Raw genomic sequence first — 72,089 nt, forward strand, 5'->3', positions numbered from 1 at the left:
AAAGTAAGATTAACCTCTGACCCTTGTCAAGATGCATATGTCTAGATTACTTTTTGGTCAGGTTTAATACTAAAAAAAACTTTTTCTTTTCTTTTCTTTCTTATGCGCCAATCTGTACAAATGAACGATCAGGGAGGCGATCACGAGCCGATCCGAGGCACTGCCCTCATATGTGGCGTCCGAAGTGAACGCTAGTATTAATCTGGTCCAGGGTGTTTTTTTGTGTTGGATTGGAGGCCTTGTTTCATGTATTTACGACTGCTACTGAACATCTTTCAAATTGTGATTTTGTTTCCCTGAAATCTCTTCTAAAATGTTCATTGTTATTATTTTTACATCCCAGATATTTGTTTCATTTTCAAGATTTCAAATAAAAAGGAAAAACGTACATCTTAATTAAAACAAAAACATTTTCAAGTAATATCAGCTTATAGCTTTTTTTTCTAATTTTGTTTTCTTCTATTCTTTGTTTTTTAAACAATGTTTGCACACTTGGGCTGTCACACAAGTGGTTGATGAGCTGCAGCACTACAGTTACACAAAAACGTGCACTTCAACATTGTCAGATTATTTATTGTAAAGGAGAAAAAAAGGTTAAACTGCTGAGAAGATCCTCAATTATAGGACTCACAAAGAGGTAAACTGGTGGTTCTGTACTGGTTATAAAAGCTAGCATAGCAAGATACCATCGTCAAGTTATCCAGTTTTTGTTTGGATGAGATGGTCATTTTAGGTAAACAGGGCTATACACAACAATAAAAAACTCAAAAAGCATATGATGATAAAAAAAAGTTACAGAAAAATATACTGTATATTCTTATTCTTTACAATTGTAATATTTGATGATAAATACTGTGACATTATAAGTCAATCACAAATCAAAAGCATTGCACTAAACATCTCTTTTACAAAACAAGAAATGAAAGACACGTATGAGACCTAAACACAAACGTGACCTTGTAGGCAAAACATTTCAATGCAAAAAAGTCAAACTGCACATACTGTGGTTTCAGCCACCTGACCTGCTGTGGTCCCAGTGAGATTAAACAGCGCTCCACTGTGTTGTAAAGATAAGAAGACGGTGTGTGTGTGTGTGTGTGTCAGTGTGTTCCGGGACCACCACTCCATCATTTCCATAAATACAATCATGCCTCTTTTGTAATTGGTGTTCCGCCACAGACAAAGACTTGCAGCACTCAGTCAATACAACCACCCAACATGTTCTAGATACACAAACTCTCACCGAATCTGTCAGTCGTTACTTCCTGTTTAAATTGAGATGCAGCACGTGATGTGTACAGTGAGCCAGAGTGGTTCAGACCAAGTGGTTTGGCCTCGTAGGGAGCCGTGGGGCGTACAATGGACACACTGTGTCTCTCGAGTGCCTTTAGTGTCAACGTGACGCTGCCAACAACTGAGACTGGCAGATCCAAAATGGCGGAGTGAAGATCAACTCTGCTGGTGCCTGTCATGGTGTGAACGGAGCATTTGATCCTGATTTGGATGCAGTTTTTCTTTCCCCTCTTAGGGTTGGTATCAGAGCGGAGGGCTTTCAACAGGAGGAGAGCAGTTGAGCTGCTGCTGGGGCTAATCTCTGGGCATTTTTGTTGTTTTAAGAGGGTGAAGGGGATAAGGCGGAAAACAAAAGCACAAAAGCATGTGGGAAGGGTTCAAGCGGAGTCCAAATGTCTTGCTTTTGACTTCTTGCACTTTCAGCTCCGGTTAGCGTTGCTCAGAGTAGACGTGGAGATGCTGGGTCTGGAAAAGACCATGAACCAGTTTCTCTGAGGAGAAAACAAAGATGGAGGCTATCAGTCAAATAGAAACCAGGTCAATGTTTGACATTAAGATTGTTTGACGTGAAACTTATGTAGTTTTAGACCAGACCAAGTAAAATGACTTGGGAGCTGGTGCCGATGTTTACACTGAGGTTTATTGAAACAATATTGGAAAGTCTAACGAACAACAAAAACGTCTCAAGTTTAGATGTGAAAAAGTGTCAATATTGCAGTTGCAATTAACATTTTAGTTTTAAATATTGTACATTTCATTTCAAGGAGGGTTCGGCCCGTCAGAAGGGACACATTTGGACGATCCTGTGTTAAGGTTGAAAATCTAAGCGGATTATCTCTTATTTAACTTTAACATTATTTAATTAATGTCTAGCCTTTTTTTGAGTGCGTTATTCAACGTTAATCAACATATATTGTCGTTGTGATATTGTGTTATTTTCTATCAAGCATCAGATCTTTAATCAAGACATTAAGGTTTGTCAAAAATGCTTCAAAAATTGAGATCAAAGAAACCAACAGTGCAAAGTCTTGTGTCTCATCAGCTGCTATTGTGTTGACTCTACTAACTATAGGCTGCTATCATGCAAAACCATTTTTATATTGTTAGTGTGTCAGTTAACTCACATGAGAAAAACAACTCTTGTTCAACCCTTTATTTGAATGTCATTAATGTTCACCTGAAGGATGTTCGTCTTTCTTAAATCAACGTACGCTTGTGTTTGTCACACACTTGTTGAAGGCGACTGACCCTGAGGAGAAGAAGACAGATGTCATTTTATCTGTGTAACACACATCTCAGGAAATATGTGCCTGTGTGTGCTTTTGTGTGTTTATTTGGGCTTTACATAAGTGCATGTGGTTTTCAACAGCCTGTTTGTCAATCTGTTATACTGTGTTGACTAGATGGTGGAGATTAATGTGTACTTATGTGTGTGACCATGTGTGTGTGTGTGTGTCATCTTTAAGCATGCAGGTATTCCTTTTTTTTAATCAGATTCTCATATTATTTTCAACTGCAAAGCAAATATTCATATGTAAAGGATTTTTTAATAATACAGAGGTTTTAAAATCACTCTAAAGTGGCAAGAGTCTGAGGTAAATAATAATTTCAATATACATAAACATAATTTTCATGCGTCCTTTCAGCTCACATTGTATAGGAGTGGAAAACATCTCTACTTGAAACATGTGTAATCAAGTTTATTCACCAACAGATACCGTTCATAAACATGAAGAAGAAAAACACTGCAAACATGAGATATGAAATGGTACTTTCCGGACAATTTTGTTCATAAAATATATACTTAAAGTTCAAATAATGTGTTGATTTAGGGGTCTCTTAAAAAGTCTAATAATCTTGGACATCTATTGTACTAATCAGTATGTGTCTGTTTGTACAAAACTCTCTCTTCATTCAAATATTAACATTAGAATACATACTTAAGCCCCGCCCACGGAAAACACTGTTCTTATGGAGATACTTTACTACTTGTTTACCATAACCACACCCACTCTGCTTTGATTGGTAAAACATTGCGGTTTGTCACCGCACATAATCAACCAAAGAAGTCTCCGCCTCCTAGGGACTTGTTTTATAAACAAAGTGGCAGTGATTACAGCTGGCTGGAGGAGGAGTGAAGCCATTATTATGTAATAATGGACTCTCGTAACCTCTGGTTCGTTGAGATATCAGATGGGGGCGGCAGAATACGAGAAAACAACAACGTCCATTTTTATATCGTCTTTTGTTTATAAACAAGTCTTTGTGGATGCCAGGATGGAGCAGCATCTTAATACTGGTTAATCGTGAGAACGAGAAGAGAAACATTCAGGGACCTTCTAGTTGATGCCGTCAGCGAATGCTTCCATGGCCTTGACTGTAAGACTGGTTTAGTCACAAGCGATTCAAACACAACCCCTTTAATAAATAATAGCTCTGATTTGAAAGACTTCAAAGACGCAGGTGATGTTTTAGCAGTTTCAAGTCCTTGCCAAACTTCTGCAAGGTTCACTTTTCAAATATGCACATCTGACAATGACTTAAATACTTGGAACAGTGAAACGAGTGAAGGGTAATGGAAAAAATTCAAACCTTCTGAGAGAGAATGCTCAGTGGCAGCTGCTTTTCTCACCACATTCATGTGAATAAATGTATTACATTGGTCTTTTGCGTCACACAGAGCAAATATGTTCATTTAGAGGGAAAACATACTGAAGAATTATGATTTTTTTATATTAGCACCATCAAGACGAATGAAAAAAACTCCAAAGATATGGTAGCAAAGAAAATTCTACACATGTATCTTCTGTAAAATTATAAAGAAAATGTAAAATTGTGGCTTAAATATATGTGTAAGTTAAAGTGAGCAAAGGTAAAGAAAAAAAAACATACATTTTATTTTTACTTTAAAACACAATAGCTGGTATATGTGTGACTGATTTTACTGTGTGTATATTTGTAAATAGAAAAAAAGGAGAACGAGAAACATTATTAGAAACATTTGAAAACATTTGTATGAAGTAGATTAAAAAAATCTCATCATGAACATTGATCATTTCACATTCTACTTATTGTCCTAATATGGTTCCGGGGCCCTTAAGCTTATCCCATCTTCTTGTCTTAAACTTAAAAAATATAATCTTGGTCCTAAGAAAAAACTTCTGTAACACACACACATTCTTACTTAGCTTGAGCTCTAATGTATATTTTCTCTATGTTGTTGTGACTCTAAATAGTGAGAAGATATATAAAAGGCGCCCCACCTGTGAATAAACTGTGGACCCTGAGCTCCGCCTGGGATCCCTCCCAGAAGCTGGCGATCCTCCTTCCTTTTGACTGCCGACTGATGATGAGTCTGAGCAGCTGCTGTGCACTGAAGATTTAAACAGGTTGTACAAATGCATCAGGAAGTTTTTTTTTTTTTAATTCCACATCTTGAATGTGCATTTAAACAATTTATCCGTCAAATCAAATGGCACAGGCAGATGGAGAAGTCAGTGAGAGAAGGCATTTCCACATCTTGCACAATGAATTTGAGCAGTTTTTTCCCTCCCGGGGGATGAACCGTGCATTTAACTGCCAAATGGTTGTGACCAATGAGCCCCCTGTTGACCAACTGTATGCATTACACCGAGCGGTGCCCAGGGGTGGAGCACATGTCCTGCGAGAATATGCGGTACTGAACTGAAACAATGATTTAATGTGGGTGGTCTCGAAAATGTCATCTTTTACACTTACATTTATAAGCTGAATTACATGTTACAACTATGTTTTATAGCACAAACTACAGTAAATCTGTGTGTAAAAACTTTGAAATAATACCTTTATTATTCCCATGCAATGTGACCTCTATTGGCAGATCGTGTGAAGCAGGGTCAGGAGTAATACATAAAAAATACTGAGTAAACTTCTCTCACTTTTTAAAAGGCCTTTCACAGACCAGGGTCACAGAGTTGTTTCGCATTAAAGAACACTCTTCAAACTTACATTTGAAATGTACTTTGCTTCTAAATGATAAACTTGCTGCCCTACACAGGTACCTAAGAAGTTCTTATAATGAAACTCCGGTTGCAGATTTCCAGTATTCTTTGTTTATGGCCGTGTTAAGGGTGTGATGAAATGACTTTTGTGCCAGGTTTTGATCAGAAGCAGAAGTGAAATCTATTTTCGTTTCAGTGCTCAACTCAGTATTCTATTTAGGTGCAGCTCTTCACTATTTCTTAGTTGAAAGCAAATATCAAAGATTCATATTGTAGCCAGAGGGTGAGAAATTGAACAAAACCTTGAGTTGAGAAGGTTGGGGGAGGGGGCGGAGAGAAGCATACATGCAAGACTCATTTTGTTTCCTGTTTATAATCTCATGGTCACATCTGGTTCAACTCTGAAAGAAGAATTTAACAATAAACCAAACTGGATGTTACCAGAGTTAAGACGGAGCAGTATTGAGCCATTGTAAAAGTTGAATAGCAAGGACTGCATTCATTAGCACATGTATATACTTTTATTTCGCTCTTTCAATGCAGTGTTTTTTTTAACTTATTTTTTCATCTTTCTGACAGTTGAGTGTCGATTTTAAAAACAACTGGAGGGTGTGACATTTTTAGAAAAGTTTTGAGAAGTAGTCTTTTCAAATGAAAGAAAGTTACTGTCTTTTAAAAAACGTTTTTTGGCATTCCAATTTTGTAAAGAACTCTCATCACAAAATAGTTTTAACTAAGAAACTACTGTTACATGTCTCTTCTTTTTTATATAAATACAATTTCAAATATTTAGTTGTAAAAAAAAATGTTTTAGTTTAACCAGTGTGAGCAAAAACCTTTTTCATCCATTAAAACGCCACATGTTTGGACCATTCCGAAAAAAAAATTGAGGGATTTTGGGAATGCAGTTGAAGCACTTGTCCTTGATACTTTGTTTTAACTGAGCTCTAGATAACACGTCTCTGGCAATGTTTAAAACTGAATGTTCAAAACTTACTAGTATTGAATACCTTGCTCAAGTACAGTTGAAAGTAAAGGGAACTGGTTGCCACATTGTGAGTGACAGGAAATATTTTGGGGGACAACTTTCATGCCCGTAATAACGACCATTAATGGGCGGATCAACGGGGTGGCCTTTACACCCAATTAGATTTACAAACAGATTAAAATCAGTTCCCATCAATGAGATTCATGGTAGTAACTGGAAACTAGCGCTGTGCAATTCTTTAAATTTTTTAACTTGATCATGAATTTGTCTTCCGTGATTAAACAGCACTCATACGTTCATTGGTCGGCTAAACACTAGGGGGCGATCACATGGTTCATACTTGATTGAGATAACAAACAAGTTGCAGAAGGAAAATGCTTTTTCTTGGTAGCGTACTAATTCACATTATAATTATTTATGTTTGTTCATTATATGGTTTGCATTATAATATAAATATGTTTACTATAAGATCAGCCCTTATGTTTGTTTTTTTACAAATCCAGAAGACAAGTATGTTAATCATCATATATAAGGGAAATATAACACTAACAATAAAAATGTAGTTTCAAATAAAAGTAAGCTGATTGGGTATAAACAATATATTGAAAAATTCTATCTCAGTTAAACTACAGTGGATGATTGTGATCCTACTGTACCTCTGTCATTGCTGCTGCCGACAGAGTCCATCTCCTGGTTTCCTGTTGCATCCAACAGCAACCTGCTGGAGATCCCCATGCACAGCGACTCCTTCAGACACAACTCTAAACCAGGAAGAGAAAAGCAGCAAAAACTTACACATTTTTCAACAAAGAGAAACATCTCTAATTCAATGGAACGTGAATTTTTTTCACCTCCTTTTGTTTATGTTGGGAGGTTTGTCTGGTTCTTTGTTAAAGTGGACAGAAAAGACAGTCTCAGTGTTCTGTTTTATTGTCTGAGAACACCTGATCTTGTGTGTTAATGCAATTCGATCCAGCGACAGGAAGTCAACCTGAGACGAAGGGTTTAAATGATGGAATTTGATAGCCAAAAGTTGTTCCTGTGATGATTCTGTATAATTTACTGCTTTGATTCCTGCAGTTGAATATGAAACCTTTTTTGACAACATAATTTGCAACTGTATTTGTAAAGATCGTTTGAGGCTATGATAGATAACAACAGGCAGAAATTGAAGATTTTCTCCTTTCATTTTTGATTTTAGGTTCTAAATTTTTTTTTTCAAAGATAAACTTTGCTTAACATACTTATGAATTCCTCAATTCATATTCCTTATTTTAAAATAAGGCTTTGAGGGGGAGGATGGGGTCTAATCATCCATCATGGGGATCCTGTGTCAGTGTTCATTGGTGAAAAGAAGTGCTAAAAGTCGCCAAGCACAGACTCAGAGATGAAGACAATTGAGGTTTTGTGTGGAATTTGTGTTGTCATATCCACATTCAGCACACACACACATACACATACATGGTACACACACAGCTTACAAACCCCTGGCACACACACACAACACAAGCACACATGCACACACTTTGGTGCACACAAAAATGTACACACTTATACACACTCATACGCAAGCCACACACTCAAACACACACACTAAAATGCACACACAAACTTACACATGCACACTTTATACGCATATATTCACACACATAGTCACACTCACACATTTACAAATTCCTTTGAAGACACATTTTCACTCAAACACACACAAGCACTCACACACCGACACACACACACAATCACACACTCTTACTCACATGCATACACACACAAACATACGCACACTCACTCTGAGCTCCAGCACATGCTAGATGCAACAATTAATTCCTCTCTTTACAATATTTTATTATATACCATTTGTTTTTCTATTATCTCAGTGTATAATAACTTTTTAAAGATTTTATGAATTGAATTGTTTGATTTAAATATTATCTTATATTTGTGTTATTTTAATTCAAGACTACAACACAATACTTGATAGAAGGCCAAATACCCTCAAACAGTCTGGGAGTTATAGTGACAATGGATCTCTGGGCATCCGTTCATCATACCTGTGTTGTTAATGGCATGTGTCCACAGAAGGTGAGCGATGTCATGAGTCCACGATTCTCTCTCCTCCTTGTCCCGGGCTTGTAGCGTAACACAGTCTTTGATCCGAGGAGTCTGTCGCACCCACATCTCAAACTTCAGTCCCTCCTCGCCCACACTCTGAGTTAGACCCATTTCACCCGTCTACAATGAAACAAAATATTAAGTCAAGTCAAGTCGATTCAAGTAAAAAATAAATAAAAGAGTATCAACTTGTATAATATTTTATAAAGCTTTTATAAAGGTCAGAAGTTTGTAATATCTAGTATCAAGTCCAGAAGATGGATTCAGATACACTTCATACTCAATGAACTGCGTATCCTGAATTAATTTGATTCAAAACAATATTGTCTCAGTTTGCTAAAGAAAACATTTGGCGTGATCCATAAAATACACGATTGGGGACACTGTGGGATATTGAGAGAGATCAAAGACTTGAATCCATTTTAGAAAACCATTTTCATATGGCTGTTTGAAGGTTATATAAGTAACAAATGTTGTGACAAGTGCAGTCATTAAAAGAAGTGACAATTGAATTCATGTTTTTCATTGTGTGTTTTTTTTAGTTTAATATAATAATGTAAAAATTGCCAACTTTGCTTTCAAAAAAGGCAGATTTTCTCGTAAACATTTAACATTTCAGTCACAGCAGCCCTCAGCTGTCCTCTGCTCAAATAAGCCGTGGAAATTAAGCAGACTCCATTTGGCTGAGTTTGTTTTCAATTTAATCAATAGAGAAAGAGGATTTTCCTCTGAGCTATTCAAACACAGAGCAGGAGATAATAAAAAATGAATAGTGTGTGTAAACACGAGTGTGTGTGCGCTGCATGTGAGTGAACGTTCTCACCTTCATCAAGTGCTTGTAACTGTAGGCGGAGCGTCCAACGGGTCCAGTGCTCTTCAGCTTGGTGAAGATGACAACATGCTGGTAAAGGAAAACATTCCTCATCCCTGCTCGCTTCCTGCGAGCTCCCCCGCACACCGTCAGCTCACCCTGGCGCACCAGTTCACCGCGCTCCGCCACAGGGATCTGATAAAAATACATCACACACCTTCAAACACACGAGTTAGATCTCACTTATCCTCTCTTCAGGCTCAGCCCGAGGCCTCGCACAGAAGACATGAAGTTGCTGCTCTCATCTGAAGTTACAGTGGATGACATTACTGCAGATTAACCAAATAAATAACCATCGACTTCCTCGGAAATAAGATGACTCGTTGTTAATTAAATATAATTGTAATATTTCTGACCCTGCTTATTTGTCTCTTGTATTTATATTTTTTTTCAGAAAGACAAGTTTATTAACCCGACGTTAACAGGATATAAAGAATGTATCTAAAAAAAACAGTATTAACTAAAAAAAAGACAGAGTGGAAGGAGAGAAGAGAGTATATAATATTGATTCATCATGGTATACATTTCATGGAAGTTCGACCTTGTTTAAACTTCACAGGGTTTTTCCTCCTTTTGTGCCCCCTTATTATTATGTTACAAATGTATATGGTTTTAATTCCATTAAAATTTGACGTTCTTTGATTTAAATTACACCCCCCCACTGGTCCCAGTATATTGTTGTCTTGTTCGCACATGAAGGATCTATGCAGCGCAGTCGATACTACAGTATGTACTACAGTATGTACAGGTGGAAAAAGAAGCTGTGCTAAAAGGTAAAACTATAAAATTGATGATCCTACTTCCACTAATGAGTTTTGAAGTTATGGGTAAACAACAAGACTATGTATACAAGAGGCCTAAAAATATTTTCTCTGGACTCTGTATTGTGTTAAGCTCAGTCGTCCAGCAGAGACTCGGAAAAGGAGAAAGGTTCTTGGTCAATTTTATCATATCCAACTGGGAGAAAACCCCAGTACAAAATGATATGGTTACATCTTCCAGTTTGCCTGGGAATGCCAGGAGAGGATTTGGAAAAACATTAAATATATATAAATTTTTCAGATGTGACTTAAGGCCCGAGGGCTAAAGCTGGCCCACCTAGTCATTTTACGTGGCCCACCAGATGGTTGTCTAAGAATTAAAGCAGACTAATGTTCATGGTTATATCTTGACCTATAAAGACTTAAAGTAAAGGAATTTGATACTGTTAAAGAGAGTTCGTAAAATAAAAAACTTGTACTACATTTGACCAAAAGTGCCAAAAGATTTGGCCCTTGTGTGATTGAGTGTGACACCCCAGTTTAAGAAGAAGGCTAGCACATTTCTAACGATTCAAACATGACTAGTCCTGTCAAAGATCAAAGGCCTCTTTCTACAGTTGACAACAAGTCGGTATTATCGCTTGACCGTCATCTATTGTCATCTCTTTGTCATTATAATTGCTGCTTTTGCTAAAAGCTTAATTTCTTAACAGGTTTTAGACTTTTCTCTGCCCAGAGAGAGAGCTGATAAATTGTCCACAATAACCAGTTAATATTAAACAAAACAATGAAAGTCTGTGAGAATTATGGCTGAAAACATTCTGTCAGCCTTCACTCACATCAGCTTTAAAGAGACAATTTACTAGCAACCAGTGACGAAGGACATTATTTTTAAAACACTACAGATTTGCAGGTCGATATAAGTGATGCTTCACATGCAGTTTCCAACTCAACGTGATACTGTGTTTCACTCACTTGAGATGAGAACTTGAAACACAGCAAGTGCTAAAATATCCAACCTGGCGTGTTCTTTACAAAAGAGACTCAGGTGGTCATAAACCTGTCTTGTTGCTTCATATATGCATGTACTCACACTTACACTCACACACAGCCACTTGTGCTTACGGTCAATTCACCTGGAGAGCTGTTGCAGTCTAATTCAAAGTAGCTCAATGGGAGTATTTGTGCTGCGGTAATCTCTCCCATGGCTCAACAGAGGGAGGCTAGCAGAGCTGAGTGTGTGCCTGTGTGTGTGAGAGGCAGACCTGAGTACTTCTCTGCCGCTAAAGAAGGAACCTTTAACAAAGAGATTTGTAATGATGTGTAAAAAATAAGTGTAACATAAGGAGCTCTGTGTGTAGGTATGCTTATTTCAGATAGATGTTAATTTGAAATTAAACATTTACTATTATATTGGCACATAGATTTACAGACTTTGTGTTTGGATGTAAAATCTCAAGATGTTGTTGCTGCAACTGTTTTAGTTTAAATGTGGTTTAATTTATAGTGTATCACATTGACAAACAAGGAAATCACCTTTCTAATACATAAAATACAATTTAAGAACGACAACATTTTATTGAAGGGAACCTAACAGTTTTGTCTGAAATTATTTTTGTGTTTAAAAAAAAGAAAAAAATTGTATTTACACAACTTGATCAATAAAGTAATACTTAAAGTTATCACGACTGCCTCACAGTAAGGAGCTTATGTGGTGTTTGAACGTTCTCCCTGTGTTTGGTCGAGTTTACTTCAACCACTCTGGTTTCATCCCATAGTCCCCAAAGATATTGAGAACCTAATTCTCAAGAACTCAATTGTCTAAAGGAGTGAGTATGTGTGAATATTTGTGTGCCGTGTGACAGGCAAGATTTAAAACAAGAAAATCTGGGTATGACTGGAATTTGTAATGGGAGAGTATTTGGAAGAAATCTAATGAATATAATGAAAAGCACTAATCTAATGTGTCTCTTAAATGTTGGTACATAGACATCCTCTAAATGTATATTGTTTTATATTTCTCCTTGTTATTATGACTTGACCAGGTGTACTCAAATAATCGTTGTCTAAATGGGACTTGAAATCTCACCGGGCATCCAGTGATGAGGTCACTGGCCCTGAGGTCCTCGCCATGCTTCTGGGCATGTCTCAGGGTGGAGAGGGCAGAGTCTGTTGCTGGGTTTAACCCACCCAGCTCCTCCAGAGCCTCGCAGTACTGCTCCAGCCTCTGAGTGGGAGCCTTCAGACAGTGTGGGAAGGACAGTGGGGACAGAAGGGAGGCTGCCGGAAGTTTGGACTGTAGAAGAAGAAGAGGCGAGGGAGAAGAAAGACACTGTTTTTTGACAGTCATAACCACAGAGGACAATCTATAATGATAGTCATGAGTTTTTTGCAACAGCGTCTCCTACTGGCTAAAACAATAATCATCCAACAGACGCAGACACAAAGTACTTTAACTTAAAATAAATATAATTTATTTGTCTCTCTCAAAAATAAAATGTTAAACCGATATACATTTTCTTAAAATCAAATATGTTAACTTATTAAACCATTTCCAATCTTTCTTTCTTCTCACACGACATAAAATACTTTAAAGTCTAATTCATCATATCTGTCACATACGTACAGAACAATGTGTTATATTGTATGTTTGTATGCGTAGTAATACATATACATCAAACAAGTTAGAATATTTATAGTGATAACAATACATCTTAATATGATAAGACAATTATTTTATTTGTGGGGGAAATGTGTTTTGTCTGAGGCAAGTTTAAAGCAGAAAAGAATCAAACATTAAGTATACATATTTTAAAATAACCGAATTACTCTTTAGAAATATACAGTGTTAGTGAGAAAAAAGAAAATATTTCTGATTCAATTGTATTAATATAACTTATTATTATTATCACAAGGGTTAAAAAAAACATTTGCAAACTTCAAAAGTACGATACCATTACACCATACAGTACGTGACATGAAAGCATCAAATCAAATAAAATATTGAAAGATAATTAGCTTTTTTCCTCACCATAAGAATAATCTCATTGTACATAAAATACTAAACATCACTATCTCATTGTAACATCCTTAAAAAGCCGAGCACAACTGTTCTCTATGAAGTCAGAGATTAGCAACATTCCATCATGAAAAAGCGAGGAAAAAAACATACATAAAATAATTGATCGTTTATTCTTTTCAAAACTCTTACGGCTGTTTAAACCGATAAGTGGAAGAATGTCATATGATCCTAGCTTCATTACAACAATAAGCATCACCACTGACATCATCTTCATTATCATCATCTTGTCTGCGTCAGCAGCTCAATAACCATAAACCCACATGAAGCAATAATCCTGCATGTGTTCCAGCAGACATGGGCTCACGCTGCCTCACTGTGGCCCTCCGACAGAAGTGCCATGTTATGACACGCCAGACAACAACAGAGATTTGAAGCCATTTATTTGCGTCGAGTCCTTGTGCTAATCTCATGACGCCGCAGATGTTTTGCTTGTAAAGGACTCTTGGAGTAATCCGCCTTTAATTGGCTGTTCTAGTGTACATTGAACATGAAATTAGCTTTACAGTCCATTCACTTTTAATTGCTGCCACTGATGAGTGACGCAGCTTTAATTGGTTTATCAAGTGTAACTTAGGTTTTTTGCAAAGCTGCAGTTTCCATTTTTTCAACACCACAATCGTGTCATTTATACAAGTAGCACACTTGGGTGGTACTGTAGATTTAAAGTCGTCTCTTACCTTAAAAAAGTCAGCAGCTTGTGTCACTAAAGGAGAGTCCAGTTCTGGTCTAGCCCGGATGTAGTGAGCATATTGAAGGAATTGATCCCGCTGTAGACGCAAGCAAATACAGTCTGATTGTTAATTGTAAAATATTCTAAGAATATTTAAATCTATTGGTAAATATATGATACAAAAAGTACAGTTTATCTATTGTTTTTTATTTCATTTACGTTAAATGATAACATGTCAATTTAAAAATGACCAAACAATTCAAAAGTTATTTATCCTTTTTTTTGTAGTGCTTCTTAAAAAAATGTGCGGATACTTACATATTTACTAAAACAGTCTTGTTGGAGCAAACTTTGCACGAGAGCGCCCTCCATGGCAGGTAGTAGGTACTCCGAGTGGAAGGTACAAAGGCTACTCCAGTTTGGAAACAGCGCCTCACTCTTGCCCCTGATGGAGCTGGGAGTGTCCGACAGCTCCAGCAATGGCAGGTAGGTCTCCTCCACTCCCTTCATGACTGTCACATACTGTCGCTCGGAGCTCAGCATCCCACACCACAGCAGGTACAGTTTACTACTCGACGGAAAGGAGATTTTTACACATAACAATCAATGAATTAAGACAACCGAGTCATTTTGTGTGGCCAGCTGAAATTAAAGTACGAAGCAGTGGCGGCTTTTATTTTTTTAAAATCTTTTTATATTTATTTTAATTTATATGATAACTATATCTAATAATTTTTAGTTTTAAAATAATCATCAACATTGATCATTTTGTATGTTTGTAGAAGTCTTCACATTGATAGACTATAGTTGTATTGATTGTAATCTAGGTTTGTGTCGTCATTCGTCATATCTATCCAGGGGTCGCTTGCTTTTTATTATATATTGTTCAAGTTTAATAGGACTATTTTCGACTGATCCTATTAATGGTGAAGGCAGGAAATTTCCTGGAAAAGAGCCTCACCTAGTTCACCAGCCGCCACTGCTGCGAAGATGCCATTGTTTCAGATAAGATGAGGATAAATGTTGTTTAGAATGCAATTTTGACATCCAAGACCTAAATAACATCAAAACTTCATTTACTTTTTCTTATTTTTCTTTAAAACACTAGCAATTATTCATATTCAGGTGCACCTATTAACACTAACATTTGTTCTCGCAGCAGCTTGATTTGTTTTCATTATTGCTCAGCTATTTAGGTGTAATGTTTAACGTTAATGTTTACATACACAATTTAAATATTGTTAATATGTGTGAGCACAATAGTTTAGCTTGTGAAATTGTAAGTAAGAATTACATGGGGCAAGACCTGTTAATAATAAAGGTGACACACATTTTATAATTATAGGACTTAGTAATAGTAGGACTAAGTAATTCAAATGCTTCTTGTTTTTGTTAGCTTAAGTTTTTATCAAAATTGATGATCTTTTAATTATTAATAATTCCTTTATATTGAGTGTTCCTCTTATCTCGTTCTAAGCTCGTTTTAATGATACCCTATTCTAACACTAGAGGTCATATGTGGATTCGGAATTATGACATCCATGATAAAAAATAACATCAAAACTTCCTTTAATTTTTTTTTTTTTTTTTTCTTCTTCTCAAATTTGGGAAAACAATGACAATATTTAAGTTAAGTTGTGCTGCATGAAGTTATTATTAGCCTCACCTCTGAGCTGTGCTACCGCCTCGGTCTGTCTCCCGATCCGTCCTTCCCAGAAGCACGTGTTGCCTCGGAGACCCTGTGTGGTCGACGACCTCCTTGCTGCTGACCTCCACCCCTCTGATGAGTACGCCACCTGCTGCTCTGCCGCCTCCAGTGCTCCATCCTGGCATGGCAGCGGCCATGCTCGTCGTGATCACTGGGTCGGCCATTGCTCTTCGCCCCAGCCAGGACATGGGGGAGCTGCGGTTGGAACCACTGACCGGGGAGTCCAAGGGTTTCGGAGTTGTGGCTCCCCTGCGAGGAGCTAAAAGAGCCTGTAGGTCAAAGCTTGGGTGTCTCTTACGAGGTGGCTTTGGAGGAAGGGGCGCATCTGTGGGCTGCGTGGCAGAGAAATGACAAAATTGGCAACATTGTGATAGATGCTTGTGACACTAAGACTTCCTATGATGTTTATATGAAGGTATATCAGCGCCATCAGAATAATAAGCGGTTGAATTTAACATTTCGACTTTTGAAACTTGAAAAATTCCTATTATAAGGTTGATTTTTTTTATTATAGAATAATTAAATCAATTAATTTCTATACTGAAAGGTTGAATATGTTTTGTTTTTTTAATAATTAAATTTAAAAAAAGTTTTAAAAATGAGCCAAACTTTAAACAGATTCATATTCTAATTTAGATAAATAATATAATATTCTAAATGTATTATTGTTTTATTAAATAATAATGCTAGTATACTAGTGTTATTGTTATTATGTTGTGCAAATTAATTTTAGGAAATTATATTTGAACTATTGGAATTATATTTCACGCTGTTTGTATACAAAACAGATTAATTCATTTAAAAAAAAATTGTTTTATCTTAATTACATTTTTTTTTTTTAAATTAAACCCTACAATATAGAAATTATTGAATTAAATTATTCACTAAAAAATTAATTCAAACTTTTATAGGATTCAATCATAACATTTTTTTTTAAATGCTTAACCCTTGTGTTGTGTCAGGGACAAGGTGATCTACATTTGTTTTCGGGCCTTTGGGTCACTTTGACCCTGAGATAACACAAGGGTTAAAAAACACATTTCAAGTTTCCATTTCCCATTTAAAATGTTAATTTTTACCATTCACTAGTCTGATGGCACTGATACACTTCCATGTGTTTACAATAAATAATTCACTTACACTCTTCTTGGCAGGATTGAGAAGATTCTGAAGAAACTTTCCTCCACCGCCTCCAGTATTCCCACTGCCCTCTTTTTTCTGTCCTTTCTCATCCCCGATCTTAAGCGTGGAGCAAGTTTGTGGCCGGAACAACGAGGCTAAGGATCCCCACGACTGCAGACCACCTTCTCCTCCGGCAGCTCCTACGCCCCAGTCCCCCTCTCCCTCAGGGCCCATCACATCCCACAGACTGCTGGCAGTGGGTGTCTTGGGCTTTCCCTGGTTCTGGTTCTGTGTTCGGTCCAATTGAAGGAACCGAGGCTTCACTTGTGCAACCGTTCGCTGATATCGTTCAACTGTTTGTGTCCAGAGATCCAAAAGAGCCCCGCCTCCCAACTCCATAGCCAAAGATCGAGCATCTTGGAAACGGGATGGAGGGATTGGTGGAAGAGAGGCGAGAGGGCAGGTGGAAGATGGAGTGGTATGAGAGGAGGAGGAGACGGCATCACACCATTGACTGGCCTACACACAAAGAGAGAAAATTAAACCAGGCGATCAACTAAATTATATCTAAGCTCATGAGACAAGTTTTTCTTTAACCTCCGTCAGCGTGGAAAGCAGCCTCTGTGTATTGTCAAGGTTAGTCCAGCAGTCAGACAAACAGTGGGACATGTCCCTTAACCTCTCTCTGACCGGGGGAAGCTGAATCTGGACATCGCTCAGGCCTGACCAGTCGAGCTCACACCAACTCTCCAAATCACTGAGCAGTGTCAGGGTGTCTGTGTGCAGCTCCTGAAGAATGAACAGAAACGATCTTTAATAATGAAGTTTTATTCATTGACCTCCAGGATGATTCTCACATTATCGCTCATTATTGTGTCAGACACTTTATGTTACATTTGATTCAAGAGACAGACTCGGATTTTTGAAGTAAACACTTCTGAAAACAAAGTAGTATTATCTTGATCTTTAAAGTATGTACTTTTTTTGAGTATTGTTTTGATTGTTTAAGTGCTTTGTGACCCTGGTCTCGAAAAGCGCTATATAAATAAATGTTACTTACTTACTTATATTACTAAGTAAGTAAATCAATACACAGTCCTTACAAGAGGTTTTTAGATAACTGAAATTAAACATGAATATGGGAATTATTCAGAAAAAATAAAAATAATCCAAATAAATATCGACAAAAAACACTAGCAATCATTCATATTCATGTGCACCTATGAACATTAACATTCTTTCTAGCAGCACCACAAATTATTTATTAATAGATTTATTATTGCTCAGCTATTTAGGTGTATTGTTTGACGTTATTGCTAACACACACAATTAAAAATTGTTCATATGTTTGAGCACAATAGATAGACAATAGAATTACATGGGGTGAGACATGTTTGTAATAAAGTTGACACACCTTTTATAATTATAGGATTAAGTAATAAAAGTAATTCAAATGCTTAGATAATTCATCGATACATCATTATAGCAATTTCTGCCACTACCAGCAGTTTTGTTAGCTTAAGTTTTATCAACATTAACATCAATCTTTTAATAATTATTATTTCCTGGGGGGGGTTTAGAATGCGATACCTTATCCCAACACTAGAGGTCATATGTGGATTCATTAAGAATCAAAATCAGAATCAGAAATTTGTATTACCATTCATAGGAATAGTTTGTGGTGTCAGTACAGAACAAAATAATGTCTTAAGATAAAATATTAAATAAGAAATAGAAAAACAGAACAATAGCAGATGTGTTTTGCAAACATTTACAACTACAGAGTGAATTTCTCACGTTAGCTATTTCCCGAAAGGTCTTGAACTTCTGTTGTTTGAGTGAAAGTCTGCTGAGAGAGAGTGGAGGATCCTTGTAGTCCTCAAGCTGTGACTGGACCTGCTGGATTTCTCGGTCACACTGGGGAACAGAGACAGACTGGGTCATGGAAGGTCAGAGGTTAAAGTAAGTAAGTAAGTAATTTATATTTATAGAGCGCTTTTCCAGACCAGGGTCACAAAGCGCTTAAACAATCAAAACAATAATCAATAAAATAAATACTTAAAAGGTCAAGATAACACGGAGAACAACACAGGAGTTACAGGAAATCAAAATGGTAAAATAACATAAGGGAGTTTCCACCCACTTCACACTAGACAATAAAAAAGCCAAGCCTAACCTTGTGACTCTAAGAATAGCAATACAGGTTGTCGTTTTAAGGAGACAAGTCACAGCGTCATAAACATAGCAATGTGAAAAATCTGAGAGACAATAACATTGAGGGACGAGTGACGACTATACAAACTTATTAGTCATGTTTTTAATGCGTTGCCCAAATGAGTCATTCATCTGAAAGGTCAACAGGAAAGGAAACAATAAAATGAATGCTTCAACACAATTACACAACTAAAACAAACAAAAATAAACACAGTCAATTTCTTAATTTATGTGAACTAAATAATAAATTGAAAGCTTGACAATGTTTATTTTGACTCACCTTATTGAGCTTTTCCACCTTCCCGGCAAGCCTTCCCAGAGCTTCTAGGTTGCGACCTCTGTTGTTGGACACTTGGACCAGTCGATGCAGGGAGTCGTCCACGCTGTCGTAGAGTTTAGACGTGGCACCAAGAGCGGCACTGTTGATTTAGAAAATAAAATGTTTTTAATTTTTTTACCATTTAAAAAAAATGATGAATCACATTTCCTATTTCTTTTGAAATAATAAAAAAAAATGATCTACAGATGTCTTGTTCAGACAAAGGTGAGCCTTTCAAATAGGAAAGTGTTTTATAAACGGCTGCAGCCATTTTCCTAATTTATTATTGTTTCTGGAGAATAACTTGTGTTCATCCTGTAACTTTCATGTGTTCTGCTAAAGTGTTTATTGTTTGTTGGCTTCATTTAAAAAATGCATGACAACCACAGTGATTTACGAAAACAATTACCGACAGTCTTGTGACTTCTGTGCTAGTCCAGTTGAGGAACTGCTCAGTCCAGCAAGCCAGGATCCTCCCCTCTGTTGCAGTTCAGTGAGGCGCTGGTCAGCCAGGACACTGGTCATGAGCTGCCTGTGTTTATCAATGCTTATTGGAACACCCTGGATTAAAAGTAAATTTTAATAAATTTTAAAAAAGAGTTTCTGCTAACAAAGCTCCATCACAGACCCCTCACCTGAATGTCGTCCGGAAGAGGCTCATTGTCCATTGACTGCAGTGCTTCTGTTAGCAGCAAGAGGGCGCTCTTACATCGCTCCGTCAGACTTTCCAAACTCTTGAAACCAGAGTAGATGAACTATTGTTGAAACGGCGAGAATGCATGGAGAATAGAATATAGCAGAGTTTCTCACCAGCCGAAAAGCCAGCCAGTCTGAGTGAGAGTGAACAAAGTCTCCGTCCATATCTGTGGGGAGCTGCTGTTTGTCTACGTACTGCTGGAGGACATTTGTCCCCTGGACCATGTGGACCTGAGAAAAACCCACAAAACTTTAACAAATACGTGTATAACTATCAAGTTTGCTAAAGAGTAACACTCTGCAGTGTGTATGTGTGGGTCCCAATCAGCTTATGTATTTTTTTTATTTGTTTTTATATAACTAAATACCTAGATTTATACTACCCTTTATCCAATTCTCATTGTTGTATAATAATAATAATAATAACCACATCAACAATGATCATTTAAGTTAAGTAATAACAATAATTGTAATAATGCTAATAATAGGAAGTCTTATTAACATTGTTGTTGTGTTAGTAGTATTGTTATAAGTATTACTTTTAAGTGGGATTTAGGCGCTTGTTTTTTATTTATAGTTAAATTATATATATATTTATATATATATCGCATGATTCCAGAAGAAAATGCATTATTCAAACTTCACTTCACAGTGCACAAGATCACCTCGACTTCTTCAAGGTTATGGGACAACGGCTGTTTTTGATCCTCAAGCAACACCAGAACAGATCCAAGACCACCAGGTACCAACCGCTAATAAATAAATAAATCAAATGTGTTTTAATTCCACTTAAATTCTGCAAACAAGCAAACACAATTTCTCTCACCTGGAACAACTTAAGTGCAGAGAATAAGGGAGTGGAGGATTGAGAGCATCTGTTGTCTATTATCAGCGTGAGACCTTTTTCTCGAGCTGAGGACCTGATAAGGAAGGAAAGATTGGATTAGTCAGGTTAGAAAAAGTGTAAATTGTCGCTTGAAATAATTAATTTTGTGTAAAAAGTTAAAAAAGCAGAAACCTACATTACTTAAACTGTGAAAAGAATTTGCCACATCGTATTACATAAGATTCAGATGGAGTGTGAGAGATCCAGTTTGCTGCTAGTAACTGCATTGCAGGTTTTCTCTGTCTCATACTCTACTGAATTTAGGAAAATTTGTGGCAACTCGCTAGATGTAGTTATGTATTTATGTGCTATTATATTGACAACAATTCAGCACAGGAGCTTCTGTTGATTTGGGACTTTGTACCGGATATCTCACCGAGTGATGTGGTGGAAGCAGGCCAGCACTCGTGCTATTTCTTCTTCACAGACTTCTTCTTCTGTTGGATCCACTTTTGTAACAACCAGGGCGCGACCTAGCCTGTCTACGGTACCTGTGATCAGTATAACATGCAAAAAACAATATAAATTTGACAAGAGAATTGGTAAATTATTAGTATCATAAGGTGTTATTAAACTAATCACCACATTTTTATTTATAATCATTACAACTCATGTGTGATAACGAAACAATCTATATGTTGAATTGCAAAGGAAGAAAAAACAATTGTTGTGTTTCATTATCTACACCAGATTTAATAAACAGGTGTGAACATGGAAAGAAGTTCATGGTATCTTGACTGTAATACAACCATTCATTATCTTATCATATAGCAACAACCAACAACTTTAACTATACCTGTTAGTTTTAGCTTCCCTGACTGAAGAAGGTCAGAGTCCAGTTTACCTAGCAGAGGAGGGTGGTTGTGTATCTTGTCTGGACATATCTCTACCACCTCCTTGTCTAGGTGGTTGACTGTAGATGTGATTGATGGACCATTGCAGCTGGGCAAAGTTTGGATGTTTGACTGTTTGACTGTCAGACAAATACAAAAAAACTCTTAATTATAGCATGAAGAAGGGATTTTGATTATGAATCAAAGCCACACAATTGAACAGCATTTTTCAAACCTTCAATTCTATTCTCCAATACTGGTACCTGTGCATTCTCCATCAGGTTCTGACATTTGTTCAGTTTGTTCCAAAAGGTTCTCCTCAGTGATGGGTAGCGGTGCTGAGTCAGAGCTGGTAGAAACTGTGAATGAAGTTTTCCCTTGTAGTTTTAAGCCCCTTGGGTAGGAACGGCCACCAGATCTTGCTCTGCCTCTGGCCCCTCTTCCCCTTTTCTTTCGTCTAAAGAAACACATAACTATCAGATAGAAAAGTATACAGTTGTGTGTATTGTATACAGGAGATACATGTTTACCTTGTGGATCTATATGCTGCAGTTTTGGAATCCTTTACTTTGGAACGGTCAGTTTTCCCATTAATCCCTGGATCTTTCAAATCCTCATTATAGGAACTTTTCTTTTGTGTGCTTGCAGTGGCGCTTGCAGTGGCACTGCATGCAGAAGTAAACGGTGAATCTGGTGTATCTGACGTCGGGGTGGTAGCACAACTGTCCTCACTGAGTGGTTTGTCAGTATCTTCAAAAACAGAGTCTGATTGAGAACTGTAGTCTGATCCGATTACAATCTTGTTTTCCATCAAGTCAATACATTCATTTGTGACTAAACAGTCACTACTTTCAGAGTCTCGTATCTCATGGTCTTCCCTGCTGTGATTTGTTAGGGTATTACACTCGTGCTCCCGGCCCTCACCAGGTCTTCTCTCTTTGATTGGGCAGTCAAAGAAAATGGGATTCTGTTCAAGATCCTCTGCATCTCTGCTTGTTTTATGGTCATCAGAGTTGAGGACCGAACAGGAAAAATATTTTCTTTCTTTGGCTTGTTGAGATGTTTCTTGAGATGGTTTGGGTGAACCATCTTCTTTAGGAGTCACAGTGTTTCTTTTGGCACTCCGAAAGCTTCCAAAGCCTTCCATTCTCCCGTTACCCCAAGCTTTTCCTTTCCGGATTTTGATGGCTTTACCTCTTCGACACAGAGGCAAGGTCTTAGTCGGACATATCCCATGCATCTCCAGGTACCTTTGCCTTGAGTCCACCCCTCCATCAGGACCTACTCTGGGCTCTAAAAGCTGCACATAATCACTTTCAAACGGAGAGTCTCTGCTTGTTCGCCCAAGCCCGTCTTCACTGCGTCTTCTTTGTGAGCTTAGGCCATTCAGTGATGCACTTTCCTCAACCCCATCATCCCAGGACCATGAGTCAAGTTCTCCAGAAGACGAGCCACACCAGCCACCGATACTACCTTCCTCACTGGGAAGACAATTGTAGTCCTCATGAGTGGATATAGTGCTTGCTTCTTCTGAGGGGTCGTGGACGAATTTGGGATAAACGACTTCCTTCCATGGAAGACGCGCTACACCATCGCACGTGCTCACCAAGCAAGTGTCCAGACCTCCTCCAACTTGTTGAGAGAATTTCATGTAAAATGAGAAAGATCAATAAATGCCTCTTAGCAATATTCCCTCCCCTCCACCCCTTCTGAATCTTGCTCATAAACTTTTCAGTGCAGGTTATGCGGACATCTGGTCATCATTTGGCACTTTTCAAACACACGTAAGAACCATTAAAGCAGCAAAAGATCTAAAAATTGTCAAGCCAGGCTATAAAAAAGGAATCCAAAGTTAAGCAGTCGGGTCAACAGTATTCTCCTGGGTTATCCTTACCTTCCCTTTTGTGGCCCCGTTCCTTATTGATGCTGTGCAGCCACTCCGTTGTGAAAACCAAAGGGTGCTGAGACTCTGGTACCAAGATTTCCTGAACTGTACGACCGCCAGGAGCCAAGCATTTCAGGGCCAGTCGTGGGCACCGTGTGGAAAAGGGAACCACTTGAAGATAGAAGTCATTGCAGCGTAGAAGCCTCCAGTCAAGTGTTGACAATTGTACAACGACTTTTTCTCCAAGACACAGAGGCCAGCCAGAGTGTAGGAAGAGACAGCCAATGTACTGCGACTGAAATTAATTCAAGAAAGAAGAGAAATAGTTTGATCTCTGGTCACTCTCATCTAAACAAAAGTGTTGAAAATGCTAATCATCTATATGACACAAGAGTTATTGAAAAACAGTTGATAGCAAAGCAGATCCCCATTACCAGACAACAAATCATTATGGACCTCTATAAAAAGAGCCTTAATACATTCACACGTTCTGAATTCAAAATCATAAAACTATGCATGTTTACATTGTTGGTGTTGATTTCCTATAATAAGAAATAAACAAGTTTTATAATATTATTCATCAGATTAGTTCCATCTGATTTATTTATGACGCAGACGTAGGTATTAATTTTATTAATGGACTTGAGCAATGGTCCCACCTTTTGGCCGGAGGACGGTACCGGCCTGCACATCTGAAATGTATTTTATGTTGATTAAATACAATGGATTGTCTTCAAAGTCATATTTTTCTTTGACTTTTAACATTTCAAGACAGTGATTCAGGCAAGTTTACTCCAAAACAAAATGAAGTCGGTCAAAAAGAGTGATACTCTATATGGGACCACTTTTGCAAAGAAACAAGTCCAGTGCTGGTGTTGTTTCAGTGCTATATTGAGATGTATTTTCATAGACTGAAATGTGGTTTTCCAGGTCGTACCATTTTTGCTCTGTTTATCTGTAGGCCAGTCCATGAAAACATTCAACTGTTTCACGTTGCAAAAAAGTTTGGGTACCATTGTATTTTATAGACTTAAATTTGGTTTTCCAGGTCGTGCCATATAATACTGCAATACCAATTTTAACAAAAATATAAAAATATAAAAATAAAAAGTATTGAATCACGTTGATTTTGAGATCAAATAACTTTCCGTGTCAAGTTTTCACTCATATATTTCAGCCAATGTTTCCTCACAACCCACTCAATCTGGTTTCGTCCCCAAACCACCTCCACAATGTGCCCCACTGTTTTCTCCTTTCACCCCCACTCGCCCCCCAACAGGACCACTTCTCAATCAGCCCTCTATAGTCTTACATTTGCCCATTTTTTCCTTCTCTCTTTCAAATGAATCTATGTTTATCCTGGTTCCTTACCACCGTCTACTCCTCTGCCACTTTTCTCCCAGCAGTTACACATATGGAAGGAATTAATGCTGTGACTCATCAGCACACCCTCAGCTCAGCAGCTCCCCTTTTCTATAGTGACAACCAAAACAGAACTCTTCTGCAAGTTAATGCTCCTTAAATGTTGTTGTCTGGTTTTAATTTGACAAATCCATATAGAATCCCCAGTCCGTTCAATTATCAAAATGAACTTTTTGTTGTACTGTTTTTGTACTGTTACTACGCTAAGAGATTAAATTACTATTTAGAACATTTAAAACCAAATAAAGCTGTCACTGGGCTTTTATTTTTATCTACCTGACAGTGACATCACAGACGGCTTCAAACTGAGTCATGAGATAATATTGAAGAAAATATGCAGCACGATAAAAGTCTTATTGTTCATGTTACTGACAGATTATGCCTGTGCCCTATTGTGACATCACATACTAGGTGACTAAAGGTCATGTCAAAAACGTTTCTTCAACCGTGATATCCAGATTAAGATAATGCTATTCAAGGCATTGGAATAATAAATAAAACCCACAATATTAAGTCAAACAGAACCTAGAACCTAGGCAAACTTTTAGCGTCCTTTTCCTCTAAAATCTCTTAAGTTTGAGAGAGGAATGGACTTGTCAAATGATTTGTCTCAATGAACTTAAAACATACCATGGGAATGTTGGTTATAGGACTCGACCCAACATATCTTAATACAAAAGAGGCATTTACAGGCACAAGCAATGATTCGTCTCCCAACATTCTTTAACTCTCACTCTGTGATGTGAATGTTGCAAAACATGTAAAGAGAAAATAAACTTTGAAGCAAATTCTTTAAGGTATTTAAACATTTCAATTAACAGTTTTACTCCTATATTGGTGTTAACATAAAGTGTCAATGATACTATATATATATAGTCCTTTTATGAGTCTGATAGTGATGGTCCAGTTACTTTTGTGAAACCTGTTTGTACCTTTTAAAAATTATAAATAGGGTCAATCAGCCCAAAATTTATTTTCTATGAGAACCAATGAATCAGTATGTCGTTTTAGCAACTATGGTTGCCTTGTGTGATGCATAAGGAAAACTCACACAGGCGTGCTGCTGGAGTTTATGAAGGAGGTGTTTGGCAGGAACAAAGTAGTCCAGGAGGTAGCGGAGGCTGTCATGTTGATAAGTGGACTCCAAGACAGAAAAGACCTGCATAGAGAAGATCACATTTGTCAGAACTTAAAACCTAGTAAAACTTGAATATTTTGTTCCATGTGAAAATCATTTTCCATTCAGTTTCATTAATTTAAGGTGGATTACGCCCTGGAAAGGTGGCTACTATATACTTTATTGAATATTGTTTTGATTGTTTAAGCGCTTTGTGACCCTGGTCTAGAAAAGCGCTGTACAAATAAGAATTACTTACTTACTTACTTACTACTACATAGCATAACACAACTGAGCAACAAATAAAAGCACAAAATATGGAATCTTTTCTCGTCTGACCATTAAAAAAATGAAATGTTTTAATTTTCATGTTTATGATAGATTTATCCTCTTGATATTACAGATTATGATTTGTAATTCCAATGTTCCTGACAAAACTGTCACATTTTCATCCATTTACCCTTTAATCCATCCAAACATCACTCCATCTATTTCATAACTGACATTTGAGTGTAACATTCAGACCAAACAGAAATATTAAAATATTCTTATCTTTTCACAAACCCACATGAATATGTCAGTTATGAGCGAATACATGATCTGGGTTGGATTTTTTTCTGCCAGAATATGTTCTTCACCTGAGAAAGGAGAGGTGGGGCAGTGCTCTCAAAGGGAGGATAGAGTGACGACAGCGCCCCCTGAACACAGTCCTCCATCGCCTCAGAACCCTGCCCAGGACAAGAAGAGTGAGGAAAGGGTTAATACATGAATGTTCTCTGAATCAACTCTAATGTCTGTGTTTGTATTTAACAGCCGGCAAGTCTCGCCTTTGCACATTCATGCATACGCACACTTGCACACAGTTTCCTGTTCGGTCTGGGGAGTGTCTAGCATTTCCTCCGAGGCCCCATGAATGCATAACAAAAGAGTTAAACCAACATGTTATATTTTCTTAGACACCTGTGTGTGTGCACGCACATCCGTTCCTTTTAATACAAACTCACACGTCATTTCATCATGTGACAGAGCAGAGTACGCAATACACTCAGTGTTTTTCTTTCTTCATGGACCGTCGTCATGGCAACATGAGACTGTTTCTAGCTTTTTTCCAAAATATTTCTTTTCCCCTAACACCTTAACCTTCCTGTTCAACTCTCCTCTGCCTCGCAATTCTTGCTTGAACAGTTTTCAACCTTATTTTTCCAGGTTTTTGCTCCCTCGTAATCTCTGACTGTCATCTGACAACAATTAAGTCGACTTCTCCTCAACAGTTCCCATATTGTGTGGAACAACTGCAGCGACCAGATGAGGGAAACCCAGATTGGAAGAACAGAGTGTTCGGAAAAAGAGAGCTGCTCAGAGCATCCAGGAGGGAACGAGCTGGGTTTATGTAAAAAGACAGAGCCAACAGTATTTGAAAATAAGTTTCAGGCGCTCGATCTGTGTACAGAGGGGGGTTGGGGTTAACCACATTGAAGGGTGGAGTGGCTAAAAATCTGTAACTGCAAGTCACTGGATTTGCAATACAACTTATGTTTAAACCTTTGCTGCCAAGTTTCAAATGGGAACCAAAACGTTCTTCTAAACTCAAACTTGAAAAAGCTCAAGGACTTTTTTGCAATTTACCATGTGGCTGTGACTGAAGCTAAAGTGTCCTGTGATGCTTGTTTTCACATAAATGATCAAATTAGTCAATTCAATCTGATGACTTATTAGGCTTTCTTTTTTTTTTACTAAACTTTGAATTAACAATGCTGTCTGTGTATGTAATAAGACTGATCCTGATAATGTGTTTTTTAGCGGGGTCACTATCCTAGCTACTTCGGGTGAGAGTCAGGGGACACCACCTTTCAAAATAAAGACCATTCAGAGAGTCGAAATTCTGCATGTCTGCGTGTAAAAAAAACAGGAGACATGGAGTTTGCCTCAGGCTGGAAATTAACCCTCAAAAATTACACTTATTATAAGGCAGTAGCACTTACCACAAAGTTGGTGTGCCCCCTCAATCAAATCAAAAGAAAGTAAAATATTTTGTAAGAACGTAATGTTTCTGCAAATGAATAGCTATTTTCCAAACATTTTTGATTGATTCATCTAAAATGTAGAATGACACACTACATGGAAATACAAGAAAATCCATAGTGAGACTCATTGCCTCAAATTTTTCCAGGACTTGGCTATGCACCTCTTGGCTTCCTAAAGACATTGTTTTAACTTAACATTTTCAAAAAATGTGTAGATAGATGTTTAATAGAAAAAGAGATGTCTAATAGAAAACTTAAAGTTAAAGTTATCATCAGTGTCAAGTGAATGCCTGGGAGTGGGAAAAAACAATATAGGTGTAGTGATGGTGGTAAAAGAGGATCAAACAGCCTGTCGGCCTCCTGATAAAACACAGCAGGAGGTCTTGAAGGCTTGCACTGCAAGTCAGCAGGAACTTCCTTCACCATCTCTGCAGATGTGTGAAGCTAGAAGTCAAATATTTAAGTAAAAGAAAGACACATTTTTCCATCCATGTTTGCAGCGGGGGAAATTATTTATTTAAGCCATGATTTTTTTTTTTTTTACTTTTATGGATTCTTGTCAAGTCTGTCAAAAATATATTTTTCTGTACTTCACAGTCAATGATTTTATTCTGGTAGTCTGTCTTTGTTCCTCTTGCTTAGTTGTGTAGTTGTGTTATGCAATGAAATTAGTGTCCAACAAAGAAACAAGTTAAGTTCCATGGTGATCTTGTATACCAACGATTTCAAACACAATTATTTTTTTTAATATAGTTAGTTTAAAAATACAAATTTGATGTAGGTTAATGATAGTTAAACAGGCTTCAATGTTTACAGTGCATTTACATACATGTAATGAAAAGTTTTGTAGGCCACAATTATATTGGAGGCAGTTTACTCTCTTACGAAACATAATAAAGGTCAGTAGAACCTGCTGAGTCAGCTCATTAGAGGACACTTTTTGTCTGACATTCAACGTGGGTGATCATTAAATTGGTCAAATTATATGTGTCAAAACATCATTTCATATTTTCCAGAACATAAATTAAGTGCATTTTGAAAGTTTCAATGTAGCAAAAATAGATCTTGTTTTTCTTTTTTTCAGCATCTTTTACGAGGTGCTATGAATGAGTCACACAACCCCGAAATACAGTCCTTGCTGTAAGAGTGAGAACTGTTATAAATAGTTTTGACATTTACCAGTGTTTAGTTATATGAATAAAAACACTATAGAGAACCTTTAACTTTTAAAACTATGTATGTCAAATTAATATTTTGGTTAAATTGCATTGATAATACATAAATGAAAAGGGGAGATTATTGCCAAAACAATGAGATGTTAAATATGGACTCCAACCAAACTCTTCTCCATGAAGAATGCAAACTTTGGTTCATTATATTCATGCACAATAACTGTCTGAACTGTCTGAACAGCAAATACTTTAAAAGTACAACACAATTCACATAAAGATAGACAAGAACTTTTTATTTTATTATCATCTTTAAGAACTGAAAGGTCACTTCAATTAAATAAACATGAATAAAATCAATCTACTAATTGTATTGCATTAGATTTCCATAATAACACAGAGTTTGATTGGCTTTGCATTGAAGCATTGACAACTCATCTATCTCAGCATCCCACAATGTTTAGTTTGCAACCTTGATGGTTGCACATAATCTTGCTCCCTAGTGTTGTGTTTTGGTTTCATGCAATTTCCAGAAAAAGAGACTATAATATAGGGCAAGGATTAAAATACATGAACATATAAAAATAAACACAGTTTTTAATTGTATTCACCTATAAATGATAAAAGTTAAACAGAACATTGGGACACTATACGACTATATAAAAAGCATACAATCAAAATAATAAAGACTTGAATCAACAAAGTCACTACCTAGCTGAAAAAGAAAACCTGTGACAGATGTTGTAACTTAAAGATGATAATGTTTAAAGTAAACTAATGTTTGATTTGAGTGTGTCCTAAATTGATCTTGGTCCTCTATTGTACTCATGTGTTTGTTTGTACAAAACTCTATTTTCATTTAAATAATTACATTAGAAAATGTGCTTAAGCCCACTAAAACATTTAGCTTTTCTGGTGATGAAATCTTGTTTACCATCATTTCACATCGTGCATCATCAATCCTTAAAAGTTTCATCTCGGAAGGGACACATCGTATTAAAAAAGCTGGATTGATTTCAGCTGGCTGGAGGAGTGAAGACCATTCTAATGTAATAATACTCTCGTAACCTTTTAGACAGTGGAGAGGAAGACTTGACACTTGAAGCATGTGAGTTAAAGACAGGAAAATGTTCACATTGGTTGCCCTTTAAAATAAGACAAGTGACTGAGATTATTGATGCCAACAATTATATAAGGACGATACTGGTAAATTTGTTGAAGGACAGGAATTGAAATTGAGCCTCCAATAATAAAAAGACAATAACATAACATTGACCCTGAGTTAAAAAACACAAGGATTAAGTATGTTCGGAACAAAAACAAGTTCAACAAAACCTCCCAATTGTAACCCTGCAAATGGGAACATGAAAAGCAAAAGCTGTAAAATATTGTAGAAACTATGTGTTTTTTTTGGTCTAGTTTAGTGATTAAGTTCAAACATCCAAAAATTATAGACAAAAACGAGATATGTAACTTGTATTAGCTAACAGTAACATCTCACTCACTGTCACTGACAGCCACATTTAAAATGGTGTTGGTCAGCTATGACAACAAGTATGAGTGTGTATCCTCTTCTTTGTGTTGAATCACTTCTTCTGTGTCACACTTCCTGCTTTTCTCTATGAGATGCTGATGCAGCAACAAATACAAAAGGATATAAATATCTGAAATCTAAAGTCTGCATGAGCGAAATTTAAAATCAGAAGAAACATTTTTTTTAAAGGAGAAGGGGGTTACTGGTGGGAGAGATTGATGGGAACAAGAGCAGCAGCATGATAGAAACCAGATGTAGAGAGGAAGAGAGATACATGGGTCTGGAGGCGGGGGAGTAGGTGGGGGGGGGGGGGTGACATCAGATGACATGATGTGCCTGAAAAAAGGAATGCAAGAGGAAGAAAGAATATGGGAATCACAGAGTAAAAAGGAGGAAGGGGCAGATAGTGGACATCCTTCTTAAATCTCCATATGATCAACAGTAGGTCAGCGACTCCGGTTAACAACTTGCTAAGTTCCAGAGACGTCTGGTCTCCTGCGTGTCTGTTGTTGTCCTATTCACCAATCCACAATTACACATTACATCATCTGTCTGACTTGTGTTACTTTTGGGTCGTGCTGGAGAAGTCTAAACTTGACGTGTCTTTTGTCTGTGACTCTTCTATTTGAATCACTGCTGAATCTGCAAAAAAACCCAAAATCTCAGTGTCATCCAGCAAATGTCAAATCAAACTCGAGCATTGTCTCTGCCACTTAGTGTAAGAACCGGTAACCTTTTGTCTGCTCATGTTATTATTACTTTTGGTCCATGACTAATATTTATGGAGTAGCGTCTCTTTTGTTCCAGGAGTAAACTTGTATTACTTACTAGCAGGAAGTAACATTCAAGAAAGGTGTGTCCGAATAAAGTCTACAATTAATTTCTTGTAAAAACAACAACAACAACACAGGCACGCACGCACACATGTGACCCCGTTAAGTGAATCAGCAGCAGACAATGAATGAATAAATTAATGAATGTATGGGTTCATTACCTTATGTTTGTCAACCCCAGATAATAGATAGATAGATAGATAGATAGATAGATAGATAGATAGATAGATAGATAGATAGATAGATAGATAGATAGATAGATAGATAGATAGATAGATAGATAGATAGATAGATAGATAGATAGATAGATAGATAGATAGATGATAGATAGATAGATAGATAGATAGATAGATAGATAGATAGATAGATAGATAGATAGATAGATAGATAGATAGATAGATAGATAGATAGATAGATAGATAGATAGATAGATAGATAGATAGATAGATAGATAGATAGATAGATAGATAGATAAGATTTATTGATCCCTCTGGAGATCTCATTCTGGAAATTGTTTAACAACAATAATAGATAACAACTAATTACAGGGGCCTGGACATGACACGGCATAAATAAATCACTAAGTCGTGGCCACGGATATATATTTTTCTTTTACCCTTTTATGTCCAGGGCTGCGTAACTAATAAATGTTTGAAGAAAATAAAATGTTATTTTGCTAATAACTACAAAATCACCTTTAAAAATAAAAATAAAAAAGAGGAGTAAAATCTTGATTGTTTCTTGTATTTTTTAGGTTTACTTTTCATAATGTATATTTAGTTAATTTTTTTTCGTGTTCTCAAATATGATGTACGTTACATTATAAATATAAATGTTTTTAATTATCTCTGAAGAATATATCGTAACTAAATTCTGATCGTTTAGCTGTTTGCTAATGTATATCCTTTACAAGCTGGGCTGTTTTAGGGTTTTGCCACACGTTAAATTCTGCAGATATAATTTAAAAATTCTCTCAAATGTGTCAAAATGTATTAAATCCCCAAGAATGGGTCACTTTTATGAAAAGTCCAGTGCAGGTAAATTGTCACATTTAGGTTTAATTGTTCTGCAGCTGTGATTCAGGAAACTTTCTGGATTGTGCTACATGAAGTCCAGTGTGCTAGAAAGTCTACAGGGTTGTCAACTACCATCTCATGGGTTCGGTCATCAGCATTCTCCCATGATCGTAAGCGTTGCAAAAGCGCTATTTAGCAGACAAAGTATATGGAGTGCTGCCACATGTTACTGGCAGTGGTTCTTTGTTCTGGGTGTGTGACAATAGGATCGTGCATGTCACAAATATCCAGTGAATTTCAACACGGATGTCAACGTTGTTATTGACTAGCCCTTTTGTTTTTTTCTTTCTCGACCTGATGCTGACTTGTTTTGGCTACTCGATAGTCACGTGGCATAAACTTTTGTTTTTTCTTTGTTTTTAATTTATTTTGCTATGAGCCCCCCCTCCGGTCCTCTTTCTCTCAGACCTGATGTGGAAAATGCAGCATCACAGAAAACCGCTGCTGAGGCTCCAAGTTTCCTGAAGTAACGAGTAACCCAAGCCTTCTCTTCACTTATTCCAGCTTCAGTCCTCCACTTTTTTGTGTGCCAACTTCCTTCTTAATTGCTCCACCCTGATCACAACAGACCTTCTTGTCTAGTTTGATTTCAGCTCTCGCCATGTAAACAAAGTTGCTAAGCTACAAAACACTGACTTTGTTTTTTTCCTCTTTTTCCAAACCAAAAATGTCCACACGAGATGTTGACACGTTTATGTTACCACATTGGGACAGTTTCTTATAAATGTTCGAGCAACTTTGTTTGCACATGAACTCAATCAACAGAACTGCCAATAAAATCTGAGAACTCTCACATTCTGATATTTAAGACACCTAATTGTGTCTATATCAGGTTTTAGTCAGCAAACGATACAAACAGGTTCTTACAGTTATTGGAAAATGTTGAGAAGCCACACAAACCTGCTCAAATTTTAGGGACTTACCATGACTTCAGTCAGGAATTCCAACTTAGTCCACAGCTCCTTTCCTGGATTTGCTTCCTTTCTGCATTCTCCGCACTTCTTCCACTTATTTTTGCATTCCTTTAATGGTGCATGTCGTTGTAATGATTTTTCTAAGCCTCGACAGTTAGAGCAAGTAAAAGTTGTCCACCTTCTGTCCACTCAACATTCTCACGGCTGCCTGGGAATGTCCGAGCTGCATATTTTCACCCCTTAACGTCTGTTCGGCAGTCCCACTCAGTCCCCCCTCCTTCATCCTCCCTCCCCTCACCCAACAAGCGCCTCACAGTCCCACTGTGCATTCACACTTTCCATTTTTGACCCCGACAGAAAAACACGAGGGTATGTTTCTGTGAAGAATGAAGCTCCAATTTGACACAAACATTTACATTTTACCATTGGTGTGGTAAAAAAAATAAGTGGAAGTGAAATTCGTTTTCAAGATGGTTTATTAATTTAATTTTGAATTGAAAGGGTTATTTAGATTTAAATTTGAACATTTCATACTGATAGATCTCGAAGAAGAAAATCGAGGAGATTACAAGATCGAAGAAGATTATATATATTAACAATATTAAACATCAGAAGCAACAAGAGGCGGGTCTTAGCGTGTATCTTTTATTCAAGCACCAACAACAGCATCGTACTGCGGTCAAGGTATCAGCTGATCAGGTTTCTCCTGTCATGAACCGAACTTGAATGTGGAGATTTCACGCTAAACTTATCGGCAAATTCCCCAAACTCCATCTAGAAGGGGCAAATAAACGTTCAAATGAAGAGAATTGAATCAGTTTAGTCTTCCCTGTATTTCTTCATTATCACGGTCATATTCTGGAGTGTTTAAAATCCAGTTTGTTGACCATTTTTAAACAATTATTTAGCAGTTCATTTTTTCCATACCTATTTATTGTGTAAAACTAATTTAGATTTAGATTGTCACCCAATTAATAGGTTTTAGATCATTAAAAATGGCAGGTTTAAAAATTGAAATAATACCATTCTATATATAATGATAGATTTAATAATATTTGACTTTTCATGCTTTTGAAGAGCAATCTGTGTTAAGTTATCAAAATTAAAATCTTTTAAAAAATTGTGTGTAGTGAAGAATGCTGATGAGATATGAAATAACCAGTAGCCAATTGAATAAGCTGCCTCACTAACCATGAACCTCACCGCACATCACTATTTTGTCATCTATTTCTGGGCTCTGGCACACCAGATATCAGCATTGGTTCCAATTGTGTGCCAGCCATTAGCAAAGATTAGAGATACAAAAAGGAGAAATGATGAAAGAATAAAATAAAACCTTCATGAGTGCGAAAAGTGGGAGCTAAAAGGAGACATATCCTACTGAGGGTGAAAGTGGGAATACTTGACCCAGTACTCAATGTAATATTAAAACTATAACTCTGTGTTAGTAATGTTCACTTTATATGTCTGCTAGTTCATAATACAGTTCAACTATTTGAAAATGAACCGTTATTGTATTTGTCGTCTTGGAATATAGTATAGAATAGAATAGAAATGAACATATAAGGAGAAATGATGAAAGAATAAAATAAAACCTTCATGAGTGCAAAAAGTGGGAGCTAAAAGGAGACATATCCTACTGAGGTTGAAAGTGGGAATACTTGCCCCAGTACTCAATGTAATAATAAAACTATAACTCTGTGTTAGAAATGTTCACTTTATATGTCCGCTAGTTCATAGTACAGTTCAACTATTTGAAAATGAACCGTTATTGTATTTGTCATCTTGGAATATAGTATGGAATAGAATAGAAATGAACATATCAAATTTGACTCTTACATTCAAGTAGGTGTAACAAAAATTAAACAACTGAAGAATTTATGATTTAATTTAAGAACCCTAAAGAATGAGAGTTTACATCAGGGCAGCATTTCTGTCTATTTTGTCCATCTATCTGCGTTCTAATAACAGCGTGGATTTGCTACTAAAAAGAAGCGAAACATATGGGTCTATTTACAGGATTATTTGCTTACAGAGACAATCAGGGGCTGGTTAGAATCATCTAAAGATGAAGTTCAACAAGAATAAAACTGCAAATGGCCATTAAGTAGTGATGACGACGTGAAGATGGGATCGAATTTCGGGCGCATATCCATATTACATTGAATAAAAGTGTTTAATATAACTGGCTTAACTACCTGGTTCCACTTTTTTATATATATATCCTATAATTCATGCACATTCTTCCCATGAAATCCCTAACAGATTGTAAAATGATCATGTGGTCATTCAAAAAGGATAATCCATGTGTGGAATAAAAAACATGTTTATAAGCCTGTGAATACTTCGATATTCATGTAACTCATGTAACTGTAAACACTTTGGTGTGTTAGTTTTTAATTAATGCTAAACGTAAATATGTCTCCGAGGTGCACTTCTCTACATGACCAGTGAGAGCTGCCACCAGAGCAGCAGACACGTGTGTGCGACGGTTCTTGTGAACGCATATTCCCACTTTAGTCCTGCTCACAGACATACAGCGCCTGCAGAAGGTGACAGGTGAGTTGTCAATCTGTTTCACAACACAAGAAACTAACCCAGCGAACAAACAACAACAAAAAACACGGCAAGTTTGGTTAAAAAAGCTGTTCTGTGGACAAGGTCCACACACCATTGCCTCTATTAGGCTGCCCCGAGAAAACATGACTGAGAAAAATGGTGCTGTAAGTAAGTAACTCCCTCTGAGCCGGACACTGAATACATTCTACACCAGGGGTCTGTAACCTTCATTACTCTTCACACTCTTCCTTCGAAAATATTGTCTGGAGCCACAGACACTAATGCTAAAAACAAATAATTAACTTTCTGCAGACAATGAGACCTGACTTATAAACACATTTTATCCTGAACACATCAGTGTTAAGGACTGAATGAGCCAGTACAATGAAGCTTAAGTTGAGTATTGCAGCCCAAGATCCGTAGGTTGCCGAACCGTGTCTCCCAGACAGATGATCAGATTTGTCGACTGCCAGGTCAGTAGGCTTTGGATTAGCGATGACAGCTCAGGATCAGTGCCCAGCAGGCTTGACAGGAGTTCTGGCACTTTGGCATTCTAGGATAGGAAAGGTTCTTGTGAACAGAGCACACTTGAGGTTGGTAAAGATAGGTAAAGGTGGAGAAACTGACTTTCCCACTGTAGAAAAAGATATAAATGATGCTGTTCTAAAATTAGCGTGTGCTTTCATCTGAAGCAGAATGCTGTCACTCATAGGTCTTGTTGTTGACGTACAAAGACCGTAAGATAGTGAGTCACTGGTATGACTTTGATGCAATATGACACCCAAACTGCATTCCTTTGGTTGTTATTCTAACAGTTAAACAACCACCTGAGCTTCAATCAAACCACTTTTATTTGATCATAGTAAATAACATAATAAAACTATAATAAAAGATCGTTGTCTAAGCTGGATACTGGTTAATTGAAGACTGTGCTGACCCCTCATCAAAGTGATCGGTGCGTAGGATTTAGATAGACCCATACCTACCTGTATGTGTGATTAGTGTTTATTCTGCTCATGTGAGTCAGAAGCAAACCGAACCTGTTGTCGCCGCCGGCACTTTGTCCGCCCTGCTTGGGCTGACACTGAACCACTATTACGGAACCTGGCTTTGCTTAACTGGCTCGTCATGTGGCTCACAATGTTACCTTAATCCTGTCATCAGCATTTGGCAGAAATACTTCAATAGGCCACTGCTGAACGTTGCTGGAATATACCCCACACTTCACCACCAGAGTTTTACCATTGCGTTCTTCCTGCACTGGCGTAACATCCACCGTGGGTCTCTCGGAACTTTCTAGCACATTCACCAGAACAAAACATTCTCCACTTTTCTTCGCCCTCCCAGAAACTCCTAATTCCAAAAACCATCGGCACATATTAGCCATCCGAGCTAGGAGGTCACTAAAGAGGTCACTAAGGAGGTCACCTCCTTCTCATCAGAGACTATGGATCCCGGACTCTCTCTCCAATCCAGATTACCTGGTCACTTTCTACAACAGTGGTCCCAGCAATACTGTCTCTTCTCTTGGCCACCTAAAACACATTCTTTTTTGATACTACTGCCCCCTGGTTTACCTGAGCTGTAGTGCACTTAGAACATGTACGATGCTCAAATCGCACATTACAAGAATTCAATCCAGAAAACCAACTGGGGTTTAGAGTGTTATCACAACATATCTGGCTATCCTCACTACATGTTGGTCTAATTTAACAACATGTCTTTCTCTCCTCACAACATGTCTGTCTCTCCTGACCACATGTTCGTCTCATTTCCTAACATGTAAGTAGGTAAGTAAGTCATTTATATTTACAGAGCGCTTTTCTAGACCAGTCTGTCTCTCCTGACTACATGTTTGTCTCATTTCTCAACATTTATGTCTCTCCTGACTACATGTCTGTCTCTTGTCACTACATGGCTGTCTCTCCTTAAAACACGTATGTCTCTCCTCACTACATGTCTGTCTCTCCTCACAACATGTCTTTCTCTCCTCACCACATGTTTGTCTCATTCACCACATGTCTGTCTCTCTTCACAACATGCCTGTCTCTCCTCACTACATCTGTATGTCTCTCCTTACAACATCTCTGTCTCTCCTGACTACATTTTTGTTTCATTTCACAACATGTCTGTCTCTCCTCACTACATGTGTGTCTTATTTTACAACATGGCTTTCTCTCCTCACCACATGTTTGTCTCATTCACAACATGTCTGTCTCTCCTCACAACTTGTCTGTCTCTCCTGACTACGTGTTTGTCTCATTCACAACATGTCTGTCTCTCCTCACAACATGTCTGTCTCTCCTCACAACTTGTCTGTCTCTCCTGACTACGTGTTTGTCTCATTTCGCAACATGTCTGTCTCTCCTCACTACATGTTAGTCTGATTTAACAACATGTCTTTCTCTCCTCTTAACATGTATGTCTCTCCTGACTACATGTTCGTCTCATTTCATAACATGTCTGTCTCTCCTCACAAAATGTCCTACTTTTCTGATAACATGTTTGTTTTACCTCACAACATTACTATCTCTCTTCACTACATGTCTGTCTCTCCTCACAAAATCTCTGTCTGATTTCACAACATGTCTGTCTCTCCTGACTAAATGTTTGTCTGATTTCACAACATGTATGTCTCTCCTCATCATATGTTTGTCTCATTTAACAACATGTCTGTCTCTCCTCACAATATACTGTATTTGTCTCTCCCCACAACCTGTCCGTCTTTCCTTACAACATGTCTGTCTTTCCTTAACAGATGTCTGTCTCTCGTCACAACCTGTCTGTATTTCCTCAAAACATGTCCATCCTCTCAATGTGTCTGACACACCTTAGAAATTTGTCAAACATCTAGGTTTTTTCTACCAAGCTCTTAACTGTCCCTACTATTTTTTGTTTAAAATGTTATTTAAAATGTTGCTCTATTTAAATAGAAATAATTTAAGCTGTCAAAAATAAAACTACAGTTCATTCCACTCCTGACCAATCTATGTATCCATCATCAGGGTTTCAAATCTATGTAGTTCCAATGGGGTACCTTTTCAGTGAACTTTAGATTCAAGTTATATTTTTTAACATGCTGTCTCATGGTGTGAAAAAAAATATTTTAAAGTTTAAAAGTGCTAGCTCTTTTGAGGCTGAAGCAATTAGAAGCAAACCCAGGATATACAAATCCATGTGTGATTCAGGGGACCGGTGCAGCGAGGTAAAACCGGCTCTAGCTTGCTTTCATGATCACAGTTAGCGCAACAGGTTTTGCTCCGAAATTGTAAATCGAGTCCTATATCTTATTTTTTAAATTTCCTGCACCTGCCAACAGCAAGATACCAACACTATGATAGATACAAACCGAAAGGACTAATTAACAAAAGTATTGATCAAAACAGGCACATCTTGGTAAGTTATAGTTCATGATGATTTCACTGACATGAAATGTACCTCCTGACTTGCAGAGAGTTTAAACTTAATTCCATCATTCTATTTCATGGAGTCGATTTTGGACAATACTCAGTCTGACCTCTCATCAGGGACCTGTTTGCCATGGGAAACCCTACTAGGAGCCTAGTTACTAGGAACCAGGCTCCCGGAAAAATATCTACCTGAATCATTGGGATACACAAACTCCCCCCTTGGAGGAGTCCTCATAGCATGAATTATTATATTATTATTAACTACTCATGATTATATCAGAATATTGAAAAAAGAAAGAGTCCCTGCTTCATGAAAAATTAAAAACAAACTGATGAATGCAATTATATTCTAAAATATCTACCAGATCTTTTCATGTTGCTGCCCTTGTTTTTTTTTGTTGTGACATTTGTGACGGACGCAGACATGTGTGCACGGTTTCGGCTGATCGATTGGTGGATTCTTCCCTTTAGGTTTTCCTCATAGTTTGTTTGATTGGGTGTAGTTTTCCCTTGATAAATCTGTTTTTCCACATCTATTGATATCATCCAGTATCCTTTTAACAAACTAACTAAAGGTTTTCAAACACAGTAGCCACAAAGTGGTTCAGAAAATGTATTAGAAGACAAAGTCAGTATGTTGGGATTCTTAAGTTTAGATCTAAATTCAAGTTCCAAATTGTATCCTTGAGTTTTTGATGGTTTTCCGTTGAACAGATCTTAACTGATTTATGACACATTCAAGAGGATGTTTGGTAAAGCATATGGGGTTTCAACATTGCTCCACCAATGACATCTCAGCCTACAGGGACTCGTTGTATTAACAAAGCGGGGGTGCCTACAGCTGGCGGAAGGAGAAGCGAAGCTATTATTACATCATAACGGACTCTGCTCTTGTAACCTCTTGTTCGCCGATATTTTAGAAGGGGGGTAACTTTTTAAAGTAAAAATTTCAAGAAATCACAATGATGAGGGACTTACTGCATATTGGAGAGGAAGACTTAAACATTTGAAACAAGTCACTCATTAAGGAGAGTTGGGTTTTCACATTAGTTGACCTTTAAATAAAGTTTTGGAAGATATTAAATTCATGAATATTTAAGGGTAACATTTTAAAAAGGCTTCAAATTGTCAACACATGATGAGTAAAATAACATATAATAGTTTAAAACCCCCACATATTTGGCAATGTACTGTAATCTTGCGATGCTTCATCACGATAGCTGAACTATCAAAATAATGAAGTGGTGTCAGCCTAGACTCTTATAGCAGATGCATTACACTGCTCTACGAATCTAAAAATAGGTTGAGTATTGTTTTGTGCAAACGTTTATATTGAGACAAGGAAAAAAATTAAATTATTGAAAACAGCGATAAGCACTTTTGTGCACACCGTTGTGTGTTTTGTACAGTAAAAGTAAGTTTAGACACTAATGCCAACGGCTGTTCCATTGAGTAAACTTAAAATTGACTGTTAATGCTGCTGAAGATGTAAAAAAATGAATGTAACCATAGATCAATAAAAATGTAGGTTGTCAATATTGGGTACAAGAAATCCGAGATTGTAAATTAGCAGCTCAGTGTGGTGGATTTCTAGTTTATATTTGTGCACTTTAGGACATAGACAAACTTTTAATTGAAGTATTTTTAGTTTTTGGTACATGTAGACGTTTATTTTCTATTGTTGGAAAGGTCCCACCTTTCTTAAAAGTAAAATAAGAGTTGTCCAGACTGAGAGATTAAATATATTACCAGTTTATTTGTACAAAGACATGTGTTGTACTCGCCCAGCAAAACAATAGGAGAAAACTGAAAATCCAATGCTACATTTATGAGTATTATTAAGAATAATTTAACATAATCATTTCCAAAGAACAAATGTTTTCTCTTCATTCTACACTTGTGTATGAAAGAGATTTAAGCAACAAGTGTGGCTATGATGAGCATATACATTTGAATTGTATTTTTTATTTTATTAGCATGAAACATCTTCATGTTTTCTGGTCCTTATAGCATGGACAGGCTCAACAAACCCACTGTGATGAGGAGAGCTGCAGAGAGAGAGAGAAAATGATATTCAATTGCAAAAATGCACTTTTTAATCTGCTGGATATTTTGCAGTGGTGTCCTTACCTTGTGTGAGTGACTGGTGCCGAGTTGTGGCGTGGCTTGTTGTATGTTGGGCAGTGTTTGAAGCCGGAATGGTTGTCTTTTTCTGGCCAATTGTTTGTGGAGCAGGGGTAGTTGTCAGGATGTTGATGGCAGTTGAGTTCAAAGCTTGCAAATCTGTTACGGGTGTTATAACCCTAGGAGTAGGATCGCCCAGTTCATCGTTTTCTGATTTAAGAAATGAAATAAAAATCAAATCCACTGATAACTGGATAAAATGTACATTTCAGTTGAATTGTCAACCTTACCTTCATTAAAGGTTCCCGTTAATAAATGAACTGAGACATTGCCGATTTGTCTTAATCTTCCGGACGGTACAATAAGACAAAATGTACACTGGATTGTCAAACCATTAATATTCCCTTTCACGGAGCTGGCGCTCAACTAAAAAAATAAATAAATGATTGTTATGACACAGGACTGTTCAGCAGTGGATTCAAATGATTGTATTAAAAGACAAATTTTAAGATTAAGAGGGCTGACCTTAGTTGGCTGAAGCTTGCCGTTGTCAGAACGTGCAGTTAAGAATTTTAATTTTCCATTCTTATTGGCACAAACATATGTGGGGTCGTTACCACCCTGTAAAGAGAGGGAATTTCGAACACATATAAAAAGTGACATCATGAATGACAAAATGCTCTCTCTCCAGCAGCACTTACAATTAATAGGTCAAGTGAAAAACTACAAGCTATGTAGCCTGAACTTTGACCCGATATAGAAACACAAGATTTTCCATTATTTCCTGGCCTTGCTGAAATAAATTGGCAATTTGTAACTTTTGAAGGGTTACATGAAGCAGGTTGAGATGCACAGAAACTGGATATTCCACAGCTTGCTGAATTCACAGGATCCTAGAAAAAGAAAACATTTTTTTTACAAGTCAGTATCATTCCGACATAAAGAATACTGTTCCGCTCACCTTCAGAACACCCACTGTGGTTTGTGCTGTCGTTGAAAATGTGAGCGATGTTGTTTTTGCCAAAGCTGTTGTTGTCCTTGGTTTTGTTGTCAAAACTCCTATTGCTGGTGTGCTAACTCCTGCTGTTATAACTGCTAGTGTGGTTCCTCCTGCTGCTGTAACTGCCAGTGTGCTTCCTTTAGCTGCAGTGACTGCTAGTGTGCTTCCTCCAGCTGCTGTAATTGCTGGTGTGCTTCCTTTAGCTGAAGTGACTGCTGGTGTGCTTTCTTTAGCTGCAGTGACTGCTGGTGTGCTTCCTTTAGCTGCAGTGACTGCTGGTGTGCTTCCTCCAGCTGCGGTAACTGCCAGAGTGCTTCCTTTAGCTGCAGTGACTGCTGGTGTGCTTCCTTTAGCTGCAGTTACTGCTGGTGTGCTTCCTCCAGCTGCTGTAATTGCTGGTGTGCTTCCTCCAGCTGCAGTGACTACTGGTGTGCTTCCTCCAGCTGCAGTGACTGCTGGTGTGCTTCCTCCAGCTGCTGTAACTGCTGGTGTGCTTCCTTTAGCTGCAGTGACTGCTGGTGTGCTTCCTCCAGCTGCAGTAATTGCTGGTGTGCTTCCATCAGTTGCAGTGACCGCTGGTGTGCTTCCTTTAGCTGCAGTGACTGCTGGTGTGCTTCCTCCAGCTGCAATGATTGCTGGTGTGCTTCCTTTAGCTGCAGTGACTGCTGGTGTGCTTCCTCCAGCTGCAGTAATTGCTGGTGTGCTTCCATCAGTTGCAGTGACCGCTGGTGTGCTTCCTTTAGCTGCAGTGACTGCTGGTGTGCTTCCTCCAGCTGCTGTAACTGCTGGTGTGCTTCCTTTAGAAGCAGTTACTGCTGGTGTGCTTCCTCCAGCTGTTGTAATTGCTGGTGTGCTTCCTTTAGCTGCAGTGACTACTGGTGTTGGGCTAACTTTTGGTGTTGTTGATGGTGTTCGGGTAACAAATGGTGTAGTCAATGGTGTTGGGCCAGCAGTTGGTGTTGTTGATGGTGTTTGTCTAACAGTTGGTGTTGGGCTAACGGTTCGTGTTGTTGATGGTGTTGGGCTAGTGGTTGGTGTAGTCGATGGTGTTGGGCTAACGGTTGGTGTTGTCGATGGTGTTGGGCTAACTTTTGGTGTAGTCGAGGGTGTTGGGCTAACAATTTGTGTTGTTGATGGTGTTGAACTAAGAGTTGGTGTTCTTGATGGTGTTGGGCTAACAGTTGGTGTAGTCGATGGTGTTGTGCCATCGGTTCTTGTAGTCGATGGTGTTGGGCTAAAGGTCAGTGTTGTTGATGGCTTTGGGCTAACGGTTGGTGTAGTCGAGGGTGTTGGGCTAACAGTTGGTGTTGTCGATGGTGTTGGGCTAACAGTTGGTGTTGGCGATGGTGTTGGGCTAACTGTTGGTGTAGTCGATGGTGTTGGGCTAACGGATGGTGTTGTTAATGGTGTTGGGCTAACTGTTGGTGTAGTCGATGGTGTTGGGCTAACGGTTGGTGTTGTTGATGGTGTTGGGCTAACTGTTGGTGTTGTTGATGGTGTTGGGCTAACTGTTGGTGTAGTCGATGGTGTTGGGCTAACGGATGGTGTTGTTGATGGTGTTGGGCTAACTGTTGGTGTAGTCGATGGTGTTGGGCTAACGGTTGGTGTTGTTGATGGTGTTGGGCTAACTGTTGGTGTAGTCGAGGGTGTTGGGCTAACGGTTGGTGTTGTCGATGGTGTTGGGCTAACAGTTGGTGTAGTCGATGGTGTTGGGCTAACTGTTAGTGTTGTCGATGGTGTTGGGCTAACTGTTGGTGTAGTCGAGGGTGTTGGGCTAACAGTTGGTGTTGTTGATGGTGTTGGGCTAACAGTTGGTGTAGTCGATGGTGTTGGGCTAACTGTTGGTGTTGTCGATGGTGTTGGGCTAACTGTTGGTGTAGTCGAGGGTGTTGGGCTAACAGTTGGTGTTTTTGATGGTGTTGGGCTAACAGTTGGTGTTGTTGATGGTGTTGGGCTAACAGTTGGTGTAGTCGATGGTGTTGGGCTAACTGTTGGTGTTGTCGATGGTGTTGGGCTAACTGTTGGTGTAGTCGAGGGTGTTGGGCTAACAGTTGGTGTTGTTGATGGTGTTGGGCTAACAGTTGGTGTAGTTGATGGTGTTGGGCTAACTGTTGGTGTAGTCGAGGGTGTTGGGCTAACAGTTGGTGTTGTTGATGGTGTTGGGCTAACAGTTGGTGTAGTCGATGGTGTTGGGCTAACAGTTGGTGTTATCGATGGTGTTGGGCTAACGGTTGGTGTAGTCGATGGTGTTGGACTAACGGTTGGTGTTGTTGATGGTGTTGGGCTAACTGTTGGTGTAGTCGAGGGTGTTGGGCTAACGGTTGGTGTTGTTGATGGTGTTGGGCTAACAGTTGGTGTAGTTGATGGTGTTGGGCTAACTGTTGGTGTAGTCAAGGGTGTTGGGCTAACAGTTGGTGTTATCGATGGTGTTGGGCTAACGGTTGGTGTAGTCGATGGTGTTGGACTAACGGTTGGTGTTGTTGATGGTGTTGGGCTAACTGTTGGTGTAGTCGAGGGTGTTGGGCTAACGGTTGGTGTTGTCGATGGTGTTGGGCTAACAGTTGGTGTTGTCGATGGTGTTGGGCTAACTGTTGGTGTAGTCAAGGGTGTTGGGCTAACAGTTGGTGTTGTTGATGGTGTTTGGCTAACAGTTGGTGTAGTCGATGGTGTTGGGCTAACTGTTGGTGTTGTTGATGGTGTTGGGCTAACGGTTGGTGTAGTCGATGGTGTTGGACTAACGGTTGGTGTTGTTGATGGTGTTGGGCTAACTGTTGGTGTAGTCGAGGGTGTTGGGCTAACGGTTGGTGTTGTCGATGGTGTTGGGCTAACAGTTGGTGTTGTCGATGGTGTTGGGCTAACTGTTGGTGTAGTCGAGGGTGTTGGGCTAACAGTTGGTGTTGTTGATGGTGTTGGGCTAACCGTTGGTGTAGTTGATGGTGTTGGGCTAACTGTTGGTGTAGTCGATGGTGTTGGGCTAACGGTTGGTGTAGTCGATGGTGTTGGACTAACGGTTGGTGTTGTTGATGGTGTTGGGCTAACTGTTGGTGTAGTCGAGGGTGTTGGGCTAACGGTTGGTGTTGTCGATGGTGTTGGGCTAACTGTTGGTGTAGTCGAGGGTGTTGGGCTAACTGTTGGTGTAGTTGATGGTGTTGGGCTAACTGTTGGTGTAGTCGAGGGTGTTGGGCTAACGGTTGGTGTTGTTGATGGTGTTGGGCTAAGGGTTGGTGTAGTCGATGGTGTTGGGCTAACGGTTGGTGTTGTCGATGGTGTTGGGCTAACTGTTGGTGTAGTCGAGGGTGTTGGGCTAACTGTTGGTGTAGTCGAGGGTGTTGGGCTAACGGTTCGTGTTGTTGATGGTGTTGGGCTAACGGTTGGTGTTGTCGATGGTGTTGGGCTAACGGTTGGTGTTGGGCTAACAGTTGGTGTAGTCGAGGGTGTTGGGCTAACTGTTGGTGTAGTCGAGGGTGTTGGGCTAACGGTTGGTGTTGTTGATGGTGTTGGGCTAACGGTTGGTGTTGTCGATGGTGTTGGGCTAACGGTTGGTGTTGTCGATGGTGTTGGGCTAACAGTTGGTGTTGTCGATGGTGTTGGGCTAACTGTTGGTGTAGTTGAGGGTGTTGGGCTAACAGTTGGTGTTGTTGATGGTGTTGGGCTAACAGTTGGTGTAGTCGATGGTGTTGGGCTAACTGTTGGTGTTGGGCTAACTGTTGGTGTAGTCGATGGTGTTGGGCTAACGGTTGGTGTTGTCGATGGTGTTGGGCTAACAGTTGGTGTTGTCGATGGTGTTGGGCTAACAGTTGGTGTTGTTGATGGTGTTGGGCTAACTGTTGGTGTAGTCGAGGGTGTTGGGCTAACAGTTGGTGTTGTTGATGGTGTTGGGCTAACAGTTGGTGTAGTCGATGGTGTTGGGCTAACTGTTGGTGTTGTTGATGGTGTTGGGCTAACTGTTGGTGTAGTCGAGGGTGTTGGGCTAACAGTTGGTGTTGTTGATGGTGTTGGGCTAACGGTTGGTGTTGTTGATGGTGTTGGGCTAACGGTTGGTGTTGTCGATGGTGTTGGGCTAACGGTTGGTGTTGTCGATGGTGTTGGGCTAACGGTTGGTGTTGTCGATGGTGTTGGGCTAACTGTTGGTGTAGTCGAGGGTGTTGGGCTAACAGTTGGTGTTGTTGATGGTGTTGGGCTAACAGTTGGTGTAGTTGATGGTGTTGGGCTAACTGTTGGTGTAGTCGAGGGTGTTGGGCTAACGGTTGGTGTTGTTGATGGTGTTGGGCTAACGGTTGGTGTAGTCGATGGTGTTGGGCTAACGGTTGGTGTTGTCGATGGTGTTGGGCTAACTGTTGGTGTAGTCGAGGGTGTTGGGCTAACTGTTGGTGAAGTCGAGGGTGTTGGGCTAACGGTTGGTGTTGTTGATGGTGTTGGGCTAACGGTTGGTGTTGTCGATGGTGTTGGGCTAACGGTTGGTGTAGTCGATGGTGTTGGGCTAACAGTTGGTGTTGTTGATGGTGTTGGGCTAACAGTTGGTGTAGTTGATGGTGTTGGGCTAACTGTTGGTGTAGTCGAGGGTGTTGGGCTAACGGTTGGTGTTGTTGATGGTGTTGGGCTAACGGTTGGTGTGGTCAGTGATGTCGGGCTTACATTTGTCGTAGTTGAACTTGTTGGGTTAACAGTAGGCGTGGTTGTTTCAGCTGTTGTGCTGGTGGTTGTCGTTGCAAAGGAAGTTGAGAGCAGTTGGAAACACAGTGTAGTGCAGACCAGAACATAAAAAGTGCCTATAAAAGAGGAAATCAATAAAAGGTATTGAAACAAATACATAAAAAGGTATTTTCACGTTGTGCTGTTCTGTAACTGTAACTGTAACTTGATTTCATACATGACAGTGGATAAATGAAGATGTCAGGAGATTAAGGTTTTAAATTAGTTGCCTTTTAAGATTCTCATCTCATCATAAAAATTGTCAACAGATTTCTTGAAAAACAGAAAATCATTTCAATTCATATCATGTTTACCAAAAAAATAATTCTTAGCACCTTTCATAAACCTATTCAGTATTTACTGTCCATGTATATGCAAAACTCGTAAAGTACTTCCCGACTCGGTTCATTTGCAGAATTCCAGAACATTCTGGTCTAAACTGATCTTTTCACTTTCCCAAATCTTTTTCAGAACATTGGTCACAAAGCCTACTTTTTGTCCTTTAAATAAGTAACAAATATATCAATAAATAAATTGAATATAGAGCTGACTTCTAAAAAAAAAAAAAGATTTCAAGGGATTTTTTTATTTGGAATGTGAATTTAGCTTTGGGGTTCTTAAACACTGTTTTTTGAATGACACACAACATCTAAAACATCTTTGACTTGGTAAAAATGCTAATTGAAAAATTATTGTTCTTTATGAATCAATCCCAATTCAATACTTGAATTAAAAAAAAAAGAATATCAAAAACAATTTAATTCTTTCCCCATTTATTATAAATCTCATGAAATATAAGAAAAAATGATAATAAAGAAGAAACCTTAATTCACAAGGACGATTTATAAAATAAACCAATGATTTGCTTAGGATTGTCATAATAATTATGAATTGAATCATGACATGATTGATATTTTTAGTGGAATGCATCATATTATTCATCAATAAATTGTCTTCTTATATTATGATCTTTAATGATCCAAAGTCTGTAAAAAAAAAGAAAACACGATTTCTGTTCTCGAACGAACAAAAAAAACAAAACATTTAGTTTCTTACCTTTAGGTTTCCTCATCTTTGATGGAATCAAATACAATTGCAAGGAGGAAAATTTGATTCTCCAGTAGACCAGCTCCTGCTGCGGGTTCAAATCTCAAACTCAAGGTGAGCTACGAGACAGCTTTGTTCTGTATTTATATAAGGGATGACACATTTAAAGCATTTTGACATCCTTGTTAGGTGACTGAAGTGTCTTGGAGGATGGCAAGGGTGTGTTCGTTAAAATCGTGAAAGGATTAACTGACAGGTACAATGATCAACTAGAAATTCTACATTCTAGATAGAATGCCAACTCTCACAGGTGGAATCAATCAGTGTAACATGCTATGAGGTTTATATGATCGTTTTTGGCTTGACAAATTGCTTAACATTATTTCCTCCTCAAAACGATGCATCTGTGGAATTACGAAGAACGAGATGTGAGTCAGGTTAACTGTTTATTAACAGGTCGTTGGATCACAAGACATGTCTAATACAGCAGGAACATTTATAATCATCAGTGGGAGACCATACCCCCATGTAACCGCTACATAACATGCCCTGCCCTGAAACACCCAAAAGGAAACTAAAGGGTCCAGGTGAAAAAAAACATTTTTTTCACTTTCTTTTTTTTTTTCATTACATTTTTCAACTTTATTAAAACTCCTAAGATGGTTGCTGGTTCGATTCCAGGCCAAGGCAACCTTTCTGTGTGGAGTTTGTATGTTCTCCCCGTGTTGCGAGGGTTTACCTCCTAGGCTTAAACAACCTGCCGAAACTGCTATATCTCCCCTAGTCCGTACATACTGGGTGGGCACCAGAGGAAACGCGGTCCAAGACAGGCATTGCTCTAGGACACACACCTGGTTCTTTGGAAGGAACCCAAGTCGGTTCAACATATGCAGTGAATGCACGGCCCTCCAGGAAGAAACGAAAATGCTGCGTAGCAAACACACTGTATTTACACTCGTTGTCCCTTAGTCCCCCGACTGGAAAAATGCTGCTCAACCACAGCTCCCACCGCCACATCAGATGTGTAAGTAAGTAATTAGTATTTATAGAGCGCTTTTCAAGACCAGGGTCACAAAGCACTTAAATAAAATAAATACTTAAAAGGTCAAGACAACACAGACAAACACAAGAGTCTCAGAAATTCAAGGAAAAGCCTGCACGAATAAAAGTGTCTTAAGCTGTTTCTTGAAGGAGTCAGTAGACTTCATCAAGCAGCAGCCTGGAAGGATTTCTTTCCTCTGGTCCTGAACCGTGTGCGAGTTACCATCAGTAGATTCTGATCCACAGACCTCGGAGCTTGAGCTGGGGTGTAAGTAAGGATCGGAGAAATGAGAGTTCTTCTACTCAGTGAGAGCGATTGGCACACGAGACGCGGGATGAGCTAGAAGTGCTGCATTTGGGCCATCTTAGCACCATAAAATGCCTGCAAGCGTTGAAGTGTCCAGTTTACCTCATCACTGGCTTTCTTTAACCTTGGGGCTCCATAAAATGGCTGTAGGAGGCTGGCTACATGGGGCAGGAACCAGTTTTGAAACTTCACAATGCCCTAAAACTTGATAAAAAAAACGATTTACTATGTCCCAAGAAGTCGATCACAGGCAGCCCAAACTGACACTTTGCTGTGTTAACTATCACTCCATGCTCATCGATACGCTAGAAAACCATCCTAAGATGCAACAGACGCTCTTCTATTGAGTGGTTTGCCACCAAAATGTAGAAGAATACAAATGTCAGGACATGACACCGAATCCATTAATCTCTAAAGGTCTACGCCGTACCCACGTCACATAACAGAAATATATCGTATATACCCCCCCCACACACACAACATACAGTACATCATAAATACTGATTACTGGGTAGAGACAAGCTCAACTCGGGTTAGAGTCAAGTCAACAATAGAATAAACATTTTTGTCTGCCTGGCGGTCAGAGCTAGGGTTTCGGGTGAACGAGTCAAAAAGCGCCCGTCCAACACGTCCTCACACCCGAGGCGTCATACCGTCCGACGCCTTGCAATGCCCCCGGGCGTCACTAGGTTGACGGAATAGGGGGGACAAAAACTTCGGTTTTAGCCTACCCGGGTCACCCATTCATATACAGAGAACTCCCCAACGTCGGATTCAAACGACCCGGGTAACATTTGTTATCACTGTTATCATTTGGCTTTCGTAATTCTAACTAAACTATGAAGCGCACTTGAATGATGTTAAATGTCGACAGTGCGATTCTACCCCCGATTGTGCTTACCGACCTAGAACCACTTTGAGGTGGTACACGGTGACCATAAATCGGTAAAAAATGCTTCATTTGTATTTTTTGAAGCTTGGATTGTTCACGCATCGCGGAAGTCAAGAGGCTCTCGTGGATTAATACATGCTTAAAAGGTCCTGTAAAAGTGACTATATTGTATATTTTTAGGTGTTTCAACTCCACCATGTTGACATTCTTTTATGAATCAGTAAAATAAAGTCTGGATGTGCTATTTCGCTTGATCCTCTTTATAATTGGGTGCGCTTTTGTATGAAAATATAACCTTTCATTGAGATTGCGTTTATGGACGTATGTTTTCTTTTTATTTAGCTGAGATTATGAGCGATCTATGTGACGTTTGTCAACAGTAATCGCGATCCTGCAGAGGTGACGTCACACACGCTAAAAAACGAGTGTAGAAAAACACACATTGACAAAGTTCCTAGTTCCAGTTCCTAAAAAATGTTCCTTGTTTATTTAACTTGAAAAATGCGCATTTAATCTGTATTTGACCTCAATTTTTTACACAGCTCAGACTAGAATCTGATCGCGCACAGAATGTAGACCCGTCACACCACAGGAATAAAATGAGATATTGTGCTTGTTTGTTTAAAAGCGCCATGGAATACAATTGGAGATGTGTGCTTGTATAAAGCCCGAGTTCAGTTTTGTAGTTTCAGCGTCAGCTAAAAAGTTTTCAAACTGCTGCACTCCAGACGCAACTTCCTCCAAACCTCCGGGTGTTGATGTCACTTGTTGTTACTCGTCCCAGAACAAGCGTTTTTGTTGTTCACGTTTCTGCAGTAACTTGACGGAACAAGGTGCGTGTCACTCGTCTATTGAGGTAAGAAATAATTATTGCTTTAAGTCGACTCAGAAATAATGTTTCATTGCGTGTAATGTAACTTTCTGTGGTGCGTTAATACGAGAGGTAGTTCGCTAAAACTAAGCTTTTTAAATTATAATGTAACTCACACACATATTTTGTTTGTTATTTTGAAAGGACGAAAATATATGTATATTCCAATAAAAAGTTTGCTATATTGGTAGGTCATGGTAGGAGATTTATTTTATTAATATTCAAGATATTGATTTCATTTATCACTTCCGCATATTAATACAGATAACATATTTATCGTATTTAAGTATATAAGTATAAGTTTATTTGAACCCTTTTGGATGAGGGATTTGATCTTTTGTAGTTTTCTTTAAATGAAAGAATATATATAAAATAATAATGAAAAGTAATTTAAAGAGGTAAACCAGATGGAAACACCATCAAACAATGGATGAAGGAAACATGGAGAGCTTATCTCTGAATGATCAAGTATACTTGCTTGTATTTATTGATTTTTTATATTTAAAAGGGAGCACTAGTAAGTTTTCGTTTTGTTTTAGCATGGAAGTGACCTGCAAGAACTGCCCAGAATTCTGGACCTGCTTGACATGAAACCTTTCTCTCTGTGGTTCCTGACAAATGATTTCAAATGTGAAGTAAGTGAGTAATATTTGTAAGCATAGTGAACACAAACTTGTAAACCTACAGCACATCCCATCATGGAAATATATAAAAGGCAATTCTATGTTCTTTTCTAGGTGAGATGGAGTGCTGCATATCAGGTGCTGGACTAACCATCGGAGGAGGAAGGGGTCAACATGTCAAAAGCAGGTGAGGTGGTTACATCACACACACTTTGGTCATTAAAATAGTCATGTTTGGTAATAATGATCAATACATTTTTGTGGCAGGACGCACTGTCATGCTGACGCTTATGGTCAAGGTTTTCTGGCTTCTGTTGTTGGAAAAACTTACTGAAGAGTCTTTTTCATTAGATTTTACACTTCAAATGATCGGAATCAAACGACTTCATTAATACAATGTTTTCCAGGTTCTGTTGACTTTCGGACAAAGAGGATTCGACGTTGTTATGGCAGTAAGGAGACGGCAGCAAGAGAAAGATTCTTGAGAAATAGATGAACCACCTCTGGAAGTCTCTGTCAAGTCGTTGTGATCCCCTGAAAGAGTTGTCTCGCATGGCAGCGAGTTTATTTAGCAATAAAGAGTTCGCCATGAACAATATTCAGGCAAACCAGACATGATGTGTTAATGAATGAATGAATGAATGAATGCTTTATTTAGAACATGTTTCATAAGAAAGTAAACTTAAGACAAACAAACAAAACCAATGACATTAGTCAAACAATAATTATAGTCAAAACAATAATATTAACCCAACATGTCCAAAGTAAGAAGGATGAAGCATAAGCTCGTCTATACCTAAACCTTCACTACTCAATTACTAACCATCAACACCCAAAGTACATCAACAAAATACAAACATAAACAAACAAACATTCAGCAAAACACAGTGGAGATATTTAAGATAAATAGAGATAAACCACTGCTTTCTTGAAATCACCACACTTGCAATATCTTTCATAATTTTGTCATTCCATGTGATATGTGTAAGCAGTAAAAATTGATTAAATTCATCAGTAATCATCATGGTTTAAAATAGCAACTTAAGAGCTATTTGTTAATTACACACAACCTATGAAATAGAAAACAGCACGTCTAAAAGCTTTGTGAGAACCACAGTACATGTTTGAACATGTATTGAAAATATACATATTTATGTTATTGATAGGTGACTCAAGACTGCTGTTATACTATCAGAAAACTACACACACCAACATGATGTATTTGTTTGTAGTGGCCTGTGCTACATCAAAGGGTTAATTCTCTAACTTCAAGAGGCATGAAGGCCCTTGTAAAGCTGATATTTATATGACACATTCAGATGGTCTCCTACTATCCTGTGAGAAGTTTGGTGTCAATGAGTCCAAAAATGAGTGACAGGTTGTCATTCTTCTGTCAAGATGGTCTCTGAGTGTAACAGAATGACCAGACCTGATCTTCCAGGAATGGATTTGGCGAGTTTTTTTCTACTTGGACCTCAGAGCTGATATTTGGATATGTTATTCTAGACTCCATTCTGAGTTGAACTGTGGTAGTTTGATGTTAATATGAACTTCCTGTGCCCCATGGTATCATGGGAAACTTGGAGAAATCTGGACCTTGAAGCTCTATAAATCGACCATTGTTAATTCAAATGATCTGAAACTTTTAGAGATTATTCATGTTCCATTTGTACACATATGTTTTCAGGGGCGTTTTTCTAGGTGCTTCCTGAAGCTACTTCCGGTTTGGGAGGGGCAATCATTATGGTTCCACCAGCATATGATTTTAGAGGTGTCAGAGGTCACACAGACCAAGTTTCATATATCTGAGGGTCACAGAGGTGAAATTAGAGCAAAAGAGCAACTGTTGTGAAAATGTGCTTTTTGGCTCCTGATTCTGCTCTGAGGCCCCTCGAGGTCTGAAAATGAGTGTGTGTGTTCACAATGAACTAAATATCAAACATGAACATTTTGGTTTAAGTAGCTTTAGGAATCTCTGACCTATTGACTTATCTTGGTTATTGTGGCCTGTTGGACATGAAAGGGTTAATTCTATAACTTCACTGTCACGTGGGCCCATGTGAAGCTAGAAAGATCAAATTTAATTTACAGAGTCTGACGGTCCCCTAGTATCTTTGTAGGAAATCTGGTGTCCATCGGTGCAAAAATGAGTGAGAGGTTGTCATTCTTCTGTCAAGATGGTCTCTGAGTGTAACAGAATAAGCAGACCTGATGTTCCAGGAATGGATTTGGGAACTTTTTTTCTACTTGGACCTCAGAGCTGATATTTGGATATGTTATACTAGACTCCATTCTGAGTTGAACTGTGGTGGTTTGATGTTGCTATGAACTTCCTGTGCCCCATGGTATCATGGGAAACTTGGAGAAATCTGGACTTTGAAGCTCTATAAATCGACCATTGTTAATTCAAATGATCTGAAACTTTTAGAGGTTCTTCATGTTCCATTTGTACACATATGTTTTCAAGGGCGTTTTTCTAGGTGCTTCCTGAAGCTACTTTCGGTTTGGGAGGGGCAATCATTATGGTTCCACCAGCATATGATTTAAGAGGTGTCAGAGGTCACACAGAACAGGTTTCATATATCTGAGGGTCACAGAGGTCAAATAAGAGCAGAAGAGCAACAGTCATGAAAAACACGTTTTTGGCCCCGGTTCATTCCCAACGGCCCCTGGGGGTCTAAAAATGAGCATGATAGTTCACACTAGCCTCAATATCAAGCCTCTGTTAATTATTGATTAGCTGTAAGCAGTACATGTTATTGATTACTAACGTATGATTATGTATCTACTAATGCAATACATGTTATTGATTACTAAAGTATGATTATAGATGTAATTATTCCAATAGTAGTAAACTTTTAAGGCATAAATTCCTTTGACACTGGATAATCTATTAACTCCAATATGAATATTGTACATGAGCTGCTTTTTATCACCCTGTCATAATAAAATATTTGAACTGTTATCATGAAAACTTCATTTAAAATGTTTAAGCACTCATTGGTATCAATTATAGGCATCGCTGAAGTTACAACTGCATTGATCATGTTTGGATGAATACTATGGGAGCATTATTCAAAATGATATCAAATTGTGCTTTATTACAGGTTTCATATCAGAATCAGAATCAGAATCAGAAAAACCTTTATTAGTCCCGCGAGGGGAAATTCGGTTTAACAGCAGCAAGAGAAATAAAAACACCCAGAAATAAAAACGAGAAATAGAATAAAAGATAAATCTGCGCTATATAATATATACACAATCATATTTACATAAATAACAAGAGGTGCAGTTAAATAGTTATCTTGGTGTGTTCTTGTTGTGGAGTCTGATGGCAGCAGGGAGGAAAGACCTGCGGTACCTCTCCCTCACACACCGGGGATGGAGCATCCTATCACTGATGGAGCTCCTCAATGCCCTCAGTGTGTGCTGGAGAGGGTGAGACAAGTTCCTCCTCATGGAGCCCAGCTTGCTCCGCATCCTCCCTCCAGTCACTTCCTCCACAGGATCCAGGGGGCGCCCTAGGACGTAACCGGCCTTCTTAATAAGGCTGTCCAGTTTAGCCCTATCCTTTGCTGTCATGCTGCTCCCCCAGCAGACCACACCGTTGAAGATGGCAGAGGCCACTACTGAGTCATAGAATGACTTCAGGAGTGGCCCCCGGACACCAAACGACCTCAACCTCCGGAGCAGGTAGATTCTACTCCGCCCCTTTTTATAAAGAGCAGCAGTGTTATCCACCCAGTCCAGGCGGTTGTTGAGGTGAACACCCAGGAACTTGTAAGTCGTGACAATCTCAATGTCCTGTCCCTGGATGTTCAGTGGTGAGGGGGAGATGGAGGGACACCGCCGGAAATCCACAATCAACTCCTTAGTTTTGCTGGAGTTGATCTGAAGGTGGTTTTCCAGGCACCAGTCAACAAAGTCCTGGACAAGTCCCCGGTACGGCCCGTCATCCCTGTCCCTAATGAGGCCGACGATGGCGGAGTCGTCCGAGAACTTCTGCAGGTGACTGGTGGGAGACAGGTGTTGGAAGTCTGCAGTGTACAGTGAAAAGAGGAACGGTGCTAACACTGTTCCCTGGGGGACCCCTACACTGCACAGTACAGTCCTCGAAACACCATCCCGGGTCCTCACGAACTGTGGACGGTTGGTGAGGTAGTCCACAATCCAGTCCGTGAGGTGAGTGTCCGCTCCAGACAGCTCCAGCTTGTCCCTCAGGATGTTTGACCTGATGGTATTGAAAGCACTGCTTAGATCCAGGAAAAGGATCCTCACAGTGCTTCCAGGCGACTCCAGGTGAGAAAGTGCTCGGTGGAGAAGGAAGATGATGGCGTCCTCCACGCCGATGTCAGGTTGGTAGGCAAACTGCAACGGATCCATGGAGGAGCGCACCAGAGGACTCAGGTAACTAAGGACCAGCCGCTCCAGAGCCTTCATAAGGTGGGATGTGAAGGCCACAGGTCTGTAGCAGCTGGGATCCTTAGGGTGCTGAGTCTTCGGCACCGGTACCACACAGGACGTCTTACACAGTAGTGGAACTCTTCCCAGGGTCAAGCTCATGTTGAACAGAAGTCCAACAATTTCACTTTACTGGTCAGAGCACGTCCTGAGTACTTTGCCACCGATGCCGTCTGGTCCAGGGGCCTTTGTTGTCTTGGTTCTCCTAAGCTGATTTCTCACCTGGAGAGGTGTGAGGGACAGGCTGGGGTGGGGGGGCATTGTCCCCTGTGGAGTCAGCGGGGGGGCTGAGACAATACAAGCTTGGGGGAGAGGAGAAGGTAAGTGTAGAGGTGTGAATGGTTGAGCAGGGGGGGGAGCCGACACCTCAAACCTTGAAAAATAACTGTTTAAGTTGTCGGCCCAATTTTTATCCCCCGCTGCTACAGAGAGCCTGGTCTGATGTCCGGATATGGATTTCAAACCTCTCCAGACATCTCTGGTGTTGTTGTTGGCCAGACTCGCTTCCATCCTCCTCCTGTACCTCCCCTTTCCCTCCCTGATCTTCCTTCTCAGCTCCTTCTGGACTGCCATCAGATCCTCTTTGTTTCCTGACCTAAAGACTCTCTTCTTCTCCTTTAGGAGAGCCTTTATATCAGGATTAATCCTGGGTTTGTTGTTGGAGAAGCATCGTACAGTTCTGGTTGGTACAATGCTCTCCACACAGAAGTTTATGTAGTCCGTGACACATGAAGTTAGTCCGTCAATATCCTCCTTGTGGGACTCACTGAAGATGCTCCAGTCCGTGGTCTCAAAGCAGACCTGCAGAGCTTCCTCAGCTTCTTCAGACCACTTCTTGACTGAGCGAGTCACTGCTGGTTGCCTGCTCACAAGTGGCTTGTAAACAGGTAGGAGATGGACCAGACAGTGGTCAGCTCGTCCCAAAGGAGGAAGGGGGGATGATAAATAAGCGTCTTTAGTGTTCGCATAGAAAAGGTCCAGTGTGTTATTGTCTCTGGTGGCACAAGTGACGTACTGCGTGAATTTGGGCAGACAGGAGGAAAGAGATGCGTGATTAAAATCACCGGAGATAATAAAGAGGGCCTGAGGGCTCTGAGTCTGTAACCCGTTCACTACTCCAGTGATGACGTCACATGCTGCCTCCGCGCTCGCCGACGGTGGAATGTACACAAGCACCGCGACAACATGTGAAAACTCCCGTGGCAAGTAGAAAGGTCTCAGACTCAGCGTCAAAAGTCTAATGTCAGGACAGCAGTGTTGATCCTTTAAAGTGACGTGCCTGGGAAGGCACCACTTCTCGTTGACGAACACTGCCAGTCCTCCGCCCTTTCTCTTTCCGCTCATCTCCGTCCGGTCCGCGCGTAATAAGCAGAATCCATCCAGCGCAGCAATCGCGTCCGTGTGGTTCTGGTTCAGCCACGTCACAGATCGTCACAAATGTTATGAGTAACCATCAGAGTGAATCTGCACGACGTTGATGGTCTTATCCTCAGCGTAGACTTGCGTGTAGTAGGTTCTGGTCCGAGTCATGGTTCGAGTGATGTCATGCTGACTTGCTCCTGCTCCTAAAATGCTCTAAAGATCCTTCAAAGCCTCACCAGTCAAGCCCATGGTGCATCTTAAAAGAATAAGACAATAAGAATGAGCAGCTGTACTTCTGTTCTTCACTTGCTAAATAAACTCTTACCTTACTGTGACGCTGCCATGCGAGACAACTCTTTCATGGAATCACAACAACTTGACAGAGACTTCCAGAGGTGGTTCATATATTTCTCAAGAATCTTTCACTTCCTGCCGTCTCCTTACTGCCATAACAACGTCGAATCCTCTTTGTTCGAAAGTCAACAGAACCTGGAAAACATTTTATTAATGAAGTCGGTTGATTCTGATCATTTGAAGTGTAAAATCTAATGAAAAAGACTCTTCAGTAAGTTTTTCCAACAACAGAAGCCAGAAAACCTTGACCATAAGCGTCAGCATGTCAGTGCGTCCTGCCACAGAAATGTATTGATCATTATTACCAAACATGACTATTTTAATGACCAAAGTGTGTATGATGTAACCATCTCACCTGCTTTTGACATGTTGACCCCTTCCACCTCCGATGGTTAGTCCAGCACCTGATATGCAGCACTCCATCTCACCTAGAAAAGAACATAGAATTGCATTTTAGATTATCTCCATGATGGGATGTGCTGTAGGTTTACAAGTTTGTGTTCACTACGTTACAAATATTACTTACTCACTTACTTCACATTTGAAATCATTTGGCAGGAACCACAGAGAGAAAGGTTTCATGTCAAGCAGGTCTGGAGTTCTGGGCAGTTCTTCCAGGTCGCTGTAACTGCTGGTGTGCTTCCTCCTGCTGCTGTGACTACTGCTGTAACTGCTGGTGTACTTCCTCCGGCTGCTGTAACTGCTTGTGTGCTTCCTAATGCGGCTGGAACTGCCGGTGTGCTTCCTCTGGCGGCTGTAACTGTTGGTGTACTCTCTCCTATAAATGTAACTGCTGCTGTATTTGCCGGTGTGCCTCCTGTTGCAGTTGCTACTGGAGTGCCTCCTCCTGCTGCTGTACTGATAGTGTGCTTCCTCCTGCTGCTGTGACTGCTGGTGTTCTTTCTCCTGCTGCTGTCAATGCTGGTGTGCTTCTTCTTGTTGCGGTAATTGTTTGTGTGATTCCTCCTGCTGCAGTGACAGCTGGTGTGCTGCCTTCTGCTGCTGTAACTGCTGGTGTGCTTACTCCAGCTATTGTGACTGCTGCCATAACTGCTGGTGTACTCCCTCCTGCTGCTGTCACTGCTGTTGTGCTTCTTCATGTTGCGATAATTGTTTGTTTGATTCCTCCTGCTGCCGTAACTGCTGGTGTGCTTCCTCCAGCTATGGTGACTGCTGCCGTAACTGCTGGTGTACTCCCTGCTGCTGCTGTAACTGCTAGTGTGCTTCCTCCTGCTGCTGTGACTACTGCCGTAACTGCTGGTGTACTCCCTCCTGCTGCTGTAACTGCTTGTGTGCTGCCTATTGCGGCTGCAACTGCTGGTGTGCTTCCTCTGCCGGCTGTAACTGCATGTCTGTCTTTCCTCACAACATATCTTTCTCTCCTCACCACGTTTGTTTCATTCACAACATGTATGTCTCTCCTTACAACATGTCTGTCTCTCCTGACTAGATGTTTGTCTCATCCACAACATGTCTGTCTCTCCTCACTACATGTTAGTCTAATTTAACAGCATGTCTTACTCTCGTCCCAACATGTCTGTCTCTCCTGACTACATGTTTGTCTCATTTCGTAACATGTAAGTAGGTAAGTAAGTAATTTATATTTACAGAGCGCTTTTCTAGACCAGTCCGTCTCTCCTGACTACATGTCTGTCTCTCCTCACAACATGTATGTCTCTCCTTATTACATGTCTGTCTCTCCTCACAACGTGTCTTTCTATCCTCATCACGTTTGTCTCATTCACAACATGTCCGTCTCTCCTGACTACATGTTTGTCTCATTTCACAACATTTATGTCTCTCCTGACTACATGTCTGTCTCTCCATACAACATGTATGTCTCTCCTTACTACATGTCTGTCTCTCCTTACAACGTGTTTTTCTATCCTCACCACGTTTGTCTCATTCACAACATGTCTGTCTCTCCTCACTACAGGTGTATGCCTATCACTACATGTGTATGTCTCTCCTTACAACATGTCTGTCTCTCCTCACAACATGTCTTTCTCTCCTCACCATGTTTGTCTCATTCACAAGATGTCTGTCTCTCCTCACAACATGTCTTTCTCTCCTCACCACATGTTTGTCTCATTCACAACATGTCTGTCTCTCCTCACAACCTGTCTGTCTCTCCTGACTACGTGTTTGTCCCATTTAACAACATGTCTGTCTCTCCTCACTACATGTGTATGCCTATCACTATATGTGTATGTCTCTCCTTACAACATGTCTGTCTCTCCTGAGTACATGTTTGTCTCATTTCACAACATGTCTGTCTCTCCTCACTACATGTGTGTCTTATTAATTTATAACATGTCTTTCTCTCCTCACCACATGTGTGTCTCTCCTCACAACAGGTCTGTCTCACCTAACTACATGTCTGTCTCATTTCACAACATGTTTCTGAACCCACTCATCAAAAAGGCCACATATTAGACTTAGTTTTTCCCTTGGCCTGGACATTTCTTATGTGTCTAATGTATCTGAGTGATCATTCTCTTGTCTTGTTTAACCTGGACTTCATCCCTGAACCTAAGCCTTTGAAAGTTAGATCTCAGAGACGTGTCATCTCAGCTGATACTGCAGACAGTTTTTCTGCTATGTTTGACCCTCTTTCTTTTGATGACTGCCCAGACGTGGACAGTTTGGTTCACTGTTTCACTACTCATTGTGTTGAAATACTGGATCAAGTGGCACCTGTTAAATCGAACTTGAAAATTCAGAAAAAACGGCGCCCTTGGACAAATGAAGATCTCCTGAGTAAGAAGAGACTTTGTCGAAAGACTGAGCGTCTCTGGAAGTCCACTAAACTTGAGGTGCACAGACTTCACCTCAGGGATCTGATGTCTTCTTAAAATGAGATGGTAGAAACTGCTAGATCTGATTACATCAGAAAACTGGTAGCAGCAAATGAGAAAAACCCCAAAGTTTTGTTTGACACGATTAATTCACTCGTGTCTCCTGCTCCTCAAATCACGCCTGTCTAATGTGAAGCTGACAGCAATGCATTGTTGAGGTTTTTCATTGAGAAAATTAAATTGATCAAAGAGAAAATCTCTCCCCCTTTGTTTGAAACCCCTACTGTCTCTGAGCCCCTATCCTCCTCTTGGTCCTCCTTCACTGCTGTATCTTTGGGTGATATTTCAGCACTAGTGAACAAGATGAAACCCTCCTCATGCTCAGATAACGTCCTTCCTTGTAGGCTTTTTATCAAAGTATTTGATGTAATTGGCCCCTGGGTTACCAATATGGTGAACCTCTCCCTTTCCACAGGGGTTTTTCCCAATGCATTTAAACATGCCATTGTGGAGCCTCTGCTCAAAAAAACAAGCTTAGACCCAACTGACCTCAGTAATTTCAGGCCTATTTCTAAGCTCCCTTTCTTGTCCAAGATCTTGGAGAAGGTGGTGTCTGAGCAGCTGTCTTTGTTCCTGGATCAGAGTGACATCCATGAGAAGTTTCAGTCTGGCTTCCGTAAACATCACTCTACGGAGACAGCTTTGTTGAAAGTGTTCAGTGACATCATGATGTCGGCTGACTTGGGTAAATCCACTGTTCTGGTTCTCTTGGATCTGTCCTCAGCCTTTGACACAGTTGATCACCAGATCCTGCTAAGTAGACTGAGGGATGAAGTGGGAATGTCTGGGTCTGTGTTAGAATGGTTCTCATCTTACCTTTCTGGGTGCAGTTTTAGTGTATCTGCCAATCAAATGAGGTCTGAATCGGCAGATCTGTTGTGTGGAGTCCCTCAAGGTTCTGTTCTGGGTCCTTTATTGTTTTTGCTGTACTTGATTCCCCTTGGTAAAATCATTCAGAGATTTCCTGATGTTTCTTATCACTTTTTTGCTGATGACATCCAGCTCTACTGCTCTTTTGATCCAACTGAGCCCCAGAGGCTGAACAGCTTAGTCAATTGTTTGCTAGAAATCAAACAATGGCTGAGTGAAAACACACTACAGCTAAATGTGGACAAAACTGAAACTCTGGTGATTGCTCATGATGATAAGGTTCCAGGGTTGAGTCAGTACTTGGGTGACTTAGGTCAGTCTGTCAAACTGAGCCTGAGAAACCTGGGTGTTGTATTTGATAAAGATATGTCTCTGTTTCAACACTGCAGAAAACTGACCAGAAACTGTTTCTTTCAACTGAGAAAAATCTCTAAACTTAGGAAAATGTTGTCGGAACATGATCTGGAGCTTGTAATCCATGCGTTTGTTTCTTCTCATCTGGACTATTGTAACAGTTTGTTTTCATGTCTTAACAAGAAGGAGCTGTCTCGCCTGCAGTTGATACAAAACTCTGCAGCGAGAATTCTAACCCGCTCAAGTAGAAGAACTCACATCTCATCTTATTTATATAGCGCTTTTCGAGACCAGGGTCACAAAGCGCTTAGACAATCAAAACAATACTCAAAAAAGTACATACTTTAAAGATCAAGATAATACTGAGAACAACACAGGAGTTCGAGAAATTCAAGGAAAAGCCTGGACAAATAGAAACGTCTTAAGGTGTTTCTTAAAGGAGTCAGTAGACTCCATCAAGCGCAAAGAGAGAGGAAGATCGTTCCAAATCTTAGGAGCAACAGCCTGAAAAGATTTCTCTCCTCTGGTCCTGAGCCGTGTGCGAGGAACCATAAGTAGATTCTGATCCACAGACCTCAGAGCCCGAGCTGGGGTATAAGGCTGGATCAGATCAGTGACGTAAGGAGGAGCCTGACCATGAATAGCTCTGAAAGTAAGAACCAGAATTTTAAAGTTGATCCTGAAAGAAACTGGAAGCCAGTGAAGAGTTTTAAGGACCGGAGAAATGTGAGTTCTCCTACTTGAGCGGGTTAGAATTCTCGCTGCAGAGTTCTGAATCAACTGCAGGCGAGACAGCTCCTTCTTGTTAAGACATGAAAACAAACTGTTACAATAGTCCAGACGAGAAGAAACAAACGCATGGATTACAAGCTCCAGATCATGTTCCGACAACATTTTCCTAAGTTTAGAGGTTTTTCTCAGTTGAAGGAAACAGTTTCTGGTCAGTTTTCTGCAGTGTCGAACAAGAGACATGTCTTTATCAAATACAACACCCAGGTTTCTCAGGCTCAGTTTGACAGACTGACCTAAGTCACCCAAGTACTGACTCAACCCTGGAATCTTATCATCAGGAGCAATCACCAGAGTTTCAGTTTTCAGTAGAAGAACTCACATTTCTCCGATCCTTAAAACTCTTCACTGGCTTCCAGTTTCTTTCAGGATCAACTTTAAAATTCTGGTTCTTACTTTCAGAGCTATTCATTGTCAGGCTCCTCCTTACATCACTGATCTGATCCAGCCTTACACCCCAGCTCGGGCTCTGAGGTCTGTGGATCAGAATCTACTTATGGTTCCTCACACACGGTTCAGGACCAGAGGAGAGAAATCTTTTCAGGCTGTTGCTCCTAAGCTTTGGAACAATCTTACTCTCTCTTTGCGCTTGATGGAGTCTACTGACTCCTTTAAGAAACATCTTAAGACGTTTCTATTTGTTCAGGCTTTTCCTTGATTTTCTGGAACTCCTGTTGTGTTATCAGTTTTATCTTGATCTTTAAAATATATACTTTATTGAATATTGTTTTGATTGTTTAAGCGCTCTGTGACCCTGGTCTGGAAAAGCGCTATACAAATAAAAATTACTTACTTACTTACTTGCTTACAAAATGTCTGTCTCACCCAACTACATTTCTGTCTCATTTCACAACATGTCTATCTCTCCTAAATCCTTGTTTGTCTCTCCTCACTACATGTGTATGTCTCTCACTACATGTGTATATGTCTAATTACAACATGTCTGTCTCTCCTGACTACTTGTTTGTCTCTCCTCACTACATGTGCATGTCTCTCACTACATGTGTATGTCTCTCCTTACAACATGTCTGTCTCTCCTGACTACATGTTTGTCTCATCCACAACACGTCTGTCTCTCCTCACAACATGTATTTCTCTCCTCGCCACGTTTGTCTCATTCATTCCATGTCCGTCTCGCCTCACTACATGTCTGTCTCGCCTCACAACATGTTTGTCTTTCCTTAACAGATGTCTGTCTCTCCTCACAACCTGTCTGTATTGTCTCAAAACATGTCCATCCTCTCAATGTTTCTGACACACCTCAGAATTTGTCTGTTGTTTTCTTCACAACATCTAGGTTTTTTTCTACCAAGCTCTCAACTGTCCCTACCAATTTTTGTTTAAAATGTTATTTAAAATGTTGCTCTATTAAAATAGAAATAATTTAAGCTGTCAAAAAAAACTATTGTTCATTCCACTCCTGACTAATGTATGTATCCATCATCAGGGTTTCAAATCTGTTTAGTTCCAATGGGGCACATTTTCAGTGAACTTAACATTCAAGTTATATTTTTTATCATGTTGGCTCATGGTGTGAAAAAAAAGTTTAAAGTTTAAAAGTGTTAGGTCCTTTGAGGCTGAAGCAATTAGAAGCAAACCCAGGATATAAAAATCCATGTGTGATTCAGGGGAACGGTGCAGCGAGGTAAATACCTTGCTTTCATGATCTCAGTTAGCGCAAAAGTTTTTGCACGGAAATTGTGAATTGAGTCCAACATCTTATTTTTTTAATTTCCTGCATCTGCCAACAGCAAGATACCAACACTATGATAGAGGAGTCCTCATTGCATGAATTATTAAATTATTATAACTACTCATGATTATATCAGAAGATTGAAAAAAGAAAGAGGCCTAACTTCATGAAAAATTAAAAACAAACTGATGAATGCAAATATATTCTAAAATATCTACCAGATCTTGTCATGTTGACCATGTGATGCCCTTGTTTGTTTATTTTCTGTGACAGACGCAGGCATGTATGCACGGTTTCGGCTGATCGATTGTTGGATGCTTCCCTTTAGGTTTTCCTCATAGTTTGTTTGATTGGGTTTAGTTTTCCCTTGATAAATCTGTTTTTCCACATCTATTGATATCATCCAGCATCCGTTCAACAAACTAAATAAAGGTTCACAACATTGCACCACCAATGACACCTCAGCCTACAGGGACTGTATTAACAAAGCGGGGGTGCTTACAGCTGGCGGAAGGAGAAGCGAAGCCATTTTAACGTCATAACGGACTCTGCTCTTGTAACCTCTCGTTCGCCGATATTTTAGAAGGGGGATAACTTTTTAAAGTAAAAACTTCAAGACATCACAATGATGAGGGACTTACTGCATATTGGAGAGGAAGAGTTAAACATTTGAAACAAGTCACTCATTAAGGAGAGTTGGGTTTTCACATTAGTTGACCTTTAAATAAAGTTTTGGAAGATATTAAATTCATGAATATTTAAGGGTAACATTTTAAAAAGGCTTCAAATTGTCAACACATGATGAGTAAAATAACATATAATAGTTTAAAACCCCCAAATATTTGGCAATGTACTGTAATCTTGCGACGCTTCATCACGATAGCTGAACTATCAAAATAATGAAGTGGTGTCAGCCTAGACTCTTATAGCAGATGCATTACTTATTATATTTGTGCACTTTAGGGCATAGACAAACTTTTAATTGAAGTATTTTTAGTTTTTGGTACATCTAGACAGTGACGTTTATTTTCTATTGTTGGAAAGGTCCCGATCCACTTTTCTTAAAAGTAAAATAAGAGTTGTCCAGACTGAGAGATTAAATATATTACCAGTTTATTTGTACAAAGACATGTGTTGTACTCGCCCAGCAAAACAATAGGAGAAAACTGAAAATCCAATGCTACATTTATGAGTATTATTAAGAATAATTTAACATAATCATTTCCAAAGAAAAAATGTTTTCTCTTCATTCTACACTGGTGTATGAAAGAGATTTAAGCAACAAGTGTGGCTATGGTGAGCATATACATTTGAATTGTATTTTTTATTTTATTAGCATGAAACGTCTTCATGTTTTTCTGGTCCTTATAGCATGGACAGGCTCAACAAACCCACTGTGATGAGGAGAGCTGCAGAGAGAGAGAGAAAATGATATTCAATTGCAAAAATGCACTTTTTAATCTGCTGGATATTTTGCAGTGGTGTCCTTACCTTGTGTGAGTGACTGGTGCCGAGTTGTTGCGTGGCTTGTTGTATGTTGGGCAGTGTTTGAAGCCGGAATGGTTGTCTTTTTCTGGCCAATTGTTTGTGGAGCAGGGGTAGTTGTGAGGATGTTGATGGCAGTTGAGTTCAAAGCTTGCAAATCTGTTACGGGTGTTATAACCCTAGGAGTAGGAGCGCCCAGTTCATCGTTTTCTGATTTAAGAAATGAAATAAAAATCAAATCCACTGATAACTGGATAAAATGTACATTTCAGTTGAATTGTCAACCTTACCTTCATTAAAGGTTCCCGTTAATAAATGAACTGAGACATTGCCGATTTGTCTTAATCTTCCGGACGGTACAATAAGACAAAATGTACACTGGATTGTCAAACCATTAATATTCCCTTTCACGGAGCTGGCGCTCAACTAAAAAAATAAATAAATGATTGTTATGACACAGGACTGTTCAGCAGTGGATTCAAATGATTGTATTAAAAGACAAATTTTAAAATTAAGTGGGCTGACCTTAGTTGGCTGAAGCTTGCCGTTGTCAGAACGTGCAGTTAAGAATTTTAATTTTCCATTCTTATTGGCACAAACATATGTGGGGTCGTTACCACCCTGTAAAGAGAGGGAATTTCGAACACATATAAAAAGTGACATCATGAATGACAAAATGCTCTCTCGCCAGCAGCACTTACAATTAATAGGTCAAGTGAAAAACTACAAGCTATGTAGCCTGAACTTTGACCCGATATAGAAACACAAGATTTTCCATTATTTCCTGGCCTTGCTGAAATAAATTGGCAATTTGTAACTTTTGAAGGGTTACATGAAGCAGGTTGAGATGCACAGAAACTGGATATTCCACAGCTTGCTGAATTCACAGGATCCTAGAAAAAGAAAACATTTTTTTTACAAGTCAGTATCATTCCGACATAAAGAATACTGTTCCGCTCACCTTCAGAACACCCACTGTGGTTTGTGCTGTCGTTGAAAATGTGAGCGATGTTGTTTTTGCCAAAGCTGTTGTTGTCCTTGGTTTTGTTGTCAAAACTCCTATTGCTGGTGTGCTAACTCCTGCTGTTATAACTGCTAGTATGGTTCCTCCTGCTGCTGTAACTGCCAGTGTACTTCCTTTAGCTGCAGTGACTGCTAGTGTGCTTCCTCCAGCTGCTGTAATTGCTGGTGTGCTTCCTTTAGCTGAAGTGACTGCTGGTGTGCTTTCTTTAGCTGCAGTGACTGCTGGTGTGCTTCCTTTAGCTGCAGTGACTGCTGGTGTGCTTCCTCCAGCTGCTGTAACTGCCAGAGTGCTTCCTTTAGCTGCAGTGACTGCTGGTGTGCTTCCTTTAGCTGCAGTTACTGCTGGTGTGCTTCCTCTAGCTGCTGTAATTGCTGGTGTGCTTCCTCCAGCTGCAGTGACTACTGGTGTGCTTCCACCAGCTGCAGTGACTGCTGGTGTGCTTCCTCCAGCTGCTGTAACTGCTGGTGTGCTTCCTTTAGCTGCAGTGACTGCTGGTGTGCTTCCTCCAGCTGCAGTAATTGCTGGTGTGCTTCCATCAGTTGCAGTGACCGCTGGTGTGCTTCCTTTAGCTGCAGTGACTGCTGGTGTGCTTCCTCCAGCTGCAGTAATTGCTGGTGTGCTTCCTTTAGCTGCAGTGACTGCTGGTGTGCTTCCTCCAGCTGCTGTAACTGCTGGTCTGCTTCCTTTAGAAGCAGTTACTGCTGGTGTGCTTCCTCCAGCTGCTGTAATTGCTGGTGTGCTTCCTTTAGCTGCAGTGACTACTGGTGTTGGGCTAACTGTTGGTGTTGTTGATGGTGTTCGGGTAACAAATGGTGTAGTCGATGGTGTTGGGCCAGCAGTTGGTGTTTTTGATGGTGTTTGGCTAACAGTTGGTGTTGGGCTAACGGTTCGTGTTGTTGATGGTGTTGGGCTAGTGGTTGGTGTAGTCGATGGTGTTGGGCTAACGGTTGGTGTTGTCGATGGTGTTGGGCTAACTATTGGTGTAGTCGAGGGTGTTGGGCTAACAATTTGTGTTGTTGATGGTGTTGAACTAAGAGTTGGTGTTCTTGATGGTGTTGGGCTAACAGTTGGTGTAGTCGATGGTGTTGTGTTAACGGTTCTTGTAGTCGATGGTGTTGGGCTAACGGTCAGTGTTGTTGATGGCTTTGGGCTAACGGTTGGTGTATTCGAGGGTGTTGGGCTAACAGTTGGTGTTGTCGATGGTGTTGGGCTAACAGTTGGTGTTGTTGATGGTGTTGGGCTAACAGTTGGTGTTGTTGATGGTGTTGGGCTAACAGTTGGTGTTGTTGATGGTGTTGGGCTAACTGTTGGTGTAGTCGATGGTGTTGGGCTAACGGTTGGTGTTGTTGATGGTGTTGGGCTAACTGTTGGTGTAGTCGATGGTGTTGGGCTAACGGTTGGTGTTGTTGATGGTGTTGGGCTAACTGTTGGTGTAGTCGAGGGTGTTGGGCTAACGGTTGGTGTTGTCGATGGTGTTGAGCTAACAGTTGGTGTAGTCGATGGTGTTGGGCTAACTGTTGGTGTTGTCGATGGTGTTGGGCTAACTGTTGGTGTAGTCGAGGGTGTTCGGCTAACAGTTGGTGTTGTTGATGGTGTTGGGCTAACAGTTGGTGTAGTCGATGGTGTTGGGCTAACTGTTGGTGTTGTCGATGGTGTTGGGCTAACTGTTGGTGTAGTCGAGGGTGTTGGGCTAACAGTTGGTGTTTTTGATGGTGTTGGGCTAACAGTTGGTGTTGTTGGGCTAACAGTTGGTGTAGTCGATGGTGTTGGGCTAACTGTTGGTGTTGTCGATGGTGTTGGGCGAACTGTTGGTGTAGTCGAGGGTGTTGGGCTAACAGTTGGTGTTGTTGATGGTGTTGGGCTAACAGTTGGTGTAGTTGATGGTGTTGGGCTAACTGTTGGTGTAGTCGAGGGTGTTGGGCTAACAGTTGGTGTTGTTGATGGTGTTGGGCTAACAGTTGGTGTAGTCGATGGTGTTGGGCTAACAGTTGGTGTTGTCGATGGTGTTGGGCTAACTGTTGGTATAGTCGAGGGTGTTGGGCTAACAGTTGGTGTTGTTGATGGTGTTGGGCTAACAGTTGGTGTAGTTGATGGTGTTGGGCTAACTGTTGGTGTTGTTGATGGTGTTGGGCTAACGGTTGGTGTAGTCGAGGGTGTTGGGCTAACGGTTGGTGTTGTTGATGGTGTTGGGCTAACGGTTGGTGTAGTCGATGGTGTTGGGCTAACAGTTGGTGTAGTCGATGGTGTTGGGCTAACTGTTGGTGTTGTCGATGGTGTTGGGCTATCAGTTGGTGTAGTCGAGGGTGTTGGGCTAACTGTTGGTGTAGTCGAGGGTGTTGGGCTAACAGTTGGTGTTGTTGATGGTGTTGGGCTAACAGTTGGTGTTGTCGATGGTGTTGGGCGAACTGTTGGTGTAGTCGATGGTGTTGGGCTAACGGTTGGTGTTGTCGATGGTGTTGGGCTAACGGTTGGTGTTGTCGATGGTGTTGGGCTAACAGTTGGTGTTGTCGATGGTGTTGGGCTAACAGTTGGTGTTGTTGATGGTGTTGGGCTAACTGTTGGTGTAGTCGAGGGTGTTGGGCTAACAGTTGGTGTTGTTGATGGTGTTGGGCTAACAGTTGGTGTAGTTGATGGTGTTGGGCTAACTGTTGGTGTAGTCGATGGTGTTGGACTAACGGTTGGTGTTGTTGATGGTGTTGGGCTAACCGTTGGTGTAGTCGAGGGTGTTGGGCTAACGGTTGGTGTTGTCGATGGTGTTGGGCTAACAGTTGGTGTTGTCGATGGTGTTGGGCTAACGGTTGGTGTAGTCGAGGGTGTTGGGCTATCAGTTGTTGTTGTTGATGGTGTTGGGCTAACAGTTGGTGTAGTCGATGGTGTTGGGCTAACAGTTAGTGTTGTCGATGGTGTTGGGCTAACAGTTGGTGTAGTTGATGGTGTTGGGCTAACTGTTGGTGTAGTCGAGGGTGTTGGGCTAACAGTTGGTGTTGTTGATGGTGTTGGGCTAACGGTTGGTGTAGTCGATGATGTTGGACTAACGGTTGGTGTTGTTGATGGTGTTGGGCTAACCGTTGGTGTAGTCGAGGGTGTTGGGCTAACGGTTGGTGTTGTCGATGGTGTTGGGCTAACAGTTGGTGTAGTCGATGGTGTTGGGCTAACAGTTGGTGTAGTCGATGGTGGTGGGCTAACTGTTGGTGTTGTCGATGGTGTTGGGCTAACTGTTGGTGTAGTCGAGGGTGTTGGGCTAACAGTTGGTGTTGTTGATGGTGTTGGGCTAACAGTTGGTGTAGTTGATGGTGTTGGGCTAACGGTTGGTGTTGTTGATGGTGTTGGGCTAACAGTTGGTGTAGTCGATTGTGTTTGACTAACAGTCCGTGTTGTTGATGGTGTTGGGCTAACTGTTGGTGAAGTCGAGGGTGTTGGGCTAACGGTTGGTGTTGTCGATGGTGTTGGGCTAACTGTTGGTGTAGTCGATGGTGTTGGGCTAACACTTGGTGTTGTCGATGGTGTTGGGCTAACTGTTGGTGTAGTCGAGGGTGTTGGGCTAACAGTTGGTGTTGTTGATGGTGTTGGGCTAACAGTTGGTGTAGTTGATGGTGTTGGGCTAACTGTTGGTGTAGTCGAGGGTGTTGGGCTAACAGTTGGTGTTGTTGATGGTGTTGGGCTAACAGTTGGTGTAGTTGATGGTGTTGGGCTAACTGTTGGTGTAGTCGAGGGTGTTGGGCTAACGGTTGGTGTAGTCGATGGTGTTGGGCTAACGGTTGGTGTTGTCGATGGTGTTGGGCTAACTGTTGGTGTAGTCGAGGGTGTTGGGCTAGTAGTTGGTGTTGTTGATGGTGTTGGGCTAACACTTGGTGTTGTCGATGGTGTTGGGCTAACTGTTGGTGTAGTCGAGGGTGTTGGGCTAACAGTTGGTGTTGTTGATGGTGTTGGGCTAACAGTTGGTGTAGTTGATGGTGTTGGGCTAACTGTTGGTGTAGTCGAGGGTGTTGGGCTAACAGTTGGTGTTGTTGATGGTGTTGGGCTAACGGTTGGTGTAGTCGATGGTGTTGGACTAACAGTTGGTGTTGTCGAGGGTGTTGGGCTAACAGTTGGTGTTGTTGATGGTGTTGGGCTAACAGTTGGTGTAGTTGATGGTGTTGGGCTAACTGTTGGTGTGGTCGAGGGTGTTGGGCTAACAGTTGGTGTTGTTGATGGTGTTGGGCTAACAGTTGGTGTAGTCGATGGTGTTGGGATAACTGTTGGTGTAGTCGAGGGTGTTGGGCTAATAGTTGGTGTTGTTGATGGTGTTGGGCTAACTGTTGGTGTAGTCGAGGGTGTTGGGCTAACGGTTGGTGTTGGGCTAACGGTTGGTGTAGTCGATGGCGTTGGGCTAACGGTTGGTGTTGTCGATGGTGTTGGGCTAACGGTTGGTGTTGTCGATGGTGTTGGGCTAACTGTTGGTGTAGTCGAGGGTGTTGGGCTAACGGTTGGTGTAGTCGAGGGTGTTGGGCTAACAGTTGGTGTTGTTGATGGTGTTGGGCTAACGGTTGGTGTTGTTGATGGTGTTGGGCTAACGGTTGGTGTTGTCGGTGGTGTTGGGCTAACGGTTGGTGTTGTCGATGGTGTTGGGCTAACAGTTGGTGTTGTCGATGGTGTTGGGCTAACTGTTGGTGTAGTCGAGGGTGTTGGGCTAACAGTTGGTGTTGTTGATGGTGTTGGGCTAACAGTTGGTGTAGTCGATGGTGTTGGGCTAACTGTTGGTGTTGTCGATGGTGTTGGGCTAAC

General features: G+C 40.0%; 3 protein-coding genes and 1 long non-coding RNA gene across 5 annotated transcripts; 1 reads left to right on the forward strand and 3 right to left on the reverse strand.

The window, feature by feature from the left end:
- Window positions 1-1,513: 1,513 nt before the first annotated feature.
- On the reverse strand, window positions 1,514-33,698 carry arhgef40 (Rho guanine nucleotide exchange factor 40). Of its 2 annotated transcripts, none has more exons than XM_087790065.1 (27): window positions 33,519-33,698; window positions 26,598-26,687; window positions 25,894-26,001; window positions 23,430-23,715; window positions 22,066-23,167; window positions 21,799-21,992; window positions 21,547-21,675; window positions 21,079-21,193; window positions 20,643-20,736; window positions 20,482-20,568; window positions 19,931-20,047; window positions 19,756-19,854; window positions 19,530-19,681; window positions 19,082-19,220; window positions 18,385-18,504; window positions 17,185-17,376; window positions 16,606-17,106; window positions 15,424-15,797; window positions 14,076-14,325; window positions 13,765-13,854; window positions 12,095-12,301; window positions 9,197-9,379; window positions 8,313-8,493; window positions 6,918-7,022; window positions 4,557-4,666; window positions 2,471-2,542; window positions 1,514-1,784 (listed from the first exon to the last, which is right to left on the reverse strand). In XM_087790065.1, exons 1-26 carry the CDS (start codon window positions 33,519-33,521, stop codon window positions 2,516-2,518), a joined length of 5,055 nt encoding a protein of 1,684 aa, XP_087646191.1. In that variant the 5' UTR covers window positions 33,522-33,698; the 3' UTR covers window positions 1,514-1,784; window positions 2,471-2,515. The 2 variants fall into 2 exon arrangements, with proteins under 2 accessions (XP_087646191.1, XP_087646190.1); XM_087790064.1 differs by having other exon boundaries at window positions 21,499-21,675.
- A 7,525-nt stretch (window positions 33,699-41,223) lies between these two features.
- LOC148082807 (uncharacterized) lies at window positions 41,224-44,300 on the reverse strand (the record flags this gene model as incomplete). Its single annotated transcript, XM_087790236.1, has 6 exons — window positions 41,224-41,526; window positions 41,609-41,812; window positions 41,893-42,028; window positions 42,128-42,223; window positions 42,304-42,495; window positions 42,564-44,300. Coding segments are annotated over 6 exons (2,409 nt in total), but the record flags the coding sequence as incomplete, so codon positions are not given.
- Window positions 44,301-51,347: 7,047 nt separating this feature from the next.
- On the forward strand, window positions 51,348-52,610 carry LOC148082808 (uncharacterized). Its single transcript, XR_015710852.1, has 4 exons — window positions 51,348-51,437; window positions 51,992-52,087; window positions 52,190-52,262; window positions 52,483-52,610. It is a non-coding gene; the product is annotated as an uncharacterized LOC148082808 (long non-coding RNA).
- A 13,302-nt stretch (window positions 52,611-65,912) lies between these two features.
- LOC148082809 (uncharacterized) lies at window positions 65,913-68,609 on the reverse strand (the record flags this gene model as incomplete). Its single annotated transcript, XM_087790238.1, has 6 exons — window positions 65,913-66,225; window positions 66,308-66,511; window positions 66,592-66,727; window positions 66,827-66,922; window positions 67,003-67,194; window positions 67,263-68,609. Coding segments are annotated over 6 exons (2,019 nt in total), but the record flags the coding sequence as incomplete, so codon positions are not given.
- Window positions 68,610-72,089: the final 3,480 nt, after the last annotated feature.

This window comes from Callionymus lyra, chromosome 4 (genome assembly GCF_982586985.1).
Source record: "Callionymus lyra chromosome 4, fCalLyr1.hap1.1, whole genome shotgun sequence".
Lineage (NCBI taxonomy): Eukaryota > Metazoa > Chordata > Actinopteri > Syngnathiformes > Callionymidae > Callionymus > Callionymus lyra.

Bases quoted from the DNA above. Each gene is read 5' to 3' on its own strand.
- arhgef40 (XM_087790064.1), bottom strand. The intron at 20,048-20,481 runs GTGATCTTGTGC...GGTTTTTCTCAG, and splicing joins ATAACCTTGAAGAAGTCGAG to GTCCACATGGTCCAGGGGAC. The intron at 7,023-8,312 runs GTATGATGAACG...TTCCTGGTTTAG, and splicing joins ACATGCCATTAACAACACAG to AGTTGTGTCTGAAGGAGTCG.